Source organism: Rhipicephalus microplus, chromosome 8, assembly GCF_043290135.1.
Source record: "Rhipicephalus microplus isolate Deutch F79 chromosome 8, USDA_Rmic, whole genome shotgun sequence".
Taxonomy (NCBI): Eukaryota; Metazoa; Arthropoda; class Arachnida; order Ixodida; family Ixodidae; genus Rhipicephalus; species Rhipicephalus microplus.
In genome coordinates, this window is record NC_134707.1 from 44,494,682 (window position 1) to 44,566,770 (window position 72,089).

Here is a 72,089-nt window from a genome sequence, read left to right on the forward strand (position 1 = left end):
AAATTCATATGAGTATCAATGTGTCAAAAACTACTCTAATCTTTGAACGTTTACTCTGATTCACCGGGGACTTGTTATTGCTAATTATAAACATAACATAACGTCTTTTTTTCTTGTGTGTTATATATGTTGTACCCACCCCCTCTGTAATGCCCTACGGGCCCTGAGGGTATTCTAATAAATAAATAAACTACACAGTATAAATAACCTGCGCATATTGAGCAAGCTCAAGAAAAATAATCTTACATAAAAGAGCTGCCAAATTTTTAGGTTTTGGGGTTACCGAAAGCGCCACGAAGTACGTATGCCCCTGCACGAAAGTTTTACGGCAAAACACGTGTTTACAAAACTGCCCGTCAAACCTCAGGAATTTTGCCAATATCAGCCAAAGTTCCAAAACACAAATACAAAGTCATCGAAATTGCGTGACTTCAGTGATTTAAGGAGACGAAGGGTAATTGTTTTTTATAAACTTTTTTTTTTAATTCTCTTCATTGGAGTCTTTCTTAGCAATTAAATGTCGCTCTTGAAACCAGAAAGTTCATGAAAATAAATCGAACTTTCTCTTATTATAAGATAATTACTCCCACATTATATATACGGACTGATTTCAGCATATACGTAAGCATTCGGCTACAACAAATGTTTAAAGGTCGTCTCTCATTGAGTTACACTGCCTTTTAACAGCGAAACCAACTGATAGTGCTAGTGGTTGATGTGCAGAATTCCTGAACATGATGATGATGATGATGATGATAATGATGACCTCAGTTAGATGGCGCTCTCCACAAAGAGAGATGAGCCAAGAACCTTGTGGAAGGATATTCAAATGAAACTAAAACCAATGTGCAAAATTGGTTTAGAGATCAAACTACGAATAAATAAATATAGTTGCGGAGCAAGTGGTCAAACTATCTTTTTTTCCTGACAGACATAACTATAAGTTAAAAAACTAGAAATCTGAAAAGGTTAGATGTCACTAGCACGATAAAATTTTTGTTGCCTTGATGTTGTCAACACAGTGGAGCATACATCGCTGTGGCAGTAACCAAGTGAAGTGCCAGCAAGTGATACAAATAATGGTAAATTTACTTGTATTCATAACCTCTGCAATGGGGCTTCAAAATCTTTTTCCCTGACTTCACAGAGATGTATAGTTAACTTCGTTTATTTCTGTTTATGGTTTAACATACGCATATTACGCCAGGCATGTGACATATAAATTTTAGAAAAAAAGACTGGCTGTAATACTACACGTGTTACACTAATATCTACAGAAACACTGATCAACATTATTTAAATTATCTATATTTGGTAGTAGCACTTCCACAAACGCTGTTCTTCTTTGAGCCTGCATATTGAAGATCTGCATTTTGAAGCTCCACATTCTAAATGCTCTAGACATTCCGGAGGTAAATAACCTTTAGAATATAGAGTTTCAAAGTAAAGCTTCGAAATGCATGTGTGTCCGGTTATCGTGATAAAAAACGAGAGGACAATCTTTATTGTTCCTCTTTTTTTACGGCAAGCTTTTTCTACATAGTGCCGACTTACCACATAACTCTTGAACAGCTGAAGCGCAAGAAATGTAACAACGGACTAAGAGAACAACGAGGACACTCGTTGTTCTCTTAGTCCGTTGTTACATTTCTTGCGCTTCACGTTGTTACATTTCTTGCGCTTACATTTCTTTTCGGCTTCAGCTGTTTGATACACGGAATACCAACTAGCCCACTCCCACACCTTATTATATAAACTTCTGCACGTACTCATCAAACAAAGCAATTTAGCTTCCCCAGGCGTGAATTACAGAGTCAGTACCGCACTAAGTGTAATGATAATACGCCCTCGAGGCTGGTAACGACTGACATATGTACCCAATAGCAGACAATCGAGTAAAGGCATCATTAAAGAATAAGATTCCAATATTTTCAATTTCATCGAAATGGAAACATATATGTTCGGGGCTCCTTCGAACGAGAAACGTTCTGCCAACACGTCATGACACAATCAGTAATGGTGGCGGCATTAGCTAATTTCTCTAACGACAGCGTTCCAATTAAAATATCAAAGTGATGACGCACCAATCAAAATAGAATGAAAGCCAGGAATGGCAAGAGTATACTGTGCTGTCTTTGCTATTTAAATAAGTGCTTAACATTCTTTCTGCGCACTCACATTGCTCTCACGGTGAGCACCAATTTTCTGCGAATAACTCGGTGTTTTGTAGCCGTAGAAAATAACGTCCCCAACCTCTTCATACCGTTAGGTAATAAATATATCTTTTCTATTTTTTAAGTACATGTTCCAGATATCCTGTATTACATTTAATAAGTGTCTACCGCTCATCGCGACGCTTTCCTTACCGTCATTCTTACTATCTTCTCATAACGTTTCCCGTTACTTGAAATTTTCGCACCTACCAGGGCTATAAATTTTCCTCTATATTATTCGAATCTCCGTGTTGGCAACTTCAGTACTAACACAACTTTATAATGCAGATTGAAATCATGCTAAGATATCTACGCACATAATGTTTCACATTAGGCGAACAATTGCAAGAACAGAGGATGTTTCTACGTTAGATATCGACGGAACACAACTCAAAATGCTCAAAATAGACTACGCAAAAAAAAATAGTGCGCATTCTTGGTGAGTTCCAACAACTACTTCCAGATTGCAGTGTTTGGAATACTGTTTCGGCTATTTTGTTACCGCTTCACGCTCTGTTGATTTTGAGTTGTGTATCAAAGTAAACAATGAAATACAGGCTGTTAATATTGACGCATATCATTTAGTGTAATCAACGTATGTGTGATCAAACAGGTATATGTTCCTAGTGGCCCACTGCTGTTATTGCTCATTATTACAAATGAGTGCCAACAACAATGTGGAAATAAGTGATAAGAAAGAAGAGGTTTTCTGCGAGCAGTAGAGTAAAAAAAAGGAGAAGTTGCTGGAATAGGGCTTGGGTTAGTTATTACGCGACAGCTATGTCAAGATTTGAACTTGTCAGCATAGCACCAGAGTAATGTCACCATAAAAAACCATTTCGCCCTTGGTTGACAGAACCTGATTGATTGATTGATATGAGGAGTTAAACGTACCGAAACCACCATTAGATTATAAGAGATGCCGTAGTGGGGGCTCTGAAAATTTAGACCATCCGGGGTACTTTTTGTGCTCCCAAATCCAAGCACGCGGGCCTACAACATTGCCGCCTCCATCAGAAATGCAGCCGCCGCTGCCGGAATTGATCCCGCGACCTCCGGGTCAGCAGCCGAGTACCTTAGCCACTAAACCACCGCGGCGGAGCTTCACAGAACTTGTTTCGATATGATAATGAAGGCTGGCTCAGTATAGCATTTTTTTGTTTCTTACGACGCACAAAAATAAATGTATGGGCAATGACAATATGGGGAACAGGCATATGGGGCTCACATTATCAGTGGACACAAGCCACAAAATTTAGACCCGCAAGAACGGGAATATTGAAAATATTTGTGCCGGGAGAGGGAAAAGGAAAACAAAATGTCAGCGAACGTTCCTGGTTGAAGGAAAGCCTTTCGTTTATTTCCAATGCAGGTGATTTCCTTAACAGTTTTTACGTCATTATTCCAAAAAAACCGCTGTCGACCTTCAGAATGGCTAAAATTTCATTGCCTATACAAAACAGAAAGCTTTTCTTCTGTGGTATTGTTTCAGTTCATGAATGGCTCCTTGAGGTGCTTCACAAAAACATTGCTCGATACCAGTCAAGTCTGCGCCCCCAGTACGAAGAAAGCCTTGCTGAACACAAGAACGGGCCATTTAGCTCCGTTTTTGGCTGCAAGTGTCATCAAAAGATGACAGCTTTCTGCCCGTAAAGTGGTTATTTTGGTTTCGACTTGGATCACACAAACGCTCATAAATGTTGAGCCAGCTGCATCTACCTGGCATTGATAAAAGAGAGGATGCACTGCGTCAGGTATGGACGCCATCTAGCAGTGCCGTCGGGAAACAAGCGCTTGCGCGGAACGCAGGCCCACTGCCAGGTGGCAGTACCATATCGTTGGCAGAAAGCCTTTTGTGCATTGTGTCACATTTTGCGCGTAGCGTAAAAAACGCTACAGTCTTTATACTTATGCACCTATGTATTTTATAGCAAAGGAAACGCCACTACTTACGCGTTCGTTATGCACCTAAAATATCCGTAATATTTGTTTTTATTCGAGAATGTTCAAAAGTATGAACGCAGCCACCACTTCCTGAGGGCTAGGCGTTGAACAAATGCAAAAACTTTCAATGGGCGGCAGAATCATGTGACGGACAGAAGATCTGCTGACTAATATTTTTGCGTTAAAGTATAGCAATAAATACTATCGTGTTTATTAGGTGATAAATGAGACCTAAATTATTTACAATACCACGAAATCTCCATGGCAAGCTCAAAATAACTGCTGACTCTGTAAAGACACTGGCTCCATGCGCCACTAGGCTTCAGCTGCCAAGCAAGATTGAACGCCAACAATAACTTTTTTGTGGAGGCCATTCTCACGATTTTGCACTGGTATTGGCCAGGTTACATTCGAGAAATCCCAAAACAAATAAGGTGAATACAGTCATCCTGGCGGGCTACCAGCAAAGCCTTTGCGGGCTGCATGACTGGGGCCCTTGACTTACAGAGGTTATCCATAAAACAAATTGTGACGCTTTAAAGTTTTCGTTGCAACTGACCGGATGATACAAAAAACACAAGCTCGCACATCCCTTTATTTTTTCGGCTTGAGAAAATCACTGCAGCTGTTTGCATGAAGTGTGATATCTTTCACAGTACATATTACTCGTATGTTCTCTGCCTACCTTGTGACACGTCATAACTGTAGTAGTGTAGGAGGCTCCAGAATAACTTTTGCGCAAAATGAAGAAACTAGCACTTTGCAGGAATCAAACAGTCTTGGTACTGATAACATTACCCACCAAGTATTAGAAGGTATAAAAAACACACGGCATCTCCATGTAATAATTACTTTATTACAATCACAGGCTTCACGAAGGAGGATATGGCTGCGAGTCATGTTTCAGTGCTGCTCTTTGTATTGCTCGTGAGCTTTTGTAAAGAAAGCTTAGAAGCTGGCGGATGGACAGAAGACCGAAATCCGGATAGACCAGCGACTCGAGCACTAGCACAATTCGCCTACCTAAATAGCAAACAGCGAAGTAATACAGGTGTACCGTTAACGTTTTTCGTAACACAAGCGAGGAGAAAGGTAAGTCCCCCAAACATTCAATCTTCGCATGCCTTCTTTTTTCTTATTAAATGAGCAGTACTTTCCTTTGAAATGATGAACACCAATGTCGCATAAGTGAAACCTACCCCAATGTACTGTGCGAAGTCGACAGCTTCGAGGGGCAGCCGCAACATCTGCAAACTGAAGTTCTACGGGTTTCTGAACAACTTGAATCGTAACATAGCGATCCCTATTATTGTGCGTTTCACAACGTCTGTACCGTCTAATTTTTCCAACTACTTTTGGAGGGCCTTTGCTGTGTTTTTAGCCGGAATATACGAATGCCAGCCACTTCGTGGAGCGTACAGAAGTGGAAAAGACACTGTTGTGGGCATCGTAATTTACGACGTCGTACACCAGGTTAACGGCTAGAAAGTCACATGAATGAAGATGACGTTGTGGAAGAGGTGACTAGTGGGCAGACAAACGAACTGTGTCAATTGTTGAACAACCGCATGAAGGTAACATACTTCAGTGAAAACGAGAAGCTTGAAGTGGGGCAGCGATCGATGCGCCAACTTTCGTTACTCGCATTGGAACAGATAAATAAGACGTCACTGAGTTCGCTTGCTGGAAGATGAAAGTACTTGTGGAGTCTGCAAGCGACTGTTTCGGCATCGTAGGAAGTCGTGATAGGATGGCTTTCTCGAACGCCATTGAGAATGTGACATGCTGAATGACAGATGAAGTGTGAAACGAAGGCTCTCTTTTATGCTTGGTTTATAGAGAGAACCGGTTGAGAAGCTGTATATTCTGGTGCACAAAAAGCAAATGCTGCCGCATATCATTACAATTTGTACCAAGCGTCGCGATAAAATCGATGGTTTCCTTAGCATGAGCATCCTGACTGTCACCATTAGTAAAAAGCCAAAAAAAACTAACTGACTGACGAAAGCAAAACAACTGCACAGTATTCGCGGTTCCCCTTGTGTCGGACCGCACTTAGGAAAAGCAAGCTGCTCAAGCCCTGCGCCACTCCATTCGATCCCATGTCCTCTTAGATCAGTGTGCCCCTGGTGCTAATATATATAAAAATAGTTATGCTGCCGCGATCCACGTTTGTTCGATCCCGTGCCCTGTTTTGTTCTTTTCTGTCACAGCCCTTAATATTTTGCCACCCATCATGAAAATTAATAGGATGTCTCTCTGAAGATCAGCAGTCTCGACACTCAACCGCAGGCCATTCAGAAGGCCCACGACATCGCCACCGATCTTTCGCTTCCGGTCGCATCGCGGGTGGGGCCAAGGACTGGATATGGGGATCTATGGCATCGCTAGATATCTTTCGTGTCGTATCATATGCAATAATGAAACATTTATTGTGAGAGCAGCAAATTATAGTGTTATACCGCAATTCTAGCAAGTTCAAGCGCTTCAAATTTACACGTACTAGACTAGCCCTTGGTAGTTCAAGGGAAAAAAAATAATTCTGGGAATGTCGATGCATATTTTTAACCGCAGAGGTGCATAAAATCGCCGGTATTCCGTAACTTGTATACAAAGTCACTTATTTTGTTTTTTTGTAATCTGTCGCCACCACTAAACCTGCATGATGAAACGGTGGGACGGGAGAATTTGGTGAAGTGACCAGTCACTTTTTTTCTCCTTTCCTCGACCCCCACTATATAGGTGCGAAGGTTATTGCTATACTAATATTATTGTTATTAGTATATATTAGGTAAGGCTAGTAGCTTATGCCCTTACGGTCGATCTTCGTAACTCTGAAATATATGTTGGCTTTAACAGACGGAACGTCTTAAAGAGCAATGTACAATAAGACTTAGAGAGAGCTTCGGCGTTGAAATGCAAAGGAATGGAAACCTCGGTGGCCATTTGCTCGGTAAACCACGGTAGAAACTTCCTCTCCGATATACCAGCTTTATGTCTTCAAACCGCGATCCCTCCTCAACTAGCTTCCGCTATTCTAGGCTATACTCTACCTCCCCCTTTTCTTCGCCCTATTTCCTACCTTTCGCTCTTTGCATTCCATGTCATTTATTTATTTATTTATTTATTTATTTATTTATTTATATAATAACTTATCCATAATACCTACAGGCCCCGAAGGGCATGGAGTATAAAGGAATCACAGAAAAATCACCATAATTAAAGCATAAAAAGGAACTGCAACAAAGAGAAAATACACACTGGAAAAGAAAAGAACTACCTCTATAATACTTTGTAGTAAAACATCTTTATACAAAAACCAAGAGAACATGTTAATTGCAAACGCTCCCAAAATTTCACGGGGTCTCTCAGCAAGACTGTTCCAGTCTCATCAGTGAGACTGTTCCTAAGTGCGATGGCGCGCGACAAAGAACAACTATTGAATCACAGTGTGTGACCGACGATGCGCCTGAAATTAAGATGATTATGAAGACGACCTGATGTACACGAAGAAATTTCAATCGAGGAGCAGAGACGCGAGTTATAGGTGGAGACATGCAGGCGGTCAAGGGAGGCTATGGGCAGCGAGAAAAGTAGTGCGATAGAGGTTAGCGTGGAAGCTCCTCGTAGGCATGTGATGCAGGATAGAGTGTAAATTAGACTCAAGTGGGCTGAGGATTCATCTGACTGCGAGGAGAAAAATTACGTGGGAGAGGGCAGATAGTAGCGTCATCATCATCGTCAATGATCATCATCAATTTTCCTCAGCCATCTCATTGCGCCTCCCGCGCACCCCATGCCGAGCGCGTGAAATCATTCTGTTGCTCGTTCCACGTGCTCGACATGTGGTGGCGCGATGGGCGCGGTGTGGTCGCTTAGAAATTACGCTGATGATAAATTACGATGTAGACGATGCTAGAAGAGCAAAGCATTCACGTCACTGTCACTGCGTAGCCCTGTGAAAAGAGGGACAAAAAGCGCCTTTACACTCGAAACTGCGCCTTGAGTCAATTAAGTATATATAAATCCCAAGATGCCATGACAATGGGCTTTTCCTGGGTATGTAGTCTGTGCATGCGCGCCGGCCTCGAGGAGGCAGGCGCGCGGCACGCGCCATGATTTTTGGTGGCCAAAATGTGACGACACGTGTAGACCAAGCGGCATCTGGTGCCGCAAACTTGCAATTGTTTTTTTTTCTAAACAGAGGCGTGAATGCAGGCCTCAGAGAGTGCCTACCAGCATGCAAAGGAATATTTCGGAGTCCAAGAGCCACCAGTTTTATTTCGGTGATCCCCACTTGGGGTGTTCGTCAGACTAGGAAAAGACCCATTCTGAAAACTACTAAACTTCTGGTGTGGCAATCACCTTACTATAACACATTATGAAGTTTTTGGCGAGGTTGGCAGTTCCACTGCAATCTTGCTCAGCTGTTGTACATGACGACTGACAAGGAATATGAAAGAGCTCGGCCATGCCTGTACCATCAGGTAGAGTGTCATGAATCAGTATATTTTTAGAGCGGGAAATTATTATCATGAAACGACTGAGGTAGTCAATACGGTAATTTTTTGTGCCACCGTCGTTTCGTCTGATTAGCAGTGCACAAAAGTGCCGAACAAAGTGGGAAAAATCTGCACGTCGTAATGGCACTTTCTCAGTAAACTATGGTGCGGCTGGCGCAGTAAGGAGCATAACTTAGCCGATTGCCGGACCAGAAACATGCATGTCATTCATTTAGTTAATCCGCCATAATGATGCGTATTTCGGTGGGCGCGATGGTGGCGTGTTCAATTATGTGTTCTGCTTTGAACTTGTGAGAAGCCTTTCCCTTTTGCCTAGGCGCGTAGCACACTACTATAATCCTGGATTGAAAGAAAGCTGCAAGCCACCTCAGCAACTTTTTTGCGGCATATTCTTTCTCTTAAAGCTTAAACAATGCATATATAAGTATTATACCTGCTGTCTTTAACCAATTTCGCTTGCGAAAGAAAGCAGCGTCTTGCAGAGTCTATTAAGATGCATCCAGCGGTCGTAGAGGGTCGTGCCACTGTAGCACAGGCTCGATTGAAGAAGCTTACGGGTATACTCTGACTTTATTTCTTTGTGTGCTCATACAACACGGCATGCATATGCGAACACAGTAATATGAACACGCATTATATCGGAGTGAATTTCACCAGTTACACTTTTATATTACTGTAATATAATTTATATTACTGTAAAGGTAACTTCAGTGTGAAGTCTTCGAAGCAGGACTTGTTCCTATCAAGCAAGGTTAACGGGCAGGTAACAAACTCTCATTAGGATAAGAGCACGCGTATCATTGTGCAAAGATTGCAGGCTTGAATTAGGCGAGGGTTGGATGAAAAATGGAAATGTGTGGAAGATCTGTATTAGAAAAAAAATGAACCCACTAGAGAGAGAGAGAGAGAGAGAGAGAGAGAGAGAGAGAGAGAGAGATAAATAGAGAGGAAAGGCAGGGAGGTTAACCAAGCTTGGCTCGGTTGGCTACCCTACACTTCGGGTGGGAAAAAAGGAGAATAATAGAACGGGAAGAGACAGAAAAGAAGAGGAGTAAGAAAGAGAAGCATAAATAGTCAGCCCGAGACTACACAGCACGGTCTCTCACAGTTATTTCACAAGCGGTCGTGAAGTCTGGTGGTCCTTAAAAAGTACAAGAGTACTTTTTTACAAAAAGTACAAAAAAAACACACTAGAAAGCAACATTATTGTGAGGGTTCTCAGCAGGACCTCGAATTCTGCGTACTCTAATTAAACAGGTGTATCAGGTATTCGGGGTCTCTATCATCTAGCAGATAATCGTCAACAGATTCACATGGCACGGGTGTCACGTGGTAGGCAGAATATGGTTACACCTTGTAAGTTTTGCTGAAACTCCTGCACACTTTCGACAAAGGTTCCGCGTAGTCGGATGTTGGCAGACAAATTGGTACTGGTTTCGGTGAAAGTTATGGGTTTTGTAGTATCGTAAGGGCGAAGAATAAGACGATGCATGGCCAGAACAAGAAGGAACAATGTTTATTCACGAGGCTGCTGTCTTGGTTTTAATACCCTGGCCTGAGGCCGGAGCATGCGCCGTGGCGAGGGGTGGAGGCACGTGTTATCGGTATGTTCTTCGGCGCGTGCACCTGATAATCTACGATATATCACTTCCTCCCCTCTGAGCTAAAACTTATCCGGCGGCTTGCGGGCACGGGTGGAGCGTCGGAGTGGGAGTGGTTCTGCCGTGGTCCTTGGACTTGCTGGCTCGATGCCACCGCCAGACGCTTCCTCACCAGGCTCGGACAGACCGGCCTGAAGGGCTTCGCTGCTAGTTGACTGGATGCCGCTGGATGAGAGTGGCAATTGCTCCATGGCCATTGGCGTTTCGCACGGTTCTTTCTTAATCGGTGTCGACGAGTCGCGTGGTCGTACTTGATCAACGTGTCTACGTTGCACCCCCCTTGGCGTCTTAACGGTTAACAATCGCTTGCCTTCGACTGTTGTCACGGTTCCGGGTAGCCACCTTTGACCTAGCTGACTGTACTGTCGACTCCACACCTCCCTTCCTGGTGCAAACTCTTTCTTTCCAGAGTTCGGAACTCCGTTGATGGTAGCCTCCCTCTTCGCCCCGTCTTCCTCTGCCAGGTAGGTGCTCAGGCGGGTCCGTGGTTGGAATCCAAAAAGCCTTTCCGCGGGCGACTGCTCCTCTCGGGTCGGTGTTGTCCTGTAACGCAACAAAAATTTGGCAAGCCGACTTTGCAGCGTTCCCACCCGATTTTTCTTCAGGCCCTCCTTGATGGTGCGTACTGCCCGTTCCGCCAAACCGTTGGATTGTGGGTAGTATGGGGCCGTCGTTACGTGGCGCACCCCATTTTCCCGGAAGAACCGGGCTGTCTCTGCACTGGTGAATTGTGGACCATTATTCGACACGACAGTCCGTGGTATGCCAAATCGCGCGAAAATGCACCTAAGTGTGTCTACTGTAGTCGCTGCTGTCGCCGTCTTCAAGGGCACTGCTTCGATCCACTTAGTCTCGGCGTCGACGAGAACGAAGATCATATGCCCTTCCACGGGACCAGCAAAATCCACGTGTAGGCGGTACTACCGTCTGTTGTTCTTTGGCCAGTTTGCCGGGACCTGCGCTGGGGGCATGGGCAAACACTGCACGCATTGGGGACACCGTTTTGCAAGCATTTCAATTTCACCGTCTAGCCCTGGGTACCAGAAAATTGAGCGCGCGAGGTTCTTCATTGCCGTCATGCCTGGGTGCGTATCGTGCAACTCTTTCAAAACAAATTGCCGGGCAGCTGTAGGCAGAACCACACGGTGGCCCCAGTAGAGTATCCCGTTACTCACGGCCAATTCATGCCTCCGTGCAAAATACGGTTGGTACTGCTGTTCCTCTGAACCGAGACGCCTTGGCCAGCCTTGCAAGATCCAAGTCTTCACTTGCTGAAGTACGTCATCTTTGCTGGTGTGGTCTGAAATACTCTGCGCAGACAAAACAAAATCATCCATAGCCTGCGCATGCAGGACATATTCGGCTAGTTCATTTTCCCAGCCATTATCGCGAACCGGTAATGGCAACCGGCTTAGAGCGCCGGCATTTGCATTTAGCTCTCCTTTTCTGTATTCCAAGTCGTATTGATAAGCTGCTAAGAGCAGCGCCCAACGTTGAATGCGGGCCGCTGCCATTTGCGGAATGGGTTTATCTGGACCTAGCAAACCAGTCAGAGGCTTGTGATCAGTCACCAGAGTGAACTTGTTGCCAAACAAATAATCTCGAAATTTTACAACGCCGAAGACCAGCGCTAGTGCCTCCTTTTCCAATTGTGGATAATTACGTTCCGCCGACGTTAGAGTTCTCGAGCGGAACGCTATGGGATGATCCACTCCTTGTATGCGGTGCGACAAAACTGCGCCTATACCCTCGGCCGACGCATCACACTCAAGCCGCAAGGGTTTTTGGGGGTCGTAATGCACAAGAAAGTTCGCCCTTCTCATGGCGCGCTTGGTTTCTTGGAATGCTGTTCTCTGTGCGGGCCCCCAACACCACAGTGTTCCTTAAGACAAGAGTCGGTGTAACGGGGCCAAAGTGGACGACAAGTTCGGTAGAAATTTGGAATAGTATGTGACCAGTCCTAAGAATGATTTAAGCTGGCTTACCGAAGTCGGTGGCGGTGCCGCTAGCACTGCTTCCAAATTGTCCTGCAGTGGGTGGAGGCCTTTTGCATCGATTCGGTGCCCTAGAAATACCACTTCTTTCTCCCGGAAGTGGCACTTCTCCTTGTTCAGTGTTAGGCCGTTCGCCCGAAGTCATTCGAACACTTGCCGCAGTATCGTTGTGTCATACTCTTTTTCTGCTACAATAATGTCGTCCAGGTAAACTTTCACCCCTGGTATCCCCTGCAGCACGGCTTGTATGCGCCGCTGAAACAGCGCAAGCGCTGAGGCAATGCCAAAAGCCAAGCGGTTGTAGCAGAAGAGGCCTTTGTGTGTATTCAACACAGTTATCTTCTTAGCATCATCATCCAGGGAAAGCTGGTTGTATGCGTATCGTAAGTCGAGTGTGCTGAACACTTCGCCTCCTGATAGCGCCGCAAAGATGTCGTCAATTTTCGGAAGCGGGTACTGCTCTGTTCTTGTCGCTGGATTAACTGTTAGCTTAAAGTCCCCACACAGCCGGATGTCTCCGTTCTTCTTTACTACGGGCACGACCGGTGTTGCCCATTCAGCCACGCTCAATGGGGACAGCACGCCCACTTCCACCAGTCGGTCAATTTCGGCGGAGACTTGCGCTCTCATGACATACGGGACTGTCCGAGCCTTCAGAAATCGAGGTTGCGCACTTTCCTTGAGGTACAGCTTCACCGGTGGTCCCTTACAGCATCCGAGGTTCTCAAAGAGGTCCGGAAACTCGTCAAGAAGTGCGGTTAGCTGGCTGTCGGCGTGAACAACATTCACCGAAGACGACGTGCCTTCTACTAGCAACATGCCTGCTTTGCGAAATTCCTCTATCGTGTCTCTTCCGCACAAAAGGGGCCCTCGATGGTCCACTACTATCAGCGAACTGCTCACCGTTACTGGTCCAAGCTGCACCTGCATGTCTACCTTGCCAACGACCGGTAACGGTCCCAGGAAACATGAAAGGCGTAGTGGAGTTTTTTGCAGAGCCGGCCACCACTTGCGATGCTTCTTGTACAAGCTTTTGGGAATCACGCTTACTGGTGATCCAGTATCGACAATCATTCGCAGCCTACGGCCTTCCCACGTTAAGGTGCTCTCGATTGGCTGCACCAAGTGCTTATTGGCGGAACTGTGTGCAACGAGAGCATACAACCTCTCTTCTTCGCTTTCACATTCGGTTCCGTCGACAGCGAACGTTCCTGACCTGGGGGTGTGGGGTCTTTTGCAAGCCCTAGCAAGATGCCCTCTTTTACCACATTGATGGCATATGGATCTGCGATGTCGACAGGACGCCGTTGCATGTGCCCCTTTGCATCTGTCGCATGAAAGGCTGCAATTCTTCCTCCACTGTCTGCCTTGTTGCTGTATCACGTTGACGCCGCCACCTTCGGTCCGGGCGTATGAAGTACGCATGCCCCGAGCGTCTTCGTTCGCTTTCTCAGAAGCTAAGGCGAATTCTTCGGCTTCTTCACGAGTCAAGTTCTTGCGGCCCAGCAGGCACCGGCGCGTTTCCTCATCCCGAATCCCACAAACGATTCGGTCCCGCAACATACGGTCCAGTGTCGCCCCGAAATTACAATTTACGGCCAGTCTTCTCAGTTCAGCAATGTAGTCCCGGACGCTTTCTTGCTCATCTTGTTTTCGCATAAAGAAAGAATAGCTTGCTGCTATTTCGTTTGCCTGAGGGTTGAAATGTTCTTCCAAGCATTTCACAACGTCATCGTACGTCAAGGAGTTGATGGCGACCCCCGGCTGGTGCCCTTGCAATATCCGGACGACACTGTCGCTCAACGATGAAACCAGTAGGGCCCGGCGTTTCGCTACGTCGGTAATATCGTTGCCCTCAAAGTAGGCTTCCAACCGGACACGATACGTGCTCCAGCTACTCACGGCGTCGTCGAAGGCAGGGGGTCGGGATCCCATTCTTCTGGTCTCAGCGTCGGAGTGCAATTAACCGGGTCCCACCCTCGTCGCCACTGTAGTATCGTAAGGGCGAAGAATAAGACGATGCATGGCCAGAACAAGAAGGAACAATGTTTATTCACGAGGCTTCTGTCTTGGTTTTAATACCCTGACCCGAGGCCGGAGCATGCGCCGTGACGAGGGGTGGAGGCACGTGTTATCGGTATGTTCTTCGGCGCGTGCACCTGATAATCTACGATATATCAGGTTTGATTGCTCAAGCTCGAATAAATGTGCATACAATGAAGCTCACGGAGCCACTATCTTCTAACCGCTGTAACAACCACAACTCGACCATTAATATAAAAATATCTGTCATCATGTTCAGTTAAAACAAGGGGCCGTCGATGTAGTTTCGATAGGCAGCTGACTGGTAATTTTGTCAAAAACAGTATCCAATCAACTTCTACAAAGATTATTATCTGAAAGCTTTGGAAAGGACTAAATATTTTGTAGGTTAAAATATATTGTTTGAATTAAGTAACACGCGCTAGTAAGCTAGAAAATGCGTGGGTGGCACTAAAACAAAAAAACCGCGATGCTTACGTAACAGTTGCGTTTTTGTGATCACTTCTACAGGTGTATCAACAACTGAGGCGGCTTGTTCTTCTATACAGCCCTCGCAGAATACACGTTGAATTGGTATAGTTTGTTGAAGTCTATTTTTTCTCTGCAGATTCTTAAAGAAACAATGTTCAACCTTGGATTCATTGTCTTCCGTGGACATGAGGTACGTTGTAAAACGTTGACATACATTTTTTTACTTCAATATAAGCTCCGTAGATAGGGCACCTTCTCACCTTCCCAGGTATACATTATCTATGTGTTTAGAAGTAGGATCCCTTTGATTTATTATTTCATTTGTCATATTTGTTTATCTCACAATCAAGAACACACACGCACCTTTCGGAGGATCTTAAGCTTGTTAATACGTCCAATTGCTATCGTATTACAATACAGGGCCTGCAAACAAAGTGTTTGAAGTTGTATAAACATCGCTTTCTTGTGATCGTAGGCACTTCATTCTAATACTTGAATTACATATAGTAAAATGTCTCGAAGTTTCCTAAGTGCGGTTCAGGCACTGTGCATTGTTACTGCTCACTAAATAACATCGCATGGTCGAAATTTCCGCGGCCCGCCACTACGCCGTTTCACATAATGATAGCGTGGTTTTGTCACACAGACCATGGATACCGTCATCATTGATTATTATTATTAATATTATTATTATTCTTATTATTATTATTATAGAAGGAGTAGGAGGAATATTACTAATATTATACTATTAGGTATGCTACTTAGGATCTGTTCTCTAACCAATTAAGCCTTTGGAAATTCTCTGCTGACCAGACTACAAGTTGCTGTAACGGGTTTACACGTGAACACAATTTCTATGGTAATGGAGAGCCTGGTAGGCACATATATTTTGATTGTAATGTTTACCAATGTGCACTATTTCATCATAGAAGGTGTTTAAAACAGCCTTTAACGTGAACTACTTGAGGCATACTCTAATATTTTTTTTTAAAAAAAGCTGTCTTATCAAAACCCCGTCACCATATATTTTACCGAAGCTTTTTTTTATACCTGTAATGCCCACTGTATCATTACACTGAATTATACCTCAATAACGCTATTAAACCCTACTAAAGGTGCCACGATAAGCAGCTGTTGCAGACTTGACACGTTATGAAGAAGGTGCAGTGACTTACGTATTACCCGACAGTAGTTAATTATTTCCAATGAGTACTAAGAAGTTATGAAGTTATGTGTCAGTTATGTGTCATAATGAAGTTATGTGTCAAAAAAAGTCTACTAATATATTTCTTAAAACGAACTTTACAAAGAGAGTACAAACAGTCAGGGTTTTCTCGCAATTTTTCTGAAGGCATAGCTGTTCCTGGGAAGGACAAGGTTAAAGGATTCACCTAAGGTTTCGATTCTGTGCGCACACGTGTATACGTTACATTTTCTTATAAGATTCAGTAGAAATTTGATTAGAGCCCGTTATATATTGATGCACCTGGTATGGCCAATATGTCTTAACATCATTGAATTTCTCGCATATCAACCTAAATGGCAATTTTGTTATCATCATTTTTCATATATAACACTTGGATACAACGTGGTATAATAAATTATGGTTTTAGAATCAACTCTGTTATAAACAAATAAAAAAGTTCACTCCTCAATCTGCAATATACATTGTACCAAATTGTTAAAAAAAGGCGTAAAAAATGTTATGCACCTCAAAACTTCTGCTAAACGAAAAATCAAGTTGAAATAAACATCATTCTCATGCGAATGTTACAAGAAAATGTATAATGAAGCAGTGCATAACAAGAAGTGCTTCAAAATTGACTAAAACTGTTATTTTACATGCCATAGAGAAGAAAAAGATGTAGCACAATACATTCTTTTATGACGTAAGGTAGAGGTCGGGCAAAAAGGCAAAGTTCTATCAAATTTATTCAAGTCTCATGCAACTTGCAAAGTGAAATTCAAATGTGAAACGACAGCCCCAGGTGGTTCGTGGGAAAGATAATACCGTAAATAAAAATATATTTCAATCACCTGAGGTGTCCAAAGTATATGAACTGAGTCTGCAAATTTTGTACAAAGTCTACCACCATCATTAACCGGTACGCAGTCAGTCTTTCATGTCAACATCAGCATCATTCCCTTAACGCTTGCGCCAATTTTTCACGTGTGGGATGCGATAACTCTACCGCAGGAGACACTAAGTACAAAAAAAAAGATTAAAACAAGGAGACGTACAGAGATACGACAGACAGTGAAAAAAATACTGAAGAATCGACTAGGAAATGTACTTGAATAGAACTAGTTGTCGGGCTAGTTGGTTATGCGTCACGATATAACATAATTAGCGCAACTTTGATTTCCGCAAACACTCTTAAAATCACACACTCATCTGCCCGAGAAATACATACGACACTCATCGATAACTACCAACTGTTCATTGCGCCTAAAGGGCGCTCCTACAAAAGGTACAAAAAAAAATCTCGCAAAAGCAATGATGAACGAAAGTTGCGCATGTGGAAAGCAATGGACAAGCGACGCATGTAGCGCCAGCACTCGTAAAGGTAAGAAATATAAATATTTAGAAAAGGTACTGCAAAAAGCAGATAAACCAGCCAGAAGCACTAAATCCTTCTCCAGAAAGAAGATATTTCTTATTGGTGTAACAAGAAGAATGGCTCAATAACACATTTATCTTTATTTTTTATTATAATAAGCTTCCCACAGCAGATGTCCAGATGATTTAAAGCTTCTTCCGCAAACTTCTGTGTCTGTATATCGTGGCTCCCACCGACGTGCGACAGTAAGTTCCACAAGTGGCGCACACTTATCCTCGTTTTTCTTGACATTTCGCGCGTGCTCCCTAAGCCGATATTTTGGGCATCTCATGGTTATCCAGATGTACACGTTTGCACAGGGTAATTGAACGTGGTATACAATTTCCAATGAAAATTTAATGAAGACTCTCTCCTGTTTGCTCTGGACAGCACGTCTCTTGCTATTCTAAATCTGTGGACACAACTTAGCTAGCATTTCTGGCACCCAAAAACCAGAGCCACACCACGCCTAGGACCTTCTCAAGGTTATGAGAGAGCTTATGCAAGTGAGGCATGACTTGAGGCTTGGAACGCAATAGGTCCGAAACAGCTCCATACCATTGTGTTATACGTTCCATCTTCTGCATAAGTGTTTTGGTGACCGTGTTGATGATTTGCGAAGGGAAGCCCACCACTGTCACTCTGCTAATCTAATAATAAAAACTAGCATGTATGAGGTTTCGACACGACTTTGTGGACTCTTCTTTAAACAATCTTGTAGTTGGCAGAATGATGTGGCAAGGGCCCCTTTTTCAACGGAGATCGTAATACCGATAGAGATTTTCACGGCCCCACTGTAGCTTGGGGTGTAAAAACTATAGACAGGTTTCTGCGGGTACCTAGTTAGAGTATCTAAGTCAACGTTCGTATTCTTCGAAACCACTAAACACAGCGTCACAATAAGAACGCTGAACTTCACTTACGGAAGTAAAATCATTCTCTTGAAAATCTAAAATTTAATCCATGGGTGTAAAGAGCACCTTTTTACCTAAAAAAATTCAGAAGTCATCAACATATTTAAATATTTAAAAATCTTCTCCACACAAAAAAAGTTATCCAAATTTTCATCTACATCCTGCCGTGGTGGTCTAGTGGCTAAGGTACTTGGCTGCTGACCCGCAGGTAGCGGGATCAAATTCCGGCTGCAGCGGCTGCATTTCCGATGGAGGCGGAGATATTGTAGACCTGTGTGCTCAGATTTGAGTGCGCGTTAAAAAAAACCTAGGTGGTCAAAATTTCCAGAGTCATCTACTACGGCGTCTCTCGTATTCATATGGTGGTTTTGGGACGGTAAACCCCACATATCAATCAATCAATCAAGTCCTATTAACGTCAGCTAAACAATATAACACAGAACTGATTGACTCAGAAACCGGTGTCGCTGCAGATAGGGCTTGTCGACAAAAGTAATAAAAGTGACATTAAGAAAAATTTCTAGAATTGCTAGAAAGCTCTCAACGAACGGGCCCTCGTTGTTCATAAAAGTAACGTCACGATTATCTACTACACACTTTTGTACCAAGGTCAAGACGTCACAGTGAGGAACAAAACAGAAACGGCCTTCGAAATCAAGCAAAAAAGCATAGGAAATCTTCTGGTTAGCCCGAATGAAAATCACCGACTTCACCAGAGCTTTTGTTGCGGAACAGATCACTCACATAGAGTGCTTTTAGTTCCCTAAAACAAATTTGTTACGTTCACCCGCCATAAACGGCTTTGACTAACAATGCTTCTGAAAGGGATGTCCGGCTTGTGGGTTTTCGCAGAAAAAAAAACACATTCAAGTTATTGCTTATGCTGCTTGCTAGGGTTCTTGTTCGCGTACGTTGTCCTACTTCTCTACAGAATGCGGCGAATTTCGATTTATAGCACACAAGAGTTTTTCTTTCTTTTTTAACAGGTAGGGAACTTTGTTAACAGCGATAAGCGGATTCTCATAGTATAGATCATTTTACGCAGTGGCGAACGGGCACTGCGACGTTTGAACGCATGATCTAGTGGCCTCCTCCTTTCGAAGTCTTTACCGTCACCAATGGCCTGCCGATTGAGCGCTGCCGCTAGCGGGTTGAAGTCCAGCAAAGCCGGCGCAGCGCATAGTCCGCGCCCCCGTTTCTCTTCTTTCAAAACACCACAGTGCCTCTAGGAAACCTTCCACACAAAAATTTTGCTTTGTCTGTCTGTCAACTTGTCTGTTTGTCCGCCTTTAAGGCTACTCTAAATGGCCAACCCCATCCGCAGCACCCACCAGTGTTGCTCCAACATCAGCGTTCATACGTGTGCGATTGTCAATTAAAAGCAATTATTGCACATATCTGAGGCACCATAACAACACGTCAGTATTCTGTATTTGTGTCTCTTACTAGAAAAGGCATACATAAGTAATTTCAAGCACCGTAGCGTTTATCACGTAGCGCTAACCCTGCAACGTTTGCACGAAAAGGCAAGCGTTCCCAACGCTTTGCTAAGACGACACGGTGGTGGCACCTACCCATCACTTTGCGTTCTACACCTTATCGCCTCCAAGACGGGCGCGCCGGCAAGACGCTTCGTTTTTCAAGATAACTGCCAGATAGCGCTCATATCTCACATGTGACGTGACTCGGTGCGCTCATTAGACTCCGCTGCATGCTCGAGGACCTCTGACGCAGTGCCTCCAGAATACAATTCACTCAATTTCTTGCGCAGAACATCAAACAATTGTGTTTTTTTCACTCTCTCCACACGCAAGACTATTGTCTTTCGACGACATTTGCAGTGCAGCATGCAGATGTGGGGCTAATTTTTCTTTTTTTAGGCACTGCGCCATGTCGCGCCATGGTTGACAGAAAATAGGTGCCTTTTTCCTTCCTTAAAAATCACTACCACCACCGTTTCCCGCCGTAGGCTGCAAGGCAACGTCCGCCACACGCCACATCGTGGCAGCGCCGCCGAGGACAAGGTTGTGGCGCTTAGGTGTGGTGGCACCATCTGGTTTTGCATAGACAAACCAAAACAAATACGGAAGACGGTCTTTAAATTCTTATGCAGAATAAGAAAACCGCCCTCCTTGTCGGCTTCTGCTAACATCTGGTTAAGAAATACTAAGATAAGTACGCGCATATTGTGGCACATATTACCACATGTTGGTGTGAACCACGATTTACAGGGATGCGGGTTCTCGGAAGGAGCTTGAAGTGATCTACACGTATGCTGTTGGAAGCATATTTTATTGAAAAAAATGTGTTCGCGAGTGAAGTTTGGTGTTACATCAGGAGAAAATATCTTTTGTCGGGGCAGGGAGTTAAGGCTTCTGGTTGGTTTATCTACTTTTTGTATTTCTTCTTCTGAAATTTTTATTTGTTATCTTGTGTGTTGGTGGCGATGCATACATCGCTTGTTGATAATTTCCACGTGCACAATTTTCACTCCATTTTGCCATTAGTTCTTTTTTGTATCATTTATAAAATGTCCTTTCGGCGCAATAAACAGTTGGTAGTGATCGCTAAGTGTAGTCTGTGTTTCTCGGGATCATGGGGGAGTGATCGTATGAGTGTTGGTAGGAGTGTACCATTAATTATCTTGAAATATGAAGGAAATATACATCAATTAGAAGCTCAAGAAGCAAATTTTATCAGAGCAACTGTCGCTTTCAGATGGTCAAGACGGCGATTTTGGCGGTCCGTATACTTTTTTCGTTACTGGTGTACATTGCGCCTTCCGTCTCAACACGACCATCAAGCAATGCGTATCATTTCAAGATTTGGCCATTTCCTGGCAAAGAATACAAGTGCAAAGTTCGTTGCTTTGCTTTTATTTAAATTTATTAAGAAGAACCAAAAGGCCCAGCAAATTTGTTCGCACTTTTACTAGCGTGTTTTGTTTGATAACATCTTGATGTTTTTTGTGGGCTTAAGCAAACACTTTGGTATTTTTTTCACATACTCAATTCAGATCTTATTTAACGGAAACAACGCACTCTTCTCAAACTACATCATGTATTGTTTTGTTCTCACTCCTATGAAATGCTTCTGATAAAAGCTTGCATGCATCTGTTTGGTGCCGTACTTGTTGATAGGATTCAGATAAAATTGTGCGTATATGTTGGGCTTAATTGCTCATTGCTGATTTTTTTGCAGATGGTCGAAAAATGTATCACCATCGTTGTCGTGCCTCCATCTGGTAGTATTCGACGGAGAGCGCAGGTCATGAAATTTTGGTGCAGATGAAGTTTCAACACTAAAGTGTTTTTGCTGCGGTACTGCAAGATTTCAATGATGTATTTCTGTCATGGAAGTACATCAGTAAAATAAAGATAAAAAGATTACTGCCGTATCCCCAAAGTGAATGATGTACGAGGAGCTTGAAAGAATAGGATTGGGTAACTCCCATACCTGTGTAAACATCTGCTGTCATACAACCTTGGATTGGAGGTTTTACATGCGGCCGATGCTCACTCCGTACTTTCCTAGCTATGCTACATAAGGCTGTACCATATGGTGGTTATGCGGCTATGACATGCTTGGCAATATACAATCCTCCTCACGCTCACTTCCCTTTCCCGACTCCTCATTCTACACAGGTGTGGTACACACAATTGTGCCTGCGTAAAGCTATACGTAGCTATATTGTACATCGTTCTTTCTAATCCTTTTTTTCATACTCATCACCCTGACTTCCGTTTCCCGCCCGCGTGCTTTTTATAATTATACCTTACATATTTTTTGGTGACTAACGCCAACTGGGTGAGATGCGATAACAGCATATGATATAGTTCAATACAAATTATTTCGCCATCAGACATAGGCATTTGATGCCTGCGCGGTAAGGCGAAATGAGAACTTTAGCTTCGTCACTGGGGTCTCGCCAGTCACGAAGCTATGGGCAGACCAAGCAATGAAAAAAAACACAAATCAACTTTGGACACATTGACGCAGTAGTACATCATCAATAATTACAGTAATAACAATTCCATTCATACCATAACCAAAACAATGACATAACCAATGTGAGTAATTAGAAGTGTAGCAAAACACAAAATCACAATCACTGATGAAGTATTTGTGATCTAGATAGACGAACACTTGGTAACGTTTCTATGCAATTACAAACATTTTTTTCACGAGCTCTTTTCTATGTCTGGCTACTTTTTCAACCGTAACATACAAATTAGATTAGCACATGTTTTTATACTCGATGCTTTCCATACCAAATTTGTATGAGGTTTTTTTCGTTAGTACGGATGTGCAGCGAAAAATTGCATGTTGCCTTTCGACTGAGCTACCAGTTATAAATACTTCAATGCTACTACAGACTGCTTTAAATGACCAATTCTAGATCTTTGCTGTGGAAGAGTTTATATTGTTACGGGAATTACAAATACACGCAAGAGAGAAACGACTGCATTTTCAATATTTACAGGTAATTGTGACACCCCACGGCTACTAGGATCTCGCGTGCCAAATCCGCTTCTTCTTCATTGATGCGTCTACGACGGCGGAGCCATGCCCACTGCTTTGTAACATCACCCCCGGCGGACGAAGCACCGTCACAGCGCGGCTAATTCAATAAGGAATGGCAGTGTAGTAGCGTTTTAGTCGTGACACATGAACAACATCAGTAGGGGGTGTGGCAGAAGATGAGTGTAGTTCAACGGGAGTGATGAGGTAGTCGACATCGGTGACCTTGCGGAGAACTTTGTAGGGCCCGGTTTATTGTGGAAGGAGCTTATCGCACAAGCCTTCACGCCAATGCGGCGTCCAAAGTAGGACGAGAGAGTCAGCAGGGTAGTCAACGTCACGGTGCCAGTCATCGTATCGGACATTTTGTGAGGCCTGGGAAGCAGTGAGCCTAGTGTGCGCGATTTGGCGAGCAACGCGGGCTCGAGAAGCAACGTCCTGAGCATACACCGGTGGTTTGGTAGTATCAGAAAGAAGGAGTGTGTCGAATGGCAACGCAGGGTTACGGCCGTACAGAAGAAAGAACAGAGAATAGCTGGTGATGTCATGCCTTGATGAATTGTACGCAAACGTAACGTAGGAGAGCATTGCGTCCCAGTCACGGTGATCAGCAGATATGTACATGGACAACATGTCTGTAAGAGTTCGGTTGAGGCGCTCTGTGAGACCGTTGGTCTGGGGATGGTAGGCAGTGCTAAGGTGGTGTTCTGTAGAGCAGCTACGGGTGATTTCGTCGATAAATTTTGCGAGGAAGCAGTGGCCGCGATCTGTCAGAAGCTGGCGTGGAGCCCCTTGCCACGGAATGACATCATTCAGTAGAAAGTCTGCGACGTCTGTAGCGCAGCTACTTGGCAAGGCACGAGTTACAGCTCATACTCTGTTGCGACAGCGATTCATTTAATGCCTGACATGAACGTCGTGAAATGTCTGAGCAAGTCGAGGTCAACGCGGAAGAATGGTTACGGGGGAATGCCGATAGGTTGGAGCAGGCCAACCGTACGGAGACCAGGGCGTTTGGACGCTGACAGCACTCGCAAGCAGCGACACTGCGGCGCACAAATTTATACAGGCCAGGCTAAAAGAACCGTTGCCGCACGCGGTGATATGTGCGTGAAAAACTAAGGTGTCCTGCCGTCGGAGCATCATGCAGATGTTAAAGAATGGTGGCACGCAGGGATCGGGGAATAACTAACAAAAATTCCGGGCCTTCAGGCTTCATGTGGCGTTGGTACAGAATTTTGTTGCGGAAAACGTATTGACGGAGCGAAGTCTCGGAATATCCTGAAGATACTCGCTCAATGACCGTCTTGAGGGTTGCGTCTTAGCGCTGCTCTGTGCCGATGTCGCTCAAATCGGATATGGTGAACACACAAGAATCACTGTCATGGACAGCGAGGCTAGCAGGGTCCACCAGATAACGCGAGAGACAATTGGCATCTTGGTGTAACCTGCCAGACTTATAAATTACGTCGAAGTTATACTTCTGGAGACGTAGAGCCGAGCGACCTAGGCGACCATTCGGGTCCTTGAGCGATGACAACCAACACAGAGTGCGGTGGTCCGTAATAACTTAAAACTCCCGGCTATACAAGTAGGGGCGAAATTTTGCTACAGCCAAGACCAACGCAAGACACTCGCGCTCCCTTATTGAATAGTTTTGCTCAGATGTGGAGAGAAGGCAGCTTGGATACGCAATAACACGCGTTTGCCCCCCCCCCCCCCCCAGTGTTGAGTGAGGACGGCACCGATGCCGTGAGCACTGGCGTCTGTGCGAACTTCAGTCGTTGCGCACGGGTTGAAGTGAGCCACTATTAGTAGTGAAGTGAGCAGCTGGATCAGCGTGCTAAACGCAGCTGCTTGGTCTTGACCCCACAAGAAGGGCGCATTCTTTATGAGAAGATCAGTGAGTGGTCGTGCAATTGTAGCGAAATTGCGTATAAAACGTCGGAAGTACGAGCATAAGCGCACAAAACAACAAACATCTTTGGTCGTAGAAGGCAGAGGAAAGTAATTGACAGCGCTAATGTTGTCAAGGGTCCGGTTGGACGCCAGCAGCACTTACACGATGACCAAGGACCGTAATTTCTCGTCGGCCGAAATTGCACTTTTTTCAGTTCAGCTGGAGTCCGCTCGACAAAAAACCGCTAGAATGGTCGACAAACGAGTAAGGTGGCTTTCAAGTGTTGGGGAAAAAACTGCCACATCGTCAAGGTAGCAAAGGCAGATGGACCATTTATAGCCACGGACGAGAGAGTCCATCATGCGTTCGAACGTTGCCGGGGCGTAGCACAGCCCGAAAGGCATAACCTTGAACTGACAAAGGCCGTTCGGTGTGACGAAGGCAGTTTTTTTGCGGTCTAAGTTGTCGACAGAAGTTTCTTAATAGCCCGAATGCAGATCTATAGATGTCAAGTATCGCGCACCATAATAGCAGTTAAGGGCGTCTTCGATTCGTGGCAGCGGATATGCGTCTTTGCGTGTTATTTTGTTCAAAGCACAGTAGTCACCGCAAAATCTCCAACTACCATCCTTCTTTTTGCCTAAAAGTGTTACGAGGCAGTGGGCATGGCTCCGCCGTCGTAGATGCATCGATGAACAAGAAGCGGATTTGGCGCGGGAGATCCTAGTAGCCCTGGGGTGTGAGAACTTTCTTCAGGCGGCGATGAACTCGGGTACTCATCACAGAAATATGCACCCCGGTATCAATAAGTGCAGAAACAGTCAGGCCATCAACGTCTACGTCGTTCAAATTTGTTCGTGTCGGCAGTACAAGGAGAGGATTTGAGGTTGGTATCTAGGATGCAGCTTCACTTCTAAGAGCTGCACCGCTTAGTTTCCCTGATGAGAACTGAGCGGGGAGATTGGGCGTTGTCGTAGAGGAGAAGGGGGCGACGGGCGACGTCCAGGCGGCGAACGAGACTGATGACGTGGAGGCGACGGTGAGCGGCTGTGCTGCGTATCAGGGGCATCGAAGGGTGGAAGGTGGCGGTAGCTGTCGGTGATCGGTGCAGGAGGCTTGAAAAGGCGGTAGCTGCCGGTGCTGCGAGCTGTTTTATACTCTGTTGGGGACGAAGACCAATGGTTCTGGTAATACCGTGTGACGTGCCCTATGCGGCGTCAGTTAAAGCAGATCGGTCCATCATCCGCCGTTCGCCATGCGGCCGGATGGTGAGAGCATGGAAAAGACCGTTCCTAGGGCGGTGACCTGGGGCGAGGTGGTGTCCTTGAACGGAAGCCAATTGGTCGAGACTGAGCAACAGCGCAGATATCGAAGCCCAAATTGCTGATCTCTTCCTGCACAATCGACTGTACCAAGCAAACCTGAAGTACTTGCGAATCGACGTGGCCGTTGGTGGGAAGAGCAGGTGTAATTGCTTCGATTTCCCGCCGGATGATTCGCGAAACTTCAGATGGCGGTGAAGACTACCAATGAGAGGTCAGTCCATCTTCGCAGGAGGATGTCGCAGCGGTGTTTTGTAGTCGAGTGAATGATCCTGAAATACGCCCGCTTTTGGCTTGTTCAAAACACCGGCATTCCTGAATAATTTTCTCGACGGTCGCGCAGTTCTGGCACATTAGCAGGTTGAACGCATCGTCCACTATCCCCTTCAGGACGTAGCCAACCTTATCAGACTCCGACATGTCGTTGTCCACTTTACGACATAGAGCCAGCACGTCCTGTATATACAAGATATACGACTCTGTGGACGTCTGAGCACGTATAGACCACTCCGCCTTTCGACCGATGGGCTTCCCAAATAAGTCGCGAAGCTTCTCCTTGAATGTATCCTAACTGCCGATCTCCTCCTCATGGTTCTCGTACCAGACCTTGGCCGTGCCTTTCAGGTAAAACAGCACGTTGGCCAGCAAGAGAGTCGGGTCATGCTGGTTGACCGCACTGGTACGTTCGTAGTCAGCTATCTAGTCGTCAACATCAACTTCGTCCATACCACAGAACGTTCCTGGATGTTTAAGACGCGTCACCACGTAAGTGGGTAGGGGTGGGGCTGGTGTAGGCGTTGCCGTGGATGGTGCAGGCGTCGCCGAGGCTGTTGGAGAGGTGGCTGTGGGATCAGTCACGTGTTCCATCACGGAAACTCCAATTTGATGACCACTGCGGAGCTCCGTTGTATGGCGCTTCGATACCCAGCACCTCCACCAATTTTTTACGGGGATTACAAATACACGAAAGAGAGAAACGAGTATATTTTCAATATTTACAGGTAGGTGTGACACCCCAGGGCTGCTAGGATCTCGCGCGCCAAATCCGCTTCTTCTTCATCGCTTCTTCATCTTCACTGTCGTAGACGCCAAATCCACGTCTACGACGGTGGAGCCATGCCCACTGCCTCGTAACAATATTATGAGTAATATCACAGGGCATCGTTATTTCGGAAGACCCTACGTACTCATTTGTAAAGTCTAGCATATGATCAGTTCGACATTTTAACACTGACAGTTTTTCTACTTTGGTATTATTGCGTTCCCCAACACCAATAAGGCATCGCTGATATGTCAATGCAAATGGGAAAAATAATAATATTCTCTTGTACAGTGGTCTAACTCTGGTAAACAACTGAAATGACGTCAACGAAAACATGTGGGTCGTCTCGCGTTAGAATGAGGTAACTGCGTCACATGATGGCCATGTTGGCTTCACCCGCTTCTATTTCTTTGTCCTATCCTGAATTTTCCGGGGAAGTTTCGGTATCAAATTTATGTGCAATTGGCGGCACGTGTAAACGATGTCTGGATCATTATCCTATTCTCGACATTATTATTGTTTGAATACCACAACAATGCCTTGTCTTCTTGTAGTGTTTTTAGGCCCGCGTCGTGTCAGCGTACGGTCTACGCATAGGTGACTGGCAGTGTTCTAACCCAGCAGGCGAGACGAGTACCAAAAATTTCTTGAGTTGCAGTCTGGTAATCTGCAGTATCCTTTGCTTGTCTATCTCGCTACGGCCCTGACGCGTTGAAGGAGAAACTTCGTGCTTTTATCCCATAGTTATACGAGGGATAGTAAGCGTGACTGGTTTTACTGAAATGCCAGCATAGCGGTCATGCGGCGTGTGAAATATCGGCGTTTTCGACGTGTGCCATTTGTGCCATCCAGAACTTCCACCAAATGTATGCCTCCAGTCACCCACAGCCACCAGCCGCATTCGCCGGCACTTCACTGGCTCTTATGCGAGAACACAGACTCGTCGATTCATATGCTTACTGAACCAATATGATGGCATAATCTTTCTGGCGCACTGCATTCGTTTTCGCCAAGCCGTTATGTAGTTGTTCCCAACGACAAAGCAACAGCGGTGCGCTGGCATGACTGTGCTGTGCGTTACACAAAAAACATCACAATCAATTGTGTGGGCGTACCTATTGAATGAGCATAGAACCGTAATAAAGCCTGAATTGATATTTCTTTTTGGAAGGAGCAAGAAAGGGGTAATAAACTTGGCAGTAGCCACCGATAAAGTCTACCTTCTCCTCAGTCAACTGAGTTGTTTTTTTTTTCTTCCGGTCGTAAGTTGTAACAAAAACAGCGTTGTTGCCAATATCGCAGTGGTAATCATTAACGGCAGCGGTTGTTCGTGTTTATAAAAAGTGCAAATTTTAGGAGCAGATGCAGATCCCGTTCATCTCGAGTAAACGACAAGCAGATCAGAAGTTCCCAGGTACAAAGACACATTCATCAACGTTTTGTGACTTCAGTGATTTAAGGCGACGAAGGATAAATGTTTTTATAAAATGTTTTGATATTCTCCTCAATGAGTCTCTCATAGCTCATAAACGTCGCTCTTGAACGCAGAAATTTCTTGAAAATAAACCAAACTTTCTCTCTTTAAAAGATAATTACAACCACATTATATATACAGAGTGAATTCAGCATATACTAAAGCGTTCGGCTGCAATGAATGTTTAAAGTCGTCTCTCATTGAATTACGCTGCCGTTTAACAGTGAAACCAGCAGATGGCGCTAGTTGTATATGTGTCCAGAATTCCAGGACCTGATGATGATGATGATGACCTCAGATTGATGGCGCTCACCCAAAAAGAGAGATAGGAAAAGAACCGGGTGGCAGGATACTCAAACAAACTAAAACCAATGTGAAAAATTGATTTAGAGATCAAATGGCGAATAAATAATAATAGTTGCTGAGCGAGTTATTAAACTATCTCTTATTCTAGACAGACATAACTATAAATTGATTGATTGTTTTGAGTGGTTTATTGTCCCGAAACTACCATATGAATATGAGAGACGCCATTGTGGAGGACTCCGCAAATTTCGACCACCTTGGGTTAATTATAAACTAGAAATTTCAAAAGGTTTGAATTCACTAGCACGATACTATTTTTGTTGCCTTCATGTAGTCAACACAGTAGAGCATACATCGCTGTGGCAACAACCAAATGAAGTGCCAGCACGTGATGCAAGTACTAGTACATTTACTTGTAGTAATAACTTGTGTATTGTGGCTTAAGAAATATTTTTCTCTAACCTCACAGAGATGAATAGTAAACTTTGTTTCCTTCTCTTTATGACTCGTATTACGCCAGGCATGTGACATATAAATTTTAGAAAAAAGAGACCGGCTGTAATACTACTTGGTTTAGACTGATATATACATAAATACTGATCAACATTATTTAAATTGTGTATATTTGGAAATAGCCCTTCCGCAAAGATTGTTCTTCTTTGACCGTGCATATTGAAGATCTGCGTTCTGAAGCTCTACATTCCAAATTCTCGCGACATTCCAGAGGTAAAATGCCTTTGGAATAAAGAGTTTCAAAATAGAGCTTAGATATGCGTTTGTGTCCGGTCATTGTGACGAAAAACGGGAGAACAATCCTTATCGTTCGTTTTTTTTTTCACTGCAATCTTTTCATACATTGTGCCAACTTACCACATAAATTTTGAACAGCTGAAGCGCAAAAAAAGATAACAACGGAGTAAGAGAACAACTAGGACATGTATTACCTTTTTTACGCTTCAGCTGTTCAAGACAAAGAACACCAACCAGCACACTCCCACATCTTACCACATAAACTTCTGCACGTACTCATCGAACATTGCACTTTACTTTCTCCAGGCGTGAAATACACAGTCAGTATTGCACTAATTGTAACCATATTACTTTGCGGTGAAGCTTCTTTTATCATAATACGCCCTTGAGGCTGGTAACGACAGACATATGTGCCCGATAGCAGACAATCGAGTAAAGGCATCATCAAGGAACAACATTCCAATATTTTCAATTTCATCGAAGTGGAAAGAATTATGTTCGGGCTCCTTCGAACGAGAAACGTTCTGCCAACACGTCATGACACAATCAGTAATGGTGGTGGCAATAGCGAATTCCTCAAACGACAGCGTTCCGATTGAAATATAAAAGTGATGACGCGCCAATCAAAATAGACTGAAAGCCAGGAATGTTGATAGTATACTGTGCTATGTTTGCTATTTAAATAAGTGCTTAAAAATTCTTCTGCGCACTCACATTGCTACCACGTAAGCACCAATTTTCTGCGAAAAATTCAGTGTTTTGTAGAGGTAGAAAATAACGTCCCCAACCTGTTTATACCATTTGCTATTGAATATATCTTTTGTATATCTTAAGTATATGTTCTAAGCTTCCTTTTTTACGATTAATACGTGTCTGCCACTCATGACGTTTTTTCTTACCGTCACCCTTACCATCTTCTCATAATTATCCACCTGACTTGAAATTTTTGCGCCTATAGGGGCTATGAATTTTCCTCTTTAGGTTTAAAATCTCCGTGTGAGCAGCTTCCGTACCAACAAATAATATTATAATGCAGATTGCAATCATGCTGAGATATCTACGCACATATTGTTTCAAATTAAGTAAAAGATTGCAAGAATAGAGGATGTTTCTACGTTAGATATTGACGTAACACAACTCAAGCTGAACAAAAAATAGACTACGCAAAAAATAGTGCGCATTCTCGGCGAGTTCCCACAACTACTTCCATATTACAGTGTTTGGAGTACTGTTTCGGCTATTTTGTTGCCGCTTCATGCTCTCCTTGATTTTGAGTTGTGTATCACTGAACATAAAAAAGAACTGCTTCTATGTAGATGACTATTATTTAGCGTAATCAACGTATGTGCAATCAAACACGCATATGTTCCTAGTGACTCGCTGCTGTTGTTGCTGATGATGCCAAATGATTACCAACAAAAGGAGAAAGTAGAAGATAAGGAAGAAGAGGTTTTACGCGAGCAGTATAGTAAACAAAAAGGTGAAGGTGTTGGAATAGGGCTTGGGGAGAATGAAGACAGCATGTAAGCAATAGTGCAGTTATTGTCCATATGAGACTATATGTTCTCTTGGCCAAACACCCAGAGTGATTATAAGCCATGAATTGTTGGCTACAAACAAACAAACAAACAAACAAACGAAAACAAACAAAGATCTTGGGTTAGTTATTACGTGACAGCTGGGTCAAGACTCGCACTGGTCAGCTACCTTCATGTTCTATTATGTTATTACGTAGCATTGCGCCAGAGTAATGTCGCCATAAAAAAACTATTTCGCTCTTGGTTTACAAAACTTGTTTCGTTACGCTAATCAAAGCTGACTCGGTATAGCATTTTCTTGTTGCTTACGACGCACAGAAAGAAATATATGGGTAATGACAATATGGGGAACAGATATCTGGAGCTCAAATTATCAGTTAACAGCAGTCACAAAGCTTAGACCCTCAAGAACGGGTATAGTGGAAATGTTTGGGCCGGGGGAGGGGGGCAGGAAAAAAGAATGTCGGTAAACGTTCCTGGCTGAAGGAAAGCCTTTCGTTTATTTCTAATGCAGGTGATTTTCTTTATGGTTTTTATGTAATTCTTCCAAAAAATCAACCGCTGTCGACCTTCAGAATGGCTGAAATCCGATTGCCTTTTACAAAACAGGAAGCTTTTCCGCTGTGCGTTTGTTTCAGTTCATAAATGGCCCCTTGGGGTGCTTCATGAAAAAATTGCTACATACCAGTCAAATCTGCGCCGCCAGTAAAAAGAAAGCCTTAACGAACACAAGAGCGGGCCACGTAGCTCCATTCTTCGCTGCAAATGTTATCAAAAGATGTTAGCTTTCTGCCCATAAGGTGGTCATTTTTGTTTCGACTTGGATCACACAAACGCTAATCGATGTTGAACCAGCTGCATCTGCCTTGCATTGATAAAATAGAGGATGAGAGAGAGAATAAAACATTTATTTGTGGCCGAGGAAGGAGTGTCAGTGAGTGGGCTCCTTTGTCCGGGATCCCATTAGCACGGGCCGCTGTCCTCGCTCGTCTCACGAGGGCCTCTTGGGTCTTCGGATCCGAGCTAGACCCAAGAGGCCCTCCCACCCTACAGTGTTGTGCTGTTCTCTGGGTTGTAAAGGTGGATTGTGAGGAAATTATCATACCATGTGGTACAGGGTAGCTGTTTTAGTGACGCAGAACCTGCACTGTGGTGTGTATGTGCCGGGATCTATCTTGGACAGTATCTATGGGTCGGGGTAAAACAAGGTCTGCAGGCGAGGCCACACCTGAGATTCTTTACTGAGCTTTGGCCCCGGGGCCGGAAGTTTCCATCTTTTGAGTTTTTGATGTTCTAGAATATCTGTGTATGTTAGAAACAGGTCCATACGCACAGCCAAGGGTGGGTGCGATATGCATTGGTCGGAGGTCCGGAAGAGTAATTCTCGGGCCGAGGCATGAGCGAGCTCATTGCCTCCAACTTCTCAGTGGCCGGGTATCCATATCAACTGTTTCCAATCTCTCTCTGAGCATGAGGACGAAAGTTGTGTAAGAAGTCGATGCGCAATAGGGCCAATGTACTCGTGACAAAAATTTCTGTAGGCTGCTTTTGAATCTGTTAGAACAAAAGTGGACCTAGGGCTTCGTAGGGCGAGGGCCATTTCTGCTTGTTCCATACTAGTTGTATGTGTGTCCTGGGCTGATATACAATCAACCTGTTCTCCACAATGAATGACGCTTGCTGTATATTTGCCGTTCACTGGTCCAGCTGCTATGACAAAGAAGACGCCCTCAGTGTCTGAGTAGTTGTCGTGAACTTTTTTCCGTGCCCGATGTCTATGTTTGTCGAACGGAGGATGCATGTTGCGTGGAAGTGGTTTGATGATGAAGCCCGGCCTCTATTCATTGGTGATACGTTGTTTTCCCCTTCTCTCAATGGGGGCTTCAATTACAATTCCGATAGTATTTTCCTTCCCGTTTTAGCGATGGCGAGGCGCGTAATTCATTCGTGTGGTGTGCATTGAATAGTTCTGATACGGTATTGGAGAGCCCAATTTGAAGCAGAGATTTTTTGAGGGTCACGGGGGAAGGTTAACAGCCTTCTTGAGAGTAACACGTCTGACTCTCTATATTTTGTGTTCGTCTGCTTTCAAGACCCTCAGGTAAGGAAAGCTATAGGTTATGTGGCTGATAAAAAATGCCTGAATGAGTCCCATTATGTTGTGTTCTTTCATTCCTCGTCGTCGGTTAGCCACCCGACTAATCATGCGAGAGACTTGTAGGCAGGACGTTTTTAGTTTATGCAAAGCAAATGGGTTGCACTGCTTGAGGTATGGACACCATCTTGCAGTGCCATGGGGAAACAAGAACTTGCACAGAACGCAGGACCACTGCCAGGTGGCAGTGCCATATCGTTGGCAGAGAGCCTTTTTGTGTATTGTTGTCAGATTTTGCGCGTATGTAAGAAACACTATGGTCTTTATAGTTATGCACCTATGTATTTTATAGCAAAAAAATGCCACTACTTATACGTTTGTGGTGCCCCTCAGATATCTGTAATATCTCTTTTTATTTGAAAATGTTCAAAAGTATGAACGCAGTCACCACCTCCGGATGGCTGGGCATTGAGCAAGTGCGTAAACATTTAATGAGCAGCAGAATCGTGTGACGGACAGACAGGCCGACTGACCGAAATTTCTGCGTTCAAGTATCGCAAGAAATTCTATCGTCTTTATTAGGCGATAAAAGACTCTTTATTTATTTACCTCTGCCAGAAAATCTCGTGATTGGCGAATTACAAAATAACTGCTGACTCTCTGAAGACACTGGCTTCATGCGCCCCAAGACTTCAGCTGCCAAGAAAGATGAAACACCCACATTAACTATTTTGTGAAGGCCATTCTCGCGATTTGTCACTAGTATTGGTCACGTGACATGCCGCTGGTCACAAAACGAATTAGGTGAATACAGTCATCTTGGCCGACTACCAGCAAAGCTTTTGAGGGCAGCGTGATTGGGGCCCTTGATTTAGGTGGAGCTAATTCACAAAACAAAATGGGACGATTATAACGTTTTTGTTGTCACTGACTGGTTAATAAAAAAACAAAAGCTCCCAATTTCGCAATTTTTTTCAGCTTGAGAAAATCACTGCAGCTAATTGCATGAAGTGTGATATCTTCCACAGTACATATTACACGTATGTTCTCGGCCTCCTTGTGACACGTCATACCTGTAGTAGTGTAGGAGGCTCCAGAATCACTTTTGCGCAAAATGAAGAAACTATAATTATGCAGGAATCAAACAGTCTTGGTACTGGTATCATTACTCGGCAAGTATTAGAAGATATATAAAACACACGAATCTATATAGAATAATTACTTTATGAAATCGCAGGCTTCACGAAGGAGGATATGGCTGCGAGTCATGTTTCAGTGCTGCTCTTTGTATTGCTCGTGAGCTTTTGTGAAGAAAGCTTAGAAGCTGGTGGGTGGACAGAAGACCGAAATCCGGATAGACCAGCGACTCGAGCAGTTGCACAATTCGCCTACCTAAATCGCAAACCGCGAACTAGTGCAGGTGTACCCTTCACGTTTTTGGTAACGCAAGCGAGGACAAAGGTAAGTCCCCGAAAAATTCAATTTTCGCATCCCTTTTTTTTCTTTTTAAATAAGCAGCACCTTCCTTTGAAATGATGAAGGCCAATGTTACGCTAGTGAAACCTATCCCAATGTGCTGTGCGAAGTCGTTAGCTTCGAGGGGCAGCCGCAACATCTGCAAACTGAAGTTCCACGGGTTTCTGAACAACTCGAATTGTAACATAGCGATCCCGATTATTGTGCGTTTCACAACGTCTCTACCGTCTAACTTCTCCAACTACTTTTCGAGAGCCTTTGCGGTGTTTTGAGCTGGATCATTCGGTCATATACGAATGCCAGCCGCTTTGGGGAGCGTACAGAAGCGGAAAAGACACTGTTGAGGGCATCGTAATTCACGACGTCGCACACCAGGTCAACGGCTAGAAAGTCACATGAATGAAGATGACGTTGTGGTAGAGATGACCAGGGGGCAAAAAAACGAACTGTGTCGATTGTTGAACAATAGCATGTGTCGATTGTGTAACTGTGTCGATTGTTTAACAAAACGCTAAGCTAAAAGTGGGACCGTGATTGATGCGCCAACTTTAATTACTCTCAGTGGAACAGATAAATGAGACGTCACTTGCATCGGTTGTTGGCAGATAAAAGTATTTGTTGAGTCTGCAAGCGACTTTTTCGGCATCGTAGGAAGTCGTGATAGGAAGGCTTTCTCGAACGCCATAGAGGTTGTGACATGCTGAATGACAGATAAAGTGCAAAACGCACGCTCTCTCTTCTGCTTGGTTTATACAGAAGACCGGTTGAGAAGCTGTACATTCTGGTGCACAAAAGGCAAAGGCTTCCGCATATATTTACAATTTGTACAAAGCAACACGATAACCACGACGGTTTCCTTCGCAGGAGAATCCTGATTGTCACCATTAGTAAAAAGCCAAAATAAACTAACCGACTGACGAAACCAAAACAACTGAGCAGTATTCGCGGTGTACCTTTTGTCGAACCGTACTTAGGAAAAGCAAGCTACTCAAGCCCTGTGCCAATCTATTCAATCTCATGTCCTCTTAGATCATTGTACCCCTGGTGCTAATGTAAATAAAAAATAGTTATGCTGCCGTGATCCTCGTTTATTCGATCCCATGCTCTGTTCAGTTCTTTCTTCATCACTGCCCTTAATGTTTTGCCACCCATCACGAAAAAGTAATTGGATGCATCTCTGAAGTTCAGCAGTCTTGACGCTCAACCACAAGCCATCCAGAGGGCCCAGAACTTTGACTTCCAGTCCCATCGCGGGCGGAGCCAACGACTGGATATGGGTGCCTATGGCTCCCCTAGATATCTGTCATGTCGTATCATACTGCAATAACAAAACGAATAATGCGAGAGTAGCAAATCTTCGTGTTATACCGCAATTTTAGAAAGCTCGAGCGCTTCAAATTTACACGTACTAGACTAGCCCCTGGCAATTTCTGGGAATATCGATGCATATTTTTAACCGCAGAGGTGTCTAAGATAGCAGGTATTTCATAACTTGTATACAATGTCACTTCTTTTGTTCTTTTGTAATCTGTCGCAACCACTACATCTGCATGATGAATGGGGGGGGGGGGTAAGAATTGGTGAAGTGACTAGTCTCTTTTTTTCTCCTTTCCTTCACCACCACTCTCTAGGTGCGAAGGTTATTGCTACGATATTATTATTGGTATTGTTATTATAATAGGTAAGGCTTGTAGCTTATGCCTTACAGCCAATCTTCGTAACTCTGAAATAAATGTTGGCTTTAACAGACCGAACGTATTAGAAAGAAATGTACAGTAAGACTTGGAGATTCGGCGATGAAATGCAAATGGGTGGAAACATCGGTGACCATTTGCGCGGAAAAGCACTTAAGAAACCTCCTCTCCGATATACCAGCTGTACGTCTTGAAACTTCGATCCCTTCTCAACTAGCTTCCGCTATTGTAGGCTATACTCCACCTCCCCCTTTTCTTCGCCTTACCTCCTACAATCCGACATTTGAATTCTATATCATTTATTTATTTATTTATTTATTCATTCGTTCATAATACCCTATGGCTCCAAAGGGCATTGTGTAGAGGGTAATTACACAAAATTCACCATAAATAAAGCATAAAAAGAAACTGCAATAAAAAAAACTAAGTAAAAAATTTACAATTGATGAAAAAAGAACAAGTGCTCTTATACACTGTGGTGAAAACATTTTTTTACAAAAACAAGGGGAACAAAAAACTTGCAAATGCTCCCAATATTTTACAGGGTCTCTTAATGTAACAATCTCATCGGGAAGACTGTTTAAAAGTGCGATGGCGCGCGGCAAAGCAGAATTCTTGAATGACAGTGTGACCCAAGCTGCCTCTGAAACTAAGATGAATAAGAAGACGGCGTGATGTCCACGAAGGAATTTCAGTCAAGGAGCAGGGACGCGAGTTATATGTGGAGACATGCAGTCGCTCAAAGGAGGCTACGGGCAGCGAGGAAAGTAGTACGATAGAGGTTAGCGTGGGAAGCTCCTCGTAGGCATGTGATGCAGGATAGAGTGCAAATGAGAATCAAGTGGGCTGAGGAGTGATCTGACTGCGAGGAGAAAAATCACGTGAGAGAGGGCAGAGTGTAGCGTCATCATCATTGTCAATCATTATCATCAATTTTTCTCAGCCATCTCAATGCGCTGCTCTGGGAGTGCAAGGCAATGTACACTAACCCCAACACTACATCGGTCAGGTGGGAGGCGGCCCTACGCAGCTCCCTCCTGGCCGACCAACTTTGGGCCGTCCAGCAGGCCCGCGGAGCGGCCGATAGGCTTGGCCTAACGGTCCCGACGTGGGAGTCGCCCGCTGCGCGCTGACGCGCGCCTTGCAGGACCTCAATAAAGTTTCGCAACCAACCAACCAATCTCAATGCGCTCACACGCACCCCATGCCGAACGCGTGAATTCATTCTGTGTCTTGTCCCACGCGCTCGACATGTGGTAGCGCGAAGGGCGCGGTGCGGTCGCTTAGAAATTACGATGATGATAAATGACGACCATAACGATGCTAGAAGAGCAAAGCATTCACGTCACTGTCACTGCGTAGCCCTGTGAAAAGAGTGACAAAGTAAACGCCTTTACACTCGCAACTGCGCCTTGAGTCATTTCAGGATATATAAATCCCAAGATGCCACGTCAATGGACCTTTTCCGGGCATGTAGTCTGTGCATGCGCGCCGGCCTCCAGGAGGCACACGCACGGCACGCGCCATGATTTTTGGTGGCCAAAACGTCACGACACGAGTGGACCAAGCGACATCTGGTGCCGCAAACGTGCAATTGTTTTTTCCAAACAGAGGCGTGAACGCAGGCCTCAGAAAGTGCCTACCGGCATGCGAAGGGCGATTTTGGAGTCTAAGAGCCATCAAGTTTGATTTCGGTGATCTCCACTTTGGGTGCTGCTTGGATTAGTAAAAGACACAATCTTAAATCTACTAAACTTCTGTTGTGGCAGTAACCTTATTATAAAAAATTATGAAGTTTTTGGCGTGGTTGACAGTTCCGCTGCAATCTTGCTCAGCTGTTGTGTACGACGGCTGACAAAGAAGATGAAAGAGCTTGGCCATGCCTGTACCGTTGTGTAAATCGTTCTGAATTAGTGTATTTTTAGAGGGGTTAATTATTCTCAAGAAACGACTGAGGTAGTCAATACGGTAATTTTTGTTCCGTAGTCGTTTGGTATTGTCAACAGTGCACAAAAGTTCAGAAGCAAGGGGAAAAACCTGCACGTCATATTAGCGCTTTCTCAGTCAACTATGGTGTGACTGGCACAGATGTGACAGCGACGCTGTAAGGAGCATAACTTAGCGGATTGCATGCATTTCATTCATTTAGTTGCATTCAGTCATTCATTTAGTTGCATTCTGCGAAACATGCATGTCATTCATTTAGTTGCAGTCTGCATTTAGTTGCAATGATGCATGCTCAAGAAGGCACGATGGCGGAGTGTTCAATGATGTATTCTGCTTCCAGCTGGTAAGAAGCCATTCCTCAATTGCCTTGGCGCCTAGCTCACTACGATGATCCGGGATCGAAAGAAAGCTGCAAGCCGCCTTAACAGCTTTTATCGTGGTATAGACTCGCTACTAAAGCTCAACAATTCATGCTTACATAAGTACTAAATGTGCCCTCTCCGGCCAGTTTTGTTTGCAAAGGAAAGCAGCGTCTTGCAGAGTCTGCTATGATGCATCCAGCGGCCATAACAGGCCATGCCACTGTAGCACACGCTCGATTGTAGGAGCTCACGGGTACACTCTGACTTTATTTCCCCGTGCGTTCCTACAACATGTCATGCATTTATGAACAGAGCAATATGAACACGCACTACCTCGCGGTAAATATCACCAGTTCCATGTTTACATTACACCCAGTATAAAGGTCATTTCAGTCTGAAGTCCTCGAAGCAGGACTTGTTCCACTCAAGCAAGGTGAATGAATAGGTAACAGACACTCGTTAGGATAAGAGAGCGCGTGTGTCATAGTGCAAAGATTGTGGGCTGGAATTAGTCGAGAGTTTGATTAAGAATAGAAATTTTTGAAAGATCTGTATTACAAAAGAATGAACCTACTGTGAGGGTTCCCTGCATGGCCTTGAATTCGGCGTACTCTAATGAAAGTAAGTGCATCAGGTATTCGGGGTCTGTGTCTTCTAGCAGATATCTGTCAATAGATGCGCACGGCTAGAAGGTCACGTGCTCGGCAGAATACGGTTATACCTTGTAAGTGTTGCTATAAACTGCTGCACACTTTCCACACAGGTTTAGCGTAGTCAGATATTGGCAGTCAGACTGGTACCGGTTTCGGCAAAGGTTATGGGCTGACTGCTCAAGCTAGATTAAGTGTGCATACAATGAAGTTCACGGAGTCACTACCTTCCATCCACTATGATAACTACAGCTTGTCCACTAATGTAAAAACATGTGCCATCATGTGTACTTGAAACAAGGGGCAGTCGGGGTAGTTTTAATAGGCGGTTGACGGGTTATTTGTTCGAAAACAGTAGCCGATCAACTTCGACAAAGATTACGAACTGATAGCTTTGTAAAGGTCGAAAGAATTTGTATAATAAAAATATTGCTTCAATTAAGTAACATGCGCTATTAAGCTAGAAAATGCTTGGGTGCGACTAAAACGAGAAAACCGTGATGCTTACGTCAAAGTTGCGTTTTTTTTTGATCACTTTTACAGGTGTATCCACAATAGCTGAGGCTGGTTGCTCTGCTATACAGCCTTTACAGAATGCACGTTAAATTGGTATATTTAATGGAAGTCTATTTTTTATCTGCAGATTCTTCAAGACTTAATGTTCAACCTTGGATTCATTGTCTTCCGTGGACATGAGGTACGTTATAAAACATTGACATTCATTTTTTTTACTTCAATATAAGCTCCGTGGAAAGGGAACCTTCTCCATTCCCTAGATATTCACTATATTTGTGTTTAGAAGTATAGGATCCCTTCAATTTATTAGTTCAATTGTTATATTTGTTTCTCTTACGATCAAGAACACACATACACCTTTTGGAGGCTCCAAAGTTCACTAATACGTCTAACTATATTGGTATTAACACACAGCGCCTGCAAACAATGAGTTTGAAGTTTTATAAATATTGCTTTCTTGTGGTCATAGGCACTTTATTCTAATACTACTTCATTTACACATAGTAAAGTGTCCCGAAGTTTTCCAAGTGCGGTTCATGCACTGTGCGTTGTCACTGCATGCTAAATAACATCGCATGGTCGAAATTTTCGCAGCCCTCCACTATGGCGTTTGCCAGAGTGATAGCATGGTTTTGTGACACAAAACCAATGATATCGTCATCATCATCAGTGTTATTATTATTATTATTATTATTATTATTATTATTATTATTATTATTATTATTATTATTATTATTATTATTATTAGGTACGCTACTTAACATCTGTGCACTAACCAACTAAGCCTTGGTGAATTTTCTGTTGACCAGACTACAAGATGCTCTAATGGGTTTGCACGTGAACACAATTCGTATGTTAATGGACCACCTGGTAGGCACATACATTTTGGATGGGATGTCCAAGAATGGGCATTATTTAGTCCTACAAGGTGTTCAAAACAGCCTTTAATGCGATTTACTTGAGGAATCCCTAATATTTTTTTCAAAAAAGCTGTCGTTTCAAAACCCCGACCCCATCGATTTGAACAAAGTTATTTTCTTTAAAGAATTTACCTAATGTTTCTATTTTGTGCGCACACGTGTATACGTCTCATTTTCTTATAATATTCTGTAGAAAGTCGGTCAGAGCCCATTATATATTGATGCATTTGGTATAGCCGATATGCCTTCACAATAGTGAATTTCTCGCATATTACCCTACATGGCAATTTCATTATTCTACTTTTTCTTATATGTGACTTGGGTACTACGTGGTACTAATGAATTACGGTTTTAGAAACAGCTTCGTTCTAAACAACTATAACTATGTTCATTCACTTCACAATCTGGAGCAAACAACGTACCTAATTGTTACACCAAAAGAGGGCGTAAAAATGTTATGCACCTTAAAGCTTCGGCTGCAGAAAAAATCTGGCTGAAATATCTATCATTGTAATCCATATGTTACGCAACAACTTATAACAAGAAGTGCCTCAATCTTAACTATCATTGTTATTCCACTTGTCATCAAGAACAAAAAGATGTAGCCTAATAAACCTTTTTATGAGATGAGATACAGGTTGGGCAAGAAAGACTAAATTCTATCCAATTTATTCAGGTTTTATCCAACTTGCGATATAAAATATTAGAATTTAAATGTACTACACTTGCATTGTACTTCAAAAAGTAGAATTCAAATGTGGGAAGATAGCCCCTGGTGGTTCGTGAGAAGGGTAATACTGTAAATATAAAGGTATATTTCGATTAGCTGAGCTGTGCCAGCTCGAAGAACTGAGTCTGTAAATTGCGTACAAAAGCTATCGCCATCATTAACCGGCACGCAGTCAGTCTTTTATGTCAACATCAGCATCATTTGCTTAAACTTTGGGCCTATTTTTCACGTTTGGGATGCGATAACTCTGCCGCGGGAGACATCGCGTACAAAAAGAAAATAAAAAAACAAGCAGACGAAAATAAAAAAAATGCACAGAGATAGGACATGCAGTGAAAAAAGGATAGAAGGACAGACAAGAAAATGCACCTCAATGAAACCTGTTGTTAGGTTAGTAGGTTATTCACCATATTATAAGATAAGTAGCGCAACTTTGACTCTCGCAAACGCTCATACAATCACACATTGTTCTGCCCGAGAAGTACATACGACACTCATCGATAACTACCAACTGTTTATTGCACCAAAAGGACCCTCCTATAAAAGGTACGAAAACAAACTCACAAAGGCAATGATGAACGAAGGTTGCGCATGTGTAAAACAATCAACAAGCGATGCATGTAGCACCAACACCCAAAAAGGTAAGAAATATAAATATTTAGAAAAGGAACTGCAAAAAGCAGATAAAACAGCCAGAAGCACTAAATCCTTTCCTAGAGAGAAGATATTTATTCTTGATGTAACACGAAGAATGGCTCGACAACACATTTATTGTTATTTTTTAAATATAATATGCTTCCCACAGCAGACTTGAGGATGATTTCGAGCTACTTCCGCAAACCTCAGTGTTTGTATATCGTGACTGCCGCCAACGTGCAGCAGTAAGTGCCACAAAATGCGTGTACATATCCTGGTTTTTCTTGACGTTTCGCGCGTGCTCCCTGAGCCGATCATTTAGGCATCTCACGGTTAACCCTATGAACACGTTTCCGCAGGGCAATCGAGTGTGGTATACAACTCCTATGGAAAGTTTAACGAAGGCTCGTTCATGTTTCTTCAGGACTACACGCCTCTTGCTGTTCCAAATGTGTGGACGCAACTTGGCTAGCATTTCTGGCAACGAAAAACTAAAGCCACATCATTTATAGGAGCAACCTTCTTAAGGTTATAGGAGAGCTTATGCAATTGTGGCATTGCTTGAGGCTTGGAATCCAATAGATCCAAAACAGCTCCATATCTTTGTGTTCTTCGTATCATTTTCTGCATAAGAGTCTCGCTGATTGTGTTGATGACTGGCGAAGGTAAGCCTACTGCCGTCACTCGGCTCATCTGATCATAACACCTAGCACGCACGTGGTGTGGAGACGACTTTGTGAACGCAGAGTCTTGGCAAAGTGAAGCAACTCCTCTTTCAACAATCTTAGAGTTGGCAAAATGATGTGGAGAGAGCTTCTTTTTCACACGAGGATTGTAATATTGGCAAAGGTCTTCATGGTTCCACTGTAGCCGGAGATCTAAAAACTGTAGACTGGTCTCTTGGGGTACCTATGTAGGGAAGCTAAGTACATCTTCATATTCTTTAAACCCACTAAACAGAGCAACACAATAAGAATGCCAAACTTCACTTACGGAAGTTAAACCATTCTCTTGAAAATCTAAATTTTAATCCGGGCGTGTACAGGGCGCCCGTTTGTCTAAAAAGTTCAGGAAACATCAGCATATTTAAATAGCTTCAAAACCTTCTCTACAGTAGAAAAGCTATCCAAAGTCCAATCTACGTCAGCTAAAAAAATATAACACAGAACTGGGTGACAACGAAAACTGTGTCGTGGCAGATAGGGCTTGTTGACAAAAGTAATAAACATTACAATGAGATAATAGTCTAGAATCACTAAAAAGCTCTCAACGAACGGGTTCTAGTTGTTAATAAAAGGAAAGTCGTCATTACCTACTACACACTTTCGCACCGCAGTCAAGACGTAATAGTAAGAAACAGAACAGAACAAGCCTTCTAAATCAACCGAAAAAGCAAAGGCAATTTTCTGGTTAGTCAGAACGAAAATCACCGATATCAGCAGACCTTTCGTTGCGGAAAGTATCACTGACATAAAACGTTTTTTTTTTAGTTCTCAAAAACAAATTTGCTAACGTTCACCCGCTATTAATGGCTTTGACTAACAATGCTTCTGAAAAGGATGAAGAAAAAAAACACAATCAAGTTATTGCCTATGCTACTTGCTTTGGTTCTAACTAGCGTAGGTAGACCTACTTCTCATCAGAACGCGGCAAATTTCGATTTAAAGCGCACAAGACTTTTTTTAACAGATGAGAGATTTTCGTTAACAGCGATAAGCGGATTCTCATTGTATAGATCGTTTTACGTAGTGACGGATGGACGCTGCGATGTTTGAACACGTAATCAAAAGGATTTCTTCTTTCGACTTCTTTACCGTCGCCGATGACCTGCCGATTCACCGCTGCCGCTCGCGGGTTGAAGGCCAGCAAAGCGGGCGCAGCGCATAGTCCGCGCCGCCCGTTTCTCTTCTTTTTAAAGACGATAGTTAAAGACAATAGTCTTTCTTGGAGACCTTCGACGCAAAACTTTTGGTCTGTCTGTCAGTCTTTCTTTCTGCCTGTCATTTGTCTGTTTGTCCGCCCTAAACGGTACTCCAAACGGCGGACCCCATCCGCAGCGCCCACCAATCTTGCTCAAGTCTTAGTGTTCATACTTGTGAGATTGTGAAGTAAAACTGATTATTGCGCATATCCGAGGCACCACAACAACACGTCAATATTCTGCATGTGTGCCTTTTAACTAAAAAGGATTACATAAGTAATTCTAAGGACCGAAGAGTTTATCAAACTGCGCTGTGCTGAAACACATGCAAAAAAAGGCAACTGTTTCCAACTTTGCTAAGGCGACACCGTGGCAAACCTTAGGCAGAACAACAAAAGTGCCTTCCTTGTCGGCTTCCACTAACATCAGGTTAAGAAATACTAGAATAAGTACGCGGATATCGCAGCACATATCACCGCATGTGGGTGTGAACCAGGATATGTGTACAAAGACGCAAGTTCTCGGAAGAACCTTGAAGTCATCTGCACGTAAGCTATTGGAAGCTTATTTTATTGAAAAAAAAATGTGTTGGTGAGTCAAGTTTGGCGTTACATCAACAAAAATATCTTTCCTCAGGGCAGGGAGTTAGAGCTTCTGGCTGGTTTATCTACGTATTGTATATTTTCCTCTGAAATTTTTTTTTCTTATGTGGTGTGTTGGTGGCGCGACATACATCACTTGTTGATACTTTCCACGTGCGCACTTTTCGCTCATCATTGTCTTAATGTGTTTTTTTACTGTTTATAAAAATGTCCTTTCGGCAAAATAAACAGTCGGTATTGAGCGCTAAGTTATGTGTGTGTTTCTCGGGATGATGGGTAAGTGATTCTATGACTGTTGGCGGGAGTGTACCACTAAATATTTTGAAATATTAGGCAAATATACAGAAAGTAAAAGCTCAAGAAGCAAATTTCATAAAAGCAACTGTCGCTTCCAGATGGTCACGAGGGCGATTTCAGCGGTCCGTATACTTTTTGGGTTACTGGTGTACATTGCGTCTTCCGTCTCAACACGACCTTTATCCATGACGCTAGGCGCCGCGACAAAGCACTGCGTATCTTTTACAATTTGGCCATTGCCTGGCAAAGAATACCTTCTAAGCGCAAAGTTTGTGTCTATGCTTTCATTTAAATTCATTAGGAAGAATCAAAGGGTGCAGAAAAATATTCTTTGTACCTTTACTGACGTTTTTCATTTGCTAACATTACAATCTTTTTTTGTGGGCTTAAGCAAACACTGAGGTATTTTTTAACATATGGAATTTAGATCTAACCTGACGGAAACAACACACTGTTCTCATAAATACTTTATGTATCGTTTTGATCTCACTCACATAAAATACTTTCAAAGAAAGCCTACATGAATCTGTTTGGTTGCATACTTGTTGATAGAATGCAGCAAATTTATTTCGTATTTGTTGGGCCTAATTGGTCATTACTCTTTTTTTACAGCTTGTCGAAAAATGTATTACCATCGTTGCCATGCCTCGTCCTGGTGGTGTTCGACGGAGAGCGAACGTCATTAAATTTTGGTGCAGATGAGGTTTTAACACGGAAGTGTTTTATGCTGTGGTACTGCAAGACTTTGGTGATGTGTTTCCGTCATGGAATTACGTTAGTAAAATAAACATAACGAAATCACTACCCTATTCACAAAATGAATCGAGGATCTTACACGAATAAGATTAGGTAACCTCCCATCCCTCCATTAACATCTGCTATCATCATAAGCGGCCTTGGCTTGTGGATTGTGCATGCAGCCGATGCTCATTTCGCCCTTCCAAGCTATGTTATATATGTCCCTACCATAAGGCGGTTCTAAGGCCATGCCATGCTTGACAATATACAATCCCGATCATGCTCACTTCCCTTTCCCGACTCCTCGCTGCACACAGGTGTGGTACACCTGATTGTGCCTGCATAACGCTATACATACCTATGTTGTACTTCGTCCTTTCTAATCATCCCTTTCCTTTTTGTCACCCTGACTTCGATTTCCCACCCCCATGCCTTTTTGTGTTTACGCCGTACATAGTTTAGGATGACTAACACCAAGTGGGTAAGATGAGATGACAGCACATGATATATAAAGATAGATCTACAAGTTATTTCGGCATTAGACATAGACCTTTATCGCCCGCGCGATAAGGCAAAATGAAGACTTAAGCTTCGGGACTCGAGACTCACCTCACTGGGGCAGGTGAAGCAACAAAAAAAGTTTGAAACCAACTCTGATCATATCAATAGATTCGATTCAATAATAAATTATCAATATTTACAGTAATAACAATTACAGTCATATGATAACCATAGCAATGACATAATTATTGTCAGGGAGTAATTAGAAGTGTAGTAAAACACAAAATCACAATCGCTGATGAAGTATCATTGATGTTGGATGATGTTTGTACATGAACACTAGGTAATAACCAAACACTTTTTCACGAACTGTTTCCTACTTCTAGCTAATTTGTGAATTGTAGGATACCAATTGGATAGGCACATATTTTCACGCACGATGCCTTCCATACCAATATTTGAACTGGCTCTTTCGTTACTACGAATGTGCAGCGAAAAATTGCATGCTGCCTTTCAACTGAGCTACCGGCTTTTAAATACCTTAATATTGCTACACACTTGATCAATGGCCAAATGTAGATATGTGCACTGTAAGAGTTTCCAATTTGATTATCATATCACATCGTTATCTTGGAACACTCTATGTACTTATTTGATAAGTCGAGCATATGAAGAGTTTGACTTTTTAACACTGAAGGATTCTCTACGTGACTACGTCAGTATTATTCCGTTCACTCACACCAATAAGGCATAGTTGATATGTGAATGCAAAGGGAATAACTAAATAAAAATTCTCTGGTACAGTTGTCTGACTGGTAAACAACTGAATTAACATCGGCGAAAATAGGTGGGTCGTCTCGCGTTAGAGTGGGGTGACTGTGTGACATGAGGGCCATGTTCACTCTGCCCGCTTTTATTTATTAGTGCCTGTTCTGTTTTTCCTGCTGAATTTTTGGTATAAAATTTGTGTAAATTTGGCGGCACGTGAAAATCATGTCGGGGAAATTCTAGTAACGTCAACGTCACCAGCGTCTGAATGCTTTTACAATTTCTTGTCTTTTTTATGTTTTTGGGCGATGGACACTTACGCGAGGTCCACGCCGTGTCAGTATACGGTCTACACATAGGCGACCGCCAGTGTTCTGAGACCACGAGCGAGATGGGTTTCAAGATTTTGTGGAGTTGCAGTCTGGTAATGTGCAGTATCCTGTGCTTCTTTATCACGCTACGGACGTGACGCGTTGAAGCCGAAACTGTGTGCTTTCGTCTCATAGCTTTACGAGTGATAGCAAGTGTGAGTGGCTTTCCTGAACTGCTGGCATAGAGGGTGCGCGGTGTGTGAAATATCGGCGTTTCTCCGCGCCTGTCATCTGTGGACAAACGTACGAGTTTTTATGGGGGGTTGCAGTGGTGGTTGTTGATGTAATTGCTATAGAAGGTAGCCCCAAATTGTGACACCATCGCTTGCAGCCGTACCTCAGCCACAGAAATCCAACAGCTACGTTGCATTTGCGTGTACTGCCAGCCATCTGCCGTGGAGGTCCGTTATCAAACACTAATCAATTGTACTGTGTTGCGCTTCTCATTCCTGGGGGAGAGAGTCGTACTAAATGCACAACTTGAGCAATAGCACTGAGCTGTTTGGCATGGTGAAAATAAATTGAAGAGTTGTGGCACGTACTTCTTTGAACAGAGCTAAAACAAGCAAGCGAAATAGATGAGGTATTCTGTATCTTCGGAACTTATACGGAAAGCATTTCGCATTGGAATGACTGCCGTTCAAGGTGGCAAAATATATATTTTCTTCTTCTTACACCTCGAAAAAAGATATATCATGCAGGTTTCGGATTCATGGAGTGCACAGAAACAGAGTACTTTTTTAAAATTTTTCTACGATGCTTCTCGTGAACACGCTACAATTAGGGATGATGCTGAGGTGATTTCCGGCATCTGTATTTCGGCCAAGGCGACGAAGTGTCGCAATTGTCTGTCCACCATTGCATTGCACTGCGACAGGCTGTGATTCACTTTGTTCACGATATCACTGAAGCATATTACGTGTTGTCTAAGGCGTGTCTATTTTCGAAAAGAAGATCGTTGTTGCATTTTTCCTACGACACGCATTTCTGCCTAAAAATGATCAATGATGTTTAAATCCCCATCAATTCAATCCAGTTTTAAACCAAATGCTATTTTATCTTGTGCGCGCATCTGCTCTGAAGAATAGTATTTCAAAGCCTTCCCACCGCCAATGTAGAGGGTTCTTGTTCATTCGGCTGTTGTGATGGTAAAATATGATACTAGTGTACGTTCGTTAACGGTCATTTCTTTGGCAGTATAACTACTATCTAGACTCTGCTGACTTGTCATATGAAACTGTCTACCTAGACGCCACAGATAACACCTGATGTAAATTCACTTAAATTTTGCGTCAGCTTGGGACCTACGCACTCAGGTGGGGAAACATACAGTGTTAAGGAACATAGTAAAGAGTTCTTTCTTCCTGGTCATTTTGCTGCGTCACTTTTATTCAGCTAAATTTATACCAACACGACAAAATTGAAGTCTTTCTCATGCACCAAGGCTTACCAAATTCCTCAGTAGAGCAAGTTTGTCGTCAAGATATGAGGCCATCGAGGCTTCTAACGACACTAGTGGGTGCGCAATTATTTAATATTGGAGAATCGACCCAATCAAGCAACACATTTGTAATATGTTCATTTTCACTAAGGCTTAAGTATGTGTCCAAGTCTGTGTGACCGAAGAGCAACCTGTGCACACGACCAGAGAAATTTGGAACACTTGTCAAAAAAGACATCGCTTGATCTATGAATCTACCGCAATGAAATGGCGCACAACTTTGTGATGAGACGTACAAGTTCGGGGTGTGGTGTATATAATGTGACAAATAAATTTCAATAGCCTTTAAACCGGAATTGCGCAAATTATACCATGCTCGTTTTTCACAGCGCAATAAGTGCTCCCTATATAGCATGTGTCGTAATAATTCCTCCAAGGTAACTGCAATTTTAGAAACAAATATCAAACAGTGTTCGAATGAGTTACATGGTGCTTTATAGGCATTACAGTGAAAGTATACAATACCAATGAGCAGATAAATATGTAATGTAAATTTTGTTAGCTTTCTTATTGTAATTTAGGCTTCAAACATATATTTCCTACTTTAGGACTCCTAAAGCATAACCGCAGTATTCTGTGTGACAAGGAATCTATGATTGAATCAAAAGAGTGACAGACAGGGTACGCAGATACATGTAACCATCCTGATTGCCAGAAAAGTTTACATGTGTGAAATATGAAGGCTTATTCAAACTTCTTGTAGTGCGAATGTCGCATGGAGTTGCACTAAACCTCTACTGAGTCTCGCCTACATCTTCTTTAATTTTACTAGATGATAGTAGTAGGCACATGTATGTTTGGTAACAAAAACAAATACAAGTGAATTTGCCTGTATTAATATCGAGCATCGGATGCCAGTGAATAGAACTTCAGCTATAGGCAGTAAGTTGATCAAAGCTTCTCTCCCTAACAGAGTGCCGGAAAAAATTGTGAATATACGAAAACAAAGTACGCCTATTAGGTTTGCTTTACTGAAAACAGAAATTACGACAGAGGATGGAAAAACTTGAATTAAGTGCTGATGACAGTTCGGTGGAATGAGTTTCTCGTGATAATTGATTTTAGACATGCACTACAACATTCACATTTTAACCTATTATATAGACACCAATTTTTTTATTTTTATTGTTGGCTGTTCGTGTATATCTTCAAAGTTGTGCATTAAGTTACGCTTCAACCAAAACTTTAACTGTTGACAAGCTCTACGAATGTTCGCCAGGTGTGCGCAAGGTAGCTCAATAAAAATAAATTCTTGCACCCGCTTGTGCACTAAAGCTAAAGCTACATAAAAATCTATGAAAATACCAAGCCCGAACGCAATGTCTCTCAGTTCGGGACAAAAACTGCCAACGTAGCTGCAATGGGTGCAACAATTGGCGCTACAGCTGCGAGTTTTCCAATAGAGCAGAGCATTGTGCAAAAGGTAATCAGGCCACACAAGGCAAAGGAAACAAGAGATACAGGAAATGGCCTCTTCTTTTCCCTCGTCTAAACACCTCTGGTTTCCTTTCCCTTTCACTGCGCCATTAGCTTTCTCAGTCTGAGTCAAAGAGCACAACAAAATGTTCTGTAATGCATATCAAGAACCTCACATTCAGTCATTCATTCAATTATTGAAATACCGAGAACAGGTTACCCATGAGACTACTACTGTTAAAGTCGATGATGACGGTTACTTGAACTTAGTCGAGCAGGTGATATATTATATGGTCGAAGAAGAGCAAGCTGGGCCACTCCCTTCTTTTCTAAATGTTTCACACCAACGGTACGTTGAGCACCTAAATTATTTAGTGTAGAAAGACCCAAGGCACACCACCACCAAATTGCATTCTAAATACAAGCGCAGGGCTGACCGCAAACTTCGCCCACGCAAGAACAACCAAGTGTTCTAAAAGGACAGGAAGAAAACAAAAAGATATAATATGCAAACGAAACAAAAAAAAACGTGTGTACAGCATCTGTGAAGTGCCTCGTGAAGCACCGTGTTGCGAAAACGCAAGCTTTCCAGCTCGGGACAAATGCGTAACTTCTCTATCCAAGCCTACTTCTCCTTATACACCACCACAGCAGTGCCACCAGCAGCAACTATATAGAATAACACATGAGCCCGATGCCACTTCCTTACTCCGTATGGTACCAGAACTATCTTCCAGAACTCTCTGGAGAAAGTACTTTATAGTCATGCTCAAGCAATTGTCAGCGCTCGTTCACTGGTTGTCACTGTGCAATATCATTCGTAAAAAAAAATACTGGCAGCTTTTTACAAAGTATCCTGCTTTAAGTGGCCAGGCGGCTAGTTTTGTTAAGGCAGGACTCTTTTTGAGTACTGTCATGTGCACTAATGAGGTCATGCTTTTTTTACACATTTTGCAACCGATTCAAATATTATGTGCAAATTGACCGAATGGATGGCACAAGTCTGGAACCATCTGAAAACTGCACCTGAAAAAGTTTTCAGCATAAAACTACCATAAAATGTGCTAAATATTTTTCAAACAACCTAATTTGTCTCATAACAATTTAATAATCTCATAGGTTCACAGAGTGTTTGGTGCGGTCGACAGTTTCCAGCAATGTCAGCTAAGGTACAGAAGCCGACAGCTCACGAAGAAAACAAAACGGTGCGGCCATGCTCGTACAATGGCTGATTGCATTGTGAATCAGCGTATTTTCGTCATGTACACCGCGGATTGTTTACAGTGATAAAAACACCATCGTTATGTCTGATCATAGATATGGACGTTGAAGAAACCTTCAATACGGTGGCTGTCTAATTTTGCAGTAGTGAGAACGAAAATGAGCAAAACTTGAAGAATCATTAGAAACTGATATCTTCTGAAATTAAAAGATTTAAAAGAGTTAAAACCACGTCACTGAAGTAAGTAGAAGAATAATAATGGGGTGGAGCACATTTGGCAAGCACTCTCAAATTATGACAGGTAGATGGCCACTATCCCCCAAGAGGAAGGTATAGAACAGCTGTATCTTGCCGATACTTAGCTACGGAGCAGAAACCTGGAGACTTACAAACAAGGTTCAGCTTAAATTGATGACGACGCAGCGAGCAATGGAAAGAAAATTGGTAGATGTAACCTTAAGAGACAAGAAGAGAGCAGAGTGGATTAGGGAACAAACGGTGGTCAAGGATATCATAGCTGAAATGAAGAAGAAAAAGAAATGGACATGGGCCGGGCATGTAGCGCGTAGACCGGATAACCACTGGTCATTAAGGGTAACTAACTGTATTCCCAGAGAAGGCAAGCGGGTTAGGGGGAGACAGAAGGTCAGTCGGGCAGATGAGATTAAGAAGTTTGCGGGTATCAATTGGCAGCAGCAAGCACAGGACCGGGTTAAGTGGCGCAACATGAGAGATGCCTTTGTCATGCAGTAGACCAGTCAGGCTGACGATGATGATAATGATGATAGTTGTGGTACCTCAATTTTTTTAGATATAGAAATAGAAAAGCTGTCCATATCTCTTGGTGTAGACCAGTGCACCACTAGAAATATATTGCTTATTGGGTAACTGGGGACGGTATTCATCTGTTATCGTCTACCCCTCATGTTATGTTCGGGAGCCTCCTAGGAAGCTACTATTATTAATTAGTGACTCAATAAGTCTGTGGGCTTTTCACGTTACCTGCGAAAAAACGGCGTTGCTAAACCTAACACCTACAAATTTGTTTTTCCATACACTTTAAGCATTTGCATGCTCAATTGGAAAGTAGAAAATAGGAAATTCTTGAAGAATGGTTATCAAGTCCACTCACACTGAATGGTCAATTATAAAAGAACTCTTTTTTTACCACTGCTTCAAAGTTGGAGTTATTGCTATTCTCCTAGTGTGTTTCCTGTCACGTCTTTGCTTAAAATGTGATGAGTCCCGACAAAGTACTAGTGCACCCACAGTGTGGGGCAGAGTATGGACAAAGTTTCTGGATAACCGGAACCCTACGCAGGCCCATACCCACTTAGTCGCATCTTTAGGCAGAATCTGTCTCTGTATATGTATATGGGAGGGTTTCGAAGAATGACTCCAGGTTACAGCATTCAAAATTTGATGAGTAAAGTGAACCAGGACAGGCCCGTTTCCATTGTCGCGATCTCTAGGCAAAATGTTTCGCTCTGGAAATACGCAAACTTCGTAGAAAAACTTTAAATTACACCATTGGCAATTGTGGTGGATAAGCCAAAGCGCGGGACATTCAGCTTCTTTTACTGTTACCTCTTGGCAGAACGCCTCCCTCTGGCAATGTATGAACTTGGTATAATTACTACGGGTGGTAGCATCAAAATCTCAGTGCACTTGAAACGTGGCTGTTAGAAGGAAGATGTGCTTTAGGTCTGCTGAAATGAACAATATCACTGGGTACCATTGGAATTGGGGTTGTCTAAGAGACGGAAACAATCCCATGGTATCTCTCGAAAAATACTGTAAGGAACCGTATAACGTGACAATTCTCTGACAAGTCTACACAATAAAACAGAGATGATAGGAGAGCAAAAGAGCCGGCTGAGTAGCTGGCATTTTCCTGCCAGCTGTCTCAAGGCAATTATAGCTTGCCTGTGAGGGTGACAGCCCTGAGGGAATGATTGGACGGGCATGATCACTACCGAGTGTAGGCGCAAGGCACAATAATTCCTCAAAGCGGTGCTGTAGTTGCAGGAATCAGGCTACCCAATTTTAGTATAAAGCCTGTCCTTTAATACGCTACTACATGGCAGTGATGCACATTCACAGGTTGCAAATTCAATGTACTTAGCAACCCTGCTGAACCCTAGTATTCCCTGTTTCGGTTGATCATAGCACTCTCACAAAACAAGGATCTGTCGACGAAACCACGCGCTAAGTTTTAGGCACTTGCCTTACAATACATAAGTTTTTTTAACATAATTCACACGTTGCTTTGTTACATCCTGAGACCACTCTGTATGTTAAAACAACCTGCAAGAACTGCTCGAACAAGTCACAATATTCAAGTAAGGCCAGCTTACGATGAATCCAGATGAGAGCATCAACATTAGAGCTCTGTTCTTCCCGTGAAATATCCCTGAAGAGAATCATGCGGAAATGCGAATGCATTTCTTGCGCCGAGAGAGGGTACCTTTGGCGTTAAACTTTCGCCTTCACTGACTTCAGCCATTGTCTTGAGAGGCGCCCAGCCAGAGAACAGTCGAGAGTGAGGAGCGAGCGGACAGGAGAGTGGAACACCAACATTCTTGGCTCAGCGCTAGCTATTCGCAGCGGCGTCTCAAGAATAAATTTCCGAATGCTCTTGCGAGGCGCCCAGCCAGTGTACAGTCGAGAGTGAGGCGCTAGTGGACGGGAGATCGGGGCGCAGAAAGGAGAGAGAGCAAGCGGGCATAGAAGGAGTGGCGAAGCACTGAAGCTACACTCGCCTATGCTCTTTCGCATCACGTGCTCTGATTGCTAGGAGGGAAGGAATAGCGAGCGCATTCGGAGCTGTTTCTATGGGAGAGGGAGTAAGAGCGGAGAGATAACACCTGCTCGTGAGTGGACAATGCCGCGGACAACGCCGAATGCCGGACATAGCCCGACTAAAAATGCATTCGCATTTTAAACACCGACGGTTAAACAACCACTCGTCTGCACCTAAACCTGATGACGAATAATTTCCTTCCATATCTCATGATTGGGGGTCACCTTAACTGTATTTATGCTTTTATAGTACAGCTGCACAAGAAAAAAAGCTTTAAGTGTTGCCTGCAAGGACCGTGGTGCTTTTGCATCGAAAAGGATTGCAAGAAAAAACACAAGATGCGCACTCCGTTATTTTGGCAGTTAAATAATGAATACGTGGCATGAATTATCACAGCCACTTTGCAGAAATGGGAAAATAACGTAAACGAGCCAACTGATATGAAAATTTTAGGAAATGCATTATGATGTGTTACAACAAAGGCTTTATTTCGTACCGATGAAAGAATTCACGGTTTAATGGTAAAATTACTCCAGGAATCCTTAAATGTGTTGAACACATGTTGGAAGGCTTATTGGAATAAAATTGTACCCTTCGCAGCATGCCGACAAACTACAACGCCATCAGCAAATAGGTGTCTTTGGCTCCAAACAGGTCTTATGACTTGGGCCACTTGTCTCGCATTGTGTAGCCGTATATAAGCTATTGTATTTCTTGAGGCTGCTTACTAGTGAATGACTTGAGCGCGTGCACAGCTGTAGTTGTTCCTTCAACTTAAAGTAGTTTTGATTTAGTCCACCGTTATTGATTTCATGAACTCGTAAGCAATAAATGAAGTGCACCGTGGGCTTTTCTCTGCAAAAGAAAAGAAAATGAGTGAAGCTAGTTACGCAAATTGCTACTATCCCCTCTATTTCAAGGAACCTTGTCGAGAATTTTCATAGCATATAATTTGCTTAACATTAGCGCTTGCATCAATTTAAAACATATGTACGCAAGATGTTTGTAGTCAGCCGATATTCCTGTCTACTGATTCCTAGACGGCAACTAGGTTGGCATGAAAAATAATTTAATAAATACTCGAACCTTAAAATTGGTGCTTTCACTCATTTAGCAGGTGTGGTCGAGCCTCTTGGGTGCAGATCAAAAAGATGCGGACGAATAGCACGCAGACAATTTACATGCAGAGCAGTTACAAACAGATCCTAACTACGTATTCGATTAGACTGTCAGGTTATCTCAAGTGTTAGCTGGGGCATTTTCTGCCAGTTGTGTAAGTTTTTAAGCCAGCGTGGAACGGTGGCATTAAACACGTGGGCAAGCATGATTAAGACACAGCATTTCACTCTTCAAGTGTGTTATGAAGTTAAGCTCTCCTTCATGTCATTCTTTCTTTGTTCTTCTTCAAGTTTCTCCCATCTGTCTACCTTCCCCTCCCCATTCACACAGTGTAGGTGAGTCCGCAGTAAATATGCCATGTTAACCTCCCTACCACCTACCTTTTGATTTCTACGTACGCTTCACCCAGCCCAACTTGCTTTTAAGCAAACTGTTACTCTATTATCTGGTAGTTAATTTGATATAAATAATTGAACCCTGAAAGTGACTCCTTCCAACTAATGTGCACCCGTACATCCAGGTAATCAAATCATTTCGTTGATTGGGGTAAATGCTGGTAATATACCACAATGAGCTGCAAAAACAGGCCTATAACAGTTCTTCTAAAGGAGAGTTTTACCACAGTGAACCTGCATGAACAGGATTTCTGCCGGATGGACGGAGAAATGAACCAATGCTACGAGCGTTCCCTTTGCGTTTTTTTTCTATTGTGGAACGGAAGAAACACATCCAAGCATTGTCAATACAACAAAGGCAATCATTCGTGTGCTGGGAATGTTTTATGCGCCGACTATAAGCAGCATGCCGCTTGCGCAAAATGTTAGCCCCAGCTGTTTTAAAGTGTATCTGGAAAGACAAATTGACTCAACAGATGTCATATATTTGTCCCCTGTGTAACAGCTGACTCACAAGCATACCAATTCTTTTCAACAGCATTCAGCTGGTCCAGAGAGCCCAGTGCGATTGAAACGTATGTAGCCCCCATATTTCCACAGTGCTAAGCTGGACCTACCGAACTGATGAGGTAAAGTGGCGGCTTTGAATCCCGGTTGTGGCAGCCTCATTTTCAATGTAGGCAAAAGTGCTTGAGCTTCATGGGCTTAGAAATAGGTGGAACTCAAAGAATCTCAAGGCGTCGATATTCCTTTAGGCAATCTTTGCGGTACATCGGAAATAACGTTTGCAATAAATTGGGTCTTTCAGCTCAAATTATTGAAAAAACCGAAGTGCCTTCACAGATTACACCTGGTTACTCAACCCGAATGCCTCGTCACCAGCCACATTGTTTCTGTAGTACCCACCGGTTCAAGAATGTCACTCTTCCCTAAGTAAAGCACAAGCTTTCGATTCAACCTCCTTCCTTTAAAGTCACGTCGGCGCAATTTTGATTCGAACGCTAGGTCAGAGACAACGTCTTGAGGAAACAGGTTGGACACGGCTTGGCATGGCCATCTCAAGCAATTACGCGTACCACTTGTTGTAAAAAATATATTGTGTTTGAATACGTGAGTTTCAAAAAGACAAATTTATGCCTACATAAACTGCAAGCTTCGGGTGCTTCAGAAAATTAAATCACCGAGTTTTCAAAAGCTATAAATTCGATAGTGTACTTTGATCTCACGTTCTGAGATTTAGATGCCGTGTGCAAATTACGAGCACTGTAATTTGACAATGATACTGATGATTTCCTTTTATATGTGTTTTAGTATTTCTGGTTTCCTTCGCAATGTCTAGTTGACGGACTCACAGTTATAAAATATTTGTCATATTATCTTGACATGTGTTGTTAAACTGTGTGTTTCATTTGCGAACATTTATTTTCTTGTGTTTTTGTTATGTACATTGCTTTTTAAGCCCGACTTCATGTCACTGTTCTGGTAGCTCTTCAAAAAAGGCTGGCAGTGCTAATAAGTGTGACGAAGAATGTTAATGTTAGTGAGAGCAGTTTCTACACAGCTCTAGCAATATCAGTTCAAACCTCTTTTTTTTTCAACCAGTGTCACGTAGCACGTCAATTTTTACGTGCAAACCGCTCACTACTGATCTTTCGGATGCTGCGCTAGGCATCGAGTCTGCCGTAACAAGAACCATGCTACGTAGCGCCAACTTGTAAAAAAGAAAACGTTGTGCGACACTCAATCTGACGGCTTCAAGCAGCACTGAGTTACACCTACAAGTTTTCATGTACATAAGTACCCCCTTATGTGGATAAGTAGACAACCACTGCCGTAGCTCAATCGGTAAGGGCATCAAGCACGCAATCCGAAGGTTTCTCGTTAGGTTCCTTTGGGCGTCAAGCTGCCTTTGCGTCCCCTATACGTTTTTCATACTTATGTCCCAAATAGTACAGTTCCCGTAATCATTACAATTAACTTGATTATCTGCTGGCCTTATTTAGAATAGTGGCAAAAACAAAACGAGCTCCGGAAATTCTTCTCTTGTTTATTGTTGCCTTTTGGCACAAAATTAACCAAGAAGACAGATGTTTAACTATGATGTTCGGGCTGACGTGCATGAACCAACGTGCCGCGGGCCACTTGCAGATTGAGACAGTCAGATTAAGGCCAACCGCCACGACGTCGGCCATCTAGACAGCACACAGTTGATCCCCGACATCATCATCATCATCATCACCATCATCATCATCAGCCTGACTACGTCCACTGCAGGACAAAGGCCTCTCCCATGTTCCGCCAGTTAGCCCGGTCCTGTGCTTGCTGCTGCCAATTTATACCCGCAAACTTCTTAGTCTCATCTGCCCACCTAACCTTCTGTCTCCCCCTAACCCGCTTCCCTTCTCTGGGAATCCAGTTAGTTATCCTTAATGACCAGCGGTTTTCCTGTCTACGCGCTACATGCCCGGCCCATGTCCATTTGCTCTTATTTATTTCAGCTATGATATCCTTAACCCCAGTTTGTTCACTAATGCACTCTGCTCTCTTCTTGTCTCTCAAGGTTACACCTACCACTTTTCTTTCCATTGCTCGCTGCGTCGTCCTCAATTTAAGCTGAACCCTCTTTGTAAGTCTCCAGGTTTATGCTCCGTAGCTAAGTATTAGCAAGATACAGCTGTCATATACCTTCCTCTTGAGGGATAGTGGCAATCTACCTGTCATAATATGAGAGTGCTTGCCGAATGTGCTCCACCCCATTCTTATTTTTCTAGTTACTTCAATCTCGTGGTTCGGCTCTGCGGTTATTACCTGCCCTAAGTAAACATAGTCTTTTACATCTTCAAGTGCACTATTACCCATCTGGAAGCACTGCTCTTTTCCGAGGTAGTTGTACATTACTTTCGTTTTCTGTAGACTAATTTTAAGACCCACCTTTCTGCTCTCCTTGTCTAACTCCGTAAACATGAGTTGCAATTCGTCTCCTGAGTTACTCAGCAAAGCAATGTCATCGGCGAAGCGTAGTCTACTAAGGTATTCTCCATTAACTCTTATCCCTAACTGTTCCCATTCTAGGCTTCTGAAAACCTCCTGTAAGCACGCGGTGAATAGCATTGGGGAGATTGTGTCCCCCTGCCTTAACACCCTTCTTGATTGGTATTCTGTTGCTTTCCTTATGAAGCACTATGGTAGCAGTTGATCCCCTGTAGATTTCTTCCAGAATGTTTATATATACTTCATCTACGCCCTGATTTCGCAGTGTCCGCATGACGGCTGATATTTTTACTGAATCAAACGCCTTCTCGTAATCTATGAAGGCTATGTATAGTGGTCGGTTATACTCTAAGCATTTTTCTATTACCTGATTGATAGTATGAATGTGGTCAATTTTTGAGTAGCCTGTTCGAAATCCTGCTTGTTCCTTTGGTTGATTGAATTATAATGTTTTCTTTATTCTGTTAGCAATTACCTTTGTAAATAGCTTGTATACTACAGAGAGCAAGCTGATTGGCCTGTAATTCTTCAAGTCCTTGTCATCTTCTTTCTTATGTATTAAGATGATGATAGCGTTCTTCCAAGACTCTGGTACTCTTCCCGTCAGGAGACACCTCGTAAACAGGGTGGCTAGTTTTTCTAAAACAATCTGTCGTCCATCTTTCAGCGGATCTGATGTTACCTGATCCTCACCAGCAGCTTCGCCCTTTTGCATGCTCTCCAAAGCTTTTCTGACTTCTTCTTTCATTACTGGTGGGGTGTCATCTGGGTTACTGCTAGTTTTCATAGTATTAGGGTCGTGGTTGTCTCGGCTACTGTACAGATCTCTGTAAAACGCTTCCGCTATTTTAACTATCCTATCCATATTGGTAGTTATTTTGCCCTCTTTGTTCCTTATTGCATACATCTGAATTTTGCCTATCCCAAGTTTCCTCTTCACTGCTTTGACGCTTCCTCCGTTTTTGAGAGCATGTTCTAATCTCTCCATGTTATACCTTCTTACATCGCATACCTTACGTCTAATAATCAACTTCGAAAGCTCTGCCAGTTCTATTTTGTCTGTTGTACTTGACACTTTCATGATTTGACGCTTCTTAATTAGGTTCTTCGTTTCCTGGGAAAGCTTGCCAGTGTCCTAACTACCCTGCCTCCAACTTCCACTGCACACTTCTTAATGATACTCATCAGATTATCATTCATTGTATCTGCGCTAAGGTTGGCTTCCTCACTAAGAGCCGAGTACCTGTTCTGCAGCGACACTCTGAATTCCTGTACTTTCTGTCTCAGTGGTAGCTCATTGATTGGCTTCTTGCGTATCAGTTTCTGCCGTTCCTTCTTCAAGTCTAGGCGAATTCGAGACCGTACCATTCTATAGTCACTGCATCGTACCTTGCCCACCACTTCAACATCCTGCACGATGCCTGGGTGTGGACTCATTTTAAAGTCTACTTCGTTCTTATTTTCGCCATTAGGGCTCCTCAATGTCCACTTGCAGTTTCCTCGTTTTAGGTAGAAGGTATTCAAAATCCGTAAATTATTGCGTTCGGCGAATTCTACTAGTAGCTCTCCTCTGGCGTTTCTAGTACCGATGCCGTAATCTCCTACTGCCTGGTCTCCAGCCTGCTTCTTTCCTATCTTTGCATTGAAGTCGCCCATCACTATAGTATACTGTGTTTTTACCTTACTCATTGCCGATTCCACGTCTTCATAGAAGCTTTCAACTGAAGCGTCATCAAGGCTTGATGTAGGTGCGTAGGCCTGTACTACCTTCATTTTGTATCTTTTATTCAGTTTAATTACAATACCTACCACCCTTTCATTAATGCTATAGTATTCCTCTATGTTGCCAGCTATGTTTCTGTGAATTAGGAACCCCACTCCCAGTTCTCTTCTGTCTGCCAAGCACCGATAGCAAAGGACGTGCCCATTCTGTAGCACCGTATAGGCCTCATCTGTTCTTCCAACCTCACTGAGCCCTATTATATCCCATTTAACACCCTCTAGCTCCTCGAATAGTACAGCTAGCCTTCCCTCACTAGATAAGGTTCTAGCGTTAAACGTTGCCAAGTTCAGGTTATAATGGCGGCCTGTCCGGATCCAGAGATTCTTAGAACCCTCTGCTGCTTTGCAGATCTGACCGCCGCCGTGGTCAGTTGCTTCGCAGCTGCTGGGGACTGAGGGCCGTGAGTTATTTGACGTATGCATGTAGGAGGTAGTGGCCAGATACTGCACCAGGGTGGCCAATCCTTCTGTGGTGAGGGAGTGCGTTCCCGGCGGCGGTTACCGGTGAGGCCGCACCCCAGGCCTCTTAATGTAGTTCCATCAACACGCGGATTTTTTTTTCCGGTTGGGAACTGCGCGGCACCGAGATTTGAACCACGAACTTCTTGCATGCGAGGCGGATGCTCTCACCACTACGCCATCGCCGCACCTGATCCCCGACAACAGGGCTCTTAATGGTGAATATCTACTTCGTTGGATTGCTCTATGCCTTACAACAAGAGGCGGAGAAACAATAAACAGCACTCAAATAACTAGTTCTGGACCTCTTCAGTTGGATTTCAGGACTTTATCTTAACACAAAGCGAGTGCGGCATACACGAAGACGTAAGGTCAAAGCTTAGGCACATTCAGATACGGTTCATCATTCTCGTGCTCGCTAAAGCATCATGTGTTGCAGATTACAAAAAGACTAGCGAGATATGTTGTTCTCATGCACTATTATGAAAGTGAATAGGGGCAGACCAGTATCAACAAAACTACTGTACCTGGGAAAGGTAGCGGGATATCAAAATTTTCCCGAATATTTTTAGAAGCAAGATCCTAGACCACGGTGCGCTTTCAACTTTGTACTTGTTTTTGAACGTACTACCGCACTGTTGTCAGGTCTTACTTATGCAATCAGCGTCACCACATGGTCTGCTGATTTAGAGTTACCTGAAACACTTTTCAGCAAGGTCACAAAACGCCGCCGATCAATAGTCAAGGCTCCTGGAACAACCGACACAGACATTACAGCGCAAAACATGGCCATCAATTTACTAGTAATTCTCAAACTCGGCTATAATCGGCCGCTCTTTTAAAAACTGACGCTATAATCCTAAATGGTCAGAATTTAAACACAAAGTCAACAGTCTTACGCATGGCACAGTTACCGTGCTATGCAAAGCACGAATGAGAAATGTTGATACGTCACTTTAAAATTAGCACAACATTACAAGGGAAAGGTAAGTGATGCCGTACATGACTTCCGTGTCATGATTATCATGCTTGGATTTGTCGTTTACTTTAGTCATCTATTCACGTCACGTGATACCAAGTTTAGTATATGTGGAGCTAGTCAAACGGCCGCGAGCACGCTATGAGTGTGGTATGTTGTCATGTTCTTACATGACACGCGTGTCAGGATTATCATGTTTGCACCAGTCATATATTTTGTCATCAATAGATGTCACGTGACACCAAATTTGGTATACGTGGAGCTAGTAAAACGGCATCGAGCACATCATGAAGGGATCAATGTGCTCCAAGGTAGCATTGAACGCGTGCACGCTGAGCAAAGCGACGCTACGTTAGCAAAATGTGAGCACTCTACAGTCTCACGCTAGGCGTGACCTGAGCGACTAGTGTTCACTAGATCGGCCCAATAGCAACCGGCGTGAAATGCGACATGCTGTATTTCGCGCCAATGCGTTACCCAGACAACACTACGTTTCCCTCTTTTCGTGACGGAGGGCTGTACGCCCGGAAACGTGCATGCGTCAAAGCAACGCAGCGCGGGGCGTGCCAACGAGTATATAGCAGGACCGGCACCTGGCGTAGCAACGCCCACCTGACACGACGAAATGAACGCCGGTGAGCAGGCGCACCGCGTCACGTCGAAATCTATTGGCGCCTTGACTGTGGCATGTTGGCGTCATGGCGCCTTGACTGTGGCATGTGTGGCATGGCAGAGTGGGCACGAGAGCAGTGGTCTCTGCACAGCTCTAAGCCGCTATTTCTTCACCATGCAGGCCTTCTTTGCGAACATCCTGCCGTGGTTATCAATTTGCTCTGCTGGCTTGGCGCATGTAGGTGCGCCGCTACCGACAACGAACCTCGTCAGCGTAGCCGATCAACACATGCCGAGCTCTGACGCCCCTTGGGTGCTCTTTGAGTATCCACCAGCCCCATCGACGACAGCAGCAATCGCCACCGACAGTTTTAAGAAGCAACACCTGGACACCGCCTTCAGTGGGCACGAGAGCAGTGGTCTCTGCACAGCTCTAAGCCGCTATTTCTTCACCATGCAGGCCTTCTTTGCGAACATCCTGCCGTGGTTATCAATTTGCTCTGCTGGCTTGGCGCATGTAGGTGCGCCGCTACCGACAACGAACCTCGTCAGCGTAGCCGATCAACACATGCCGAGCTCTGACGCCCCTTGGGTGCTCTTTGAGTATCCACCAGCCCCATCGACGACAGCAGCAATCGCCACCGACAGTTTTAAGAAGCAACACCTGGACACCGCCTTCAGTGGGCACGAGAGCAGTGGTCTCTGCACAGCTCTAAGCCGCTATTTCTTCACCATGCAGGTGTGTACTCCTTTACTACACGCTAAAAAATCTGACAACCGCTGTCTACTGCTGTTCCCGTGCCCACGGGTGTTGTGCGAGACTCTGTGTGAATGTTTTTCAATGGCTCACACCTTGCTTTGTTCCGGCGACATTGAGACTAACCCTGGACCCAATACCCGTGCCACAACACAACAAGAATTTCATGAGTTACCCGAAAACCCTGCCGAACAAATGAATGTCTTATTCCATATGTTGAAAGACGTGCACTCGCGTTCGTTACAGAGCTCACAGTGTCAGTCTGAGCTTGCTATTGATGTAAAAGCAATTAAAGCCGGACAAAAAAACATTCACGTTGAAATTACTGGTATCCGGAAGCGGCTTGACGAATTGGAAGAAAAATCGATCAAACTGGATACTATGACTGAAGAATTAGCAAGTGTGCAAAAAGCCGTAGAAGAACTAACCGACGAGAATAACCACGTGCAATCTAGACTAACCGAGCTAGAGGACAGGTCCAGAAGGGACAATTTAATCTTTCATGGTGTTCCAGACTCTAGAGAAACGTGGCAAGAAACCGAGGCGAAATTGACGAATTCTATTTCTGCTATTCTTGACAGTTTTTCCAGCGAGTCATTTCAAAGGGTGCACCGTTTGGGTAACCCTTCACCCACTAAGTGCCGCCCCATCGTCGCCAAGTTCACTGACTTCAAAACGAAAGAGAAAGTGCTGTCACTGCGCAATCAACTAAAAGATAAGAATATTTCAGTAAGCGAAGATTTCTCTGTGGCAACGAGGCAGGCACGTAAAAAACTTATTGACTTTGGGAAAGCTCAGGCCGGTTCTTCACCACTTAAGCTGCGTTACAACAAGTTACTACTAAATAACAAATGTTACATGTATTTTCCCGAGTGCGACAAAGTTCTAGAGGTGAAAAAACGTACCAATTATGTCAATAATGCGAGAGCTTCTTCTTCTGTGAACACGACTACATAGGGTTGCGCGAGGGGAGGTGACCACAAATCAAATCTTCAGGTATCTGTCATTTTTTCTAACGTTAGAAGTGTACTAAATAAATATAATTCTTTATCATCAGCTATTGATACATGTAGCGCAAAAATAGTTGCATTGACTGAAACTTGGCTCCATGCGCATGTCCGCGATCAAGAAATCTTTGATGACGCAACCAATTTTCACATGTACCGTTGTGATCGGACAGTGCGCAGGGGAGGCGGCGTTCTTCTGGCAGTCTCAAAAGACACTCCTTCTTCCTGTATTCATATTAACACTGAACTAGAGCTAGTCTGGGCTATAGTAACCATTGGACACCATAAGATAATATTAGGTGTATGCTATCGTTCTCCCTCTTCACCTTCAACATTTGTCGATGAACTTCACGACGCAATTAATATAGTTTGCACACGATTTCCATCACATCCCCTGTTTCTCCTCGGAGATTTTAACTTTCCTAGTATAATGTGGAACGCATACGCACCCTACTCTTTACCGTCTTCGCCGCAACCAAATGAATTCATTAACCTATGTTCAACGTTTTCCCTGACGCAAGTAGTGGCCTTACCGACTAGGGCAACTACTAACAGTGCTAGCATTCTTGATCTGATACTAACAAACCGACCAGACTTTGTTACCGCTATAACCTACGCACCAGGTATCAGTGACCATTCTTTACTTTCATTTTCATTTAATGCACCCTGTCCTAATAGAGATAAAAAAAAGAAAAAGATACGGGACTATAAAAAAGCCAACTTTGACAAGATAAACAGTGAACTAGCAACTTTTCTAGACATATTTCTAAGCAGTTTTGATACCCGTTCAGTGCAGTGTAACTGGGATATGTTTGCAGATGAAGTTGAACAACTAACCAATAAGTATATCCCTTGCCGTACTATCACAACTAACGCACGTGCGCCATGGTACAACGCGTACATCAAACGCTTATCTAACCGAAAGAAACGTTTTTATCGTGCAGCAAGATGTTTACCCACTAACCACCCACGCTGGGCTGCCTACAAATCTGCATCATCCATCTACATATCTGCACTAAAATCCGCTAAAGACAACTTCCTCACTCAAGTCCTGCCGTCTATGTTACAAACAAATGCAAAAAAATTCTGGCGAGTTATTAACCCCCTATCTGACAATCATATTTCCTTGATCGATTCATCCGGTAACGAAATTAGTGAAGCCCTTTGCGCTTCTGTTCTCAACGATTCTTTTATCCAAAACTTCTCCGTAGATAGCCATAATGATTTACCTAGCGCAACCTTGCACAATTATTCACCCATGTCATCCGTGATTATCGAAACTCTTGGAGTTGTACGTCTCATTGAATCACTTAAGAACGATTCATCTCCTGGTTATGATGGTATTAACACAAAATTTTTAAAAAATACTAGCGCTTATAGTTCCATTATAGTTACTAAAATTTTTCAACAGTCACTAGATACTTCTACTATTCCTAGTCAATGGAAAATCGGAAAAGTCGTTCCACTCCATAAATCTGGTAATAAACACTCTTCGAATAATTATCGTCCCATTTCTTTAACCAGTATTTGTTGTAAAATGCTCGAGCATATAATATTTACAAACATAGTCAATTTTTTAGAATCAAATTCATTTTTCACGTCAGCACAACATGGCTTCCGTAAAACATATTCATGTGAAACACAGCTAATATCATTCACTCATCACTTACATCAGATCCTTGATAAATCATCCCATGCTGACTGTATTTTTTTAGATTTTTCAAAAGCTTTTGACAAGGTTTGCCATAGACTTCTACTTTACAAACTACACCAACTAAACCTTGACGGTAACCTACTAATGTGGATTGAATGCTTTCTCACTAACAGATCACAATTCGTTACTGCCAACTGTCATAATTCTCCATTTCGCGAAGTTCATTCTGGCGTTCCGCAAGGGTCCGTCTTAGGTCCCTTGTTGTTTCTCATTTATATTAATGACCTGTCATCAGTTGTATCATCAAAAATTCATCTATTTGCTGACGACTGTGTTATTTTTCGAGAAATTACTACCGATAATGACATTAATATATTGCAGTCTGACCTTAACGCTATATCTAACTGGTGTGATAAATGGCTAATGGACCTAAACATTAAAAAGTGTAAAATCATGCGTGTATCAAGAAGTTGCACTACTTCACCTATTTACTATCTTAATAACATTCCTTTGGATTCTGTTAACTCTTATAAGTATCTTGGAGTTCACATAACAACTAACCTCAACTGGACAACTCATATTGAATACATCATTATCAATGCTAACCGCATGCTTGGCTATTTACGACGTAACTTTTTTAACGCTCCACATGGTTTAAAACTGCTACTTTATAAAACACTAATACGCTCTAAACTAGAATATGCTACAACCGTGTGGGACCCTACCTATAATAACCTGGTAACTTCCCTTGAACTTGTTCAGAATAACTCCGTTCGTTTTATATTGTCCAATTATAACAGAACCGCTAGCATTTCAACCATGAAAACTTCACTTGCACTTCCTTCCTTAGCATCTCGCAGAAAAGTCTCCCGTCTAACTCTATTTCACAAGATCTACCATCATCCCATCTTGCATGCCCAACTACTACTTCGCCCACAGCACATTTCCCACCGCATTGACCACCATCACAAAGTAGGCATCCCTTCATGCAACACAAAAACTTTTTTTAATTCTTTTTTGCCTCGCACATCAAAGGAGTGGAACAGACTTCCCGGTGACATTGTTGCTATTACTGATAACAATTTGTTCCGTGATGCTTTAGCTAACATTGTGTAATAAGTTCTTTTTTTTTTGTGTTTTGTTGCAACAGCTAACATTGTATATTTAGGCTTGTTGTTGTATTACCTAACATGTATTATTATACAGCATATTAACAAACATTGTGCTCTTCCAAATTTATTTGTACGATTTAACCGTATTCACTGCTTTTTTTGTTAAATTCAATATTTTATTGTAAATAACCCACCCCCCTCTGTAATGCCATTTGGCCCTGAGGGTAAAATAAATAAATAAATAAATAAATAAATAAATGTTGCCATGTTCTCACTTGACATGCACCTCATGATTATCAAGTTTGCACCAGTCACATACCTTCGTTCTCCATTAACGTCACGTAATACCATTTGGCATATGTGAAGCTAGCGTGATCAGTGCGGCATGTATTCATGTTGTTACATGACACGCATCTCATGATTATCAAATTTGCACCAGTCACATACCTTCGTCATCCATTCACATAGATAGATAGATAGATAGATAGATAGATAGATAGATAGATAGATAGATAGATAGATAGATAGATAGATAGATAGATAGATAGATAGATAGATAGATAGATAGATAGATAGATAGATAGATAGATAGATAGATAGATAGATAGATAGATAGATAGATCTGCTCAAAGTCGCCGAAGTTCGCTAAGAAATGCTTCGCATTTAAAACAGGCTTGAGAGACCGACTGCCGGCAGCAGCTGCGTGCCGACGATCCAGCAGACTTCGAAGCCGCGCTTAAGTGCGAGCGGTAATGCATGCACCGGTGGTGTGTGGATCCTGCAAACCACGTAACCGGTTATCTCACGATGTCACCTCATGAAGAAGCACGAACATGAAACCAATAATTGTGACAGGTATCAGTGCCAGGACGCGTTGAACCCAGTGCTAAACACTGGTACCGCACGTTTAAACTTTATCTTGTTAACCATTTGTACGGAGCGCTTGAGAGGTGATATTTAATTGGAATATTTCGCTTGCGCCACTTGAGCTAGAACGTTTTATATATATATAGAAGATAACCTTAGGTAATGACCCAATGTAAAAAAACTGCTTGATATTTCGCAGGTTTTTACAACTGGACCATTCATGCTCATACAGCATTCGACAAGGAAGCAGCCCGCCACTCAATACGCCAATGTCAATCATACGACGAGATGTGCGATGATGATGTATTAGTTACGTATATTTGCCAAAACCAATTATCCGTGGTAAGTACTGCACTTTTTCGCATCACTGAAAGAAATTCTTCGCGTGCTATTAGTGTAGCGATTATACAATAAAAGCGGGCACTAAATATATACTAATAAAAGAACAGTACTGAAAATGTCTATATCATACCAGTGACATGTTGTCTAATTTCTGAACTTCGAATTGGATATGTAAAAGCTGAATATTTTATTGAATGCAGGTTTTTCAAAGGAAGGCATGGCTACAGTTTGTGCTACAATGTTCGTCACCTCATTGGTGATGACCTTTTGCAAAGTCGGCGTCGGAGGCGGAGGATGGAGAGAAATCAGTAATCCGAACGCGTTCCAGCTCCGCGCTTTAGCGCGCTTCGCCTATAAAAACCAAAAGGGGCCAAGTGCTGTTGGCGTAACATTTCTCGTAACGCAAGCCAGATGGAAGGTATGTAGTCCAATAGCACCAAGCGTTATGCTCGATTGACTTCAGCGTTGCCGTCTTTACAAGCTCGCGATTACAGTCATATATTTATATACACCTTTGTAAGTGCTCGGCTCTCGCAAGTAGTTGTAGTAGTAGTAGTACTAGTAGTAATAGAGACTTATTGCGGCGAAAGTCATAGGCCACGCATTTCGACAACCTGCGTCACCAGTCAATGCTGTTCTTCCCCTTCGACGTAGACTTTGTCCAGCCAGCTATTCGCTGTCAGAAAAGCAGATGCATGAGCGGTGGATCGCAAAACACAAGGGCAGTAGAAAAGGTAGTGTCAGATGTCTGCATATATATAGCGCCAATCGGGATAGCAGAGCAAGATCAACATTTATGAATAAATAAAAGGTGTAGGGTGTTTATCAGACAATCGAAATAGTTGTCCTGCAGAACGCCATTTTTAGCAGAGTTAATGAGCAGGGGGGCATGACGATTACAGTGCGCGTTTAAATTGCGCAACAAGAAAAAAAAAGAACAACATGGGTGATCGGTGGCCGAGGCAGAAGACGACATTGATAGAGACGTCCCCTTGTCAGAGCACGAAGATGCGTGGCGTAACAAGGACAAAATGAAAAAGAACCAATGTAAAGCTACCGCATATATTCTACGGGCCATTGGCTGGGCACCACGAAACTTCAGCATAGCCAATTAGAACGGGAAAAGTGACGCAGAAATCGAGGAAGATCCGGAGACAGAAAAGAGCAATAGAGTTCGAAGAGGACAAGGTGAGTGGAAGGTTGTCATCTGACCGGGCGCTAAAGATTTCACAGACCGGGCGCTAAAGACTTCAACCGTCCGGGTCATCGTGCCGTCACGTTTTCGATAGAGGAGTCCATGGCCATCCAGTCCTGAACTTCTGTCGAGGGCCTATGGACTTCGGTGCTGACAGGCAAGTAACACAAGTCGGGCTACCGGCTCGAAATGTTCGTCCAACTGCCTGGCAGGCTCACCCTCGTTCATCGAAGCGTCGTCAGAAGCTAGCGTTTCCTCATAACCAGCCAGCGCCCCGATGGCTGGGTCACCGCGTTCTGGTTTGTTCATACACCGAGCCTCAACGTGTTGGTGAGACTGAACTGGTAAATTATCGTGCTCCACCACTCATCCTCGTCAGGACTACCTGAAAAATAGCAGCATACCCACGGAGTGAATGATGGAGAGTGGGGCGAAGCATCCGTCCGTCCATTCGTTCTTGCTTCTGTCCGCCCATGCGTGCGTTTGTGTGGCCGCCCGTGCGTCCATAGCCCGTCCGTGCGTGTGCCTGTTCGTGCGTCCGCACGTATATCTGTGTGTCCATCCCTGCGTTGGTCCGTGCATTCGCTCCTGCGTTCGTCCATGCGTCCATCCGTCTGTGCAGCCATCTGTGCGTCCGTCCATGCAACTGTCTGTGTGTCCGTTCGTCCACCTATTCAACACTCCAAGTACCACCATCTCGCATCTTTTAATCATATATTGCTCATATAGAAGAACTGCCATCCAGCGGACATTCCAAGGACTGAACGAGAGGAGGCACACGCACACTTTCTTACGGCTTGCGCTTCGTGTCTACTTCTCACCTTTAACCACCTGAAGTTCTTGGTATGTACTAGTTCACTGTATTTATGACACTGTGACCAAACGCTCGCTAAATCTTGCTAAAACCAAAGGTTACGCCCAGCGAGTATAACGTAGCAACCCTTCCTTGTCAGTGCTCAATGTACATGCCAATGGCTGCTAAGTGAGAAAAGAGACAGGAGAATTCGGTTTTTAGTTAACGCGCACGCTGCGAGTTTTTTATTGTTGAAAAACGCACAGAAGAAATCTCCCACCGGCACCACCTTGGAGAACAAAATGTAAGACTTGTTACACACTACTACTACTACCACTTCGAGGGACGAGCGGGTGCCGCTATAATAAGCTTCACCCCTAAAAATCCTTTATTCTTGTGACGTGCCATTGTGGCCGTCTGATATACTGGGTTCCGAGGTGGCCTAAAAAGAACGTCCACACTGTTTCAAGATCAGGAAGGGATTGCCAGACTCCCTTTTTTATTTCACGTTCCTCGAGCACCCGTGAGCTCGGCGGTGATACTTCGTTTTCCTCGCGCAAAGGCGTGAGGCACGCACCGAGTGTCGTCTGATATCGGTCGTCACATGCCCGGGTTCGGAAACTATAGTCGTCCCGACTTCATACACAAAACACTAAGACAGACTTACTTAAACTAAGTTGAACAGCCCTTTCTGTAACTATTGACAAAGGTCAACAAAACGTTGTCTATCCACTTTCAGGCACACAAAACTATATACAAGCACCAACAACTATTTACACTGCATGGCACCCATGTACACCTTAGTTCGAAGCATTGGGTTGCTCCATGTGAGCAATGGGGCTCATATATGGTCTCAATTTTTCGACATGCACAATGTCACTTCCCATGTTGTCCGCGACTTCGATCTCGTAGTTACGGGAGACAGTTTGTTAACTGTCTTGTGAGGTGTGGTGTACGATGTAGTTGCTTTCAAACTGGACGTAGGAGCCTTGAAGAGGAGCAGTTGGCCCCTTTCAAACACAGCGTTCTTGTGGTGCTTGCCAAAGTGCCGCTTCTGTTTTTCTTGAGCCAGCCGGATGTGCGTGGCTGCGAGCTCCCTGGCTTTTTGTAGTCGTTCGCGCACTACCGTGAAATAGTTGGATTCTTTTTTGAGCTCTTCAAGCTCTCGGCGGCTGTATACAACATCTAAAGATAACATCGGATCCCTACCGTAGACCAGGAAGAAGGTAGTTTGGCGAACCGTGTCTTGGTACCCGGTGTTGTAACAGAATACAATAGAAGGGAGGACATAGGCCCATCTTTCTCCCCCGGCGGTAGTAATGGCAATCATCTGTTTGATTGTTTTATTAGCTCTTTCGCACAAGCCTTTTGCTGCGGGGTGATATGCGGTAGTGGCACCATGTCTGATGCCCTGATGTTTGAGGTATGCTTTAGTAGAGCAAGCCATCAATTGAGTACCGCGGTCTGTGATGATTGCGGCTTGGCATCCGTGCTTCAAGATGATCCGTCGTTTGACAAACTTTTGGATGATTGTGGCCTTTATGTTCCGGGGTGGTTTTGGCTCCACGAACTTTGTGAGATAATCAGTGGCTATAGTCAGGTACTTGTAACCTCTTGAAGTTTTGAATGGCCCTTTATGTTCA

The 72,089-nt window shown here is 43.4% G+C and overlaps 3 protein-coding genes across 4 annotated transcripts in view; all 3 read left to right on the plus strand.

The window, feature by feature from the left end:
* Positions 1 to 2,147: 2,147 nt before the first annotated feature.
* On the plus strand, positions 2,148 to 21,752 carry LOC142768489 (uncharacterized). The gene is made up of 4 exons (XM_075870477.1): positions 2,148 to 2,269; positions 5,026 to 5,249; positions 14,986 to 15,039; positions 21,565 to 21,752. The coding sequence occupies exons 2-4, from the start codon at positions 5,043 to 5,045 to the stop codon at positions 21,652 to 21,654; spliced, it is 351 nt and encodes a 116-aa protein (XP_075726592.1). The 5' UTR covers positions 2,148 to 2,269; positions 5,026 to 5,042; the 3' UTR covers positions 21,655 to 21,752.
* Positions 21,753 to 34,551: 12,799 nt separating this feature from the next.
* Positions 34,552 to 45,861, plus strand: LOC142768490 (uncharacterized). The gene is made up of 3 exons (XM_075870478.1): positions 34,552 to 34,772; positions 40,084 to 40,137; positions 45,675 to 45,861. The coding sequence occupies exons 1-3, from the start codon at positions 34,566 to 34,568 to the stop codon at positions 45,762 to 45,764; spliced, it is 351 nt and encodes a 116-aa protein (XP_075726593.1). The 5' UTR covers positions 34,552 to 34,565; the 3' UTR covers positions 45,765 to 45,861.
* A 10,528-nt stretch (positions 45,862 to 56,389) lies between these two features.
* The window catches only part of LOC119165795 (uncharacterized), a 25,464-nt gene continuing 9,764 nt past the window's right edge, over positions 56,390 to 72,089 (plus strand). The window contains exons 1-3 of one of the 2 annotated variants that reach the window (XM_075871657.1): positions 56,390 to 56,525; positions 68,316 to 68,458; positions 68,659 to 68,876. In XM_075871657.1, coding sequence (XP_075727772.1) covers positions 68,676 to 68,876 — 201 coding nt within the window. In that variant the 5' untranslated portion in view covers positions 56,390 to 56,525; positions 68,316 to 68,458; positions 68,659 to 68,675. The remainder of the gene's footprint in view (positions 56,526 to 68,315; positions 68,459 to 68,658; positions 68,877 to 72,089) is intronic. The other variant, XM_075871658.1, reaches the window with a different exon arrangement.

Excerpts from the sequence above, each read along its gene's own strand:
- LOC142768489 (XM_075870477.1), top strand. The coding sequence starts at position 5,043 with ATGGCTGCGAGTCATGTTTCAGTGCTGCTCTTTGTATTGCTCGTGAGC. Across the intron at positions 5,250-14,985 it reads TAACACAAGCGAGGAGAAAG|ATTCTTAAAGAAACAATGTT; the intron begins GTAAGTCCCCCA and ends TTTTCTCTGCAG. Across the intron at positions 15,040-21,564 it reads TTGTCTTCCGTGGACATGAG|ATGGTCGAAAAATGTATCAC; the intron begins GTACGTTGTAAA and ends ATTTTTTTGCAG.
- LOC142768490 (XM_075870478.1), top strand. The coding sequence starts at position 34,566 with ATGGCTGCGAGTCATGTTTCAGTGCTGCTCTTTGTATTGCTCGTGAGC. Across the intron at positions 34,773-40,083 it reads TAACGCAAGCGAGGACAAAG|ATTCTTCAAGACTTAATGTT; the intron begins GTAAGTCCCCGA and ends TTTTATCTGCAG. Across the intron at positions 40,138-45,674 it reads TTGTCTTCCGTGGACATGAG|CTTGTCGAAAAATGTATTAC; the intron begins GTACGTTATAAA and ends CTTTTTTTACAG.